The 72,089-nt window shown below is 43.1% G+C and overlaps 1 protein-coding gene and 3 pseudogenes across 1 annotated transcript; 2 read left to right on the forward strand and 2 right to left on the reverse strand.

Annotated features, from left to right (window-relative positions):
• Positions 1 to 15,799: 15,799 nt before the first annotated feature.
• Positions 15,800 to 19,235, forward strand: LOC111978395 (epithelial cell adhesion molecule-like). The gene is given in 7 exon segments (XM_024008449.2): positions 15,800 to 16,244; positions 17,133 to 17,234; positions 17,435 to 17,693; positions 17,921 to 17,986; positions 18,095 to 18,257; positions 18,407 to 18,646; positions 18,844 to 19,235. Coding segments are annotated over 7 exon segments (912 nt in total). The 5' UTR covers positions 15,800 to 16,186; the 3' UTR covers positions 18,868 to 19,235.
• A 7,201-nt stretch (positions 19,236 to 26,436) lies between these two features.
• On the reverse strand, positions 26,437 to 30,860 carry LOC139029199 (pleckstrin homology domain-containing family H member 2-like; annotated as a pseudogene).
• Positions 30,861 to 31,779: 919 nt separating this feature from the next.
• Positions 31,780 to 52,874, reverse strand: LOC139029200 (pleckstrin homology domain-containing family H member 2-like; annotated as a pseudogene).
• A 2,244-nt stretch (positions 52,875 to 55,118) lies between these two features.
• Positions 55,119 to 72,089, forward strand: part of LOC139029201 (tRNA (32-2'-O)-methyltransferase regulator THADA-like) — a 43,467-nt pseudogene continuing 26,496 nt past the window's right edge.

Genomic DNA, 72,089 nt, shown 5'->3' on the forward strand with positions numbered 1-72,089 from the left:
TTGAAAAAGTGGTGGAGCCTTTGGCCAGGACCCCAACTCCCCGAAGCATAGCAGGGCGAAGGAGTGCTCCCCGTCGGTAGTCAGGATGTACTAGAAGGTGTTAGTCTGGAAGTGGGCACAAGGTGGCACCACAGGAATACAAATAATAGGTAAGAACTGACATAGGTTACATTCTCCCAGGTTACATTCTCCCAGCTAACACTTGAGATTCTCACATTGCACACAGCAATGGATGCCAAACTAGGACAAACATCAGAGCAAACCATACCACACCCTACCYTCCAATAACCCACTTTCCTGCTAGACATGCAATCATGTCTCCCACCAATAGACCCCTACAGTATATGCCTCTATTGGAGTATGACATAACTGGACCATGGACATTGAAAACAGACCAATACTCTGAGTGGTTTATTTCCTGGTAGTAGACAGCCATCACATGATCCCAGGTGATTTTTAGAATGCAGGCTGGGGTGAATGCAGGTTTGCCCTTCTGTACCGTGTAACATCCTCCGCTGTACGATTGAAGACAATTTGGGAATATATATCAGACATATTCAGCTGGTGGTATTCCTATGAGAGAGAAAATAATGAAGAGAAGATGAGATTAGTCCATCCCCACTTTGATTCCACTTTGACCCAAATTCAATTCTCACCCCTGACCCCTCAACCTCTAATCTGATAGAGCAGCTTCCCCTCCCCCTGGGTGAGGTCAGCATCGTACCAGAACACTGCCAGCATGGCAGAAACCCTTAGGGAAGGGGACAGGAAGCAGGAACTAGTTCTGACTGACGAACTGGAACAGTCCATTATCTGAGAACTAAGCAGGATAGAGAATAATGTTTCACTAAATGTCCACAGCAAAGGCCATTTCAGAGAAGAATCACAGTGATGTACATTTTCTTCCAACTGCAAAATAGAGGAAAAATAGAATTGTACTAAAAATGTAAATAGTACTCATCACTTATTAACTTGCTCTCTTTAGTTCGAGGGTTCCAGTGTCAGAGTTGTGAGTAAAGATGTGGATACTTACATAGATCCGATCAAACAGCTTGCCCATGAAGCGGAAATCAAAAATTGATGTGACGTAAGGAGAGATCCCATCTTCTGTGTCCAACCACAATCCTCAATCTTCCACCTGGTCACCAAACGGGTACAAATCACTCTCCGTGAATGAAACACACAGTTACTCAAACAGTGGCACACCACATTATAATTATGACATTATGATACACTTTCACCCCCCCTGCTAGCTTGCTAGCTAAGATTTTGAAAGTATGATGTTGACATGATCAGTCCAATCAAAGCTACCATAGACTTAATCTGATTTGACATTTTATCTGTGGCCAATGACCTTGAGTCTTCTTAGATTTACATTAGAAGTGCCACCCATGGCAGCATCCAAGGGGCTTGAATTTTCGAGCTCTCTTCGTAGATTTTGCAGTGACGTAGTGTCCCCATGAGTGAGAGAACACTGAGCCAATKACGGTTCAACTAGAGAAKATAACCAACCCCTACCCTCTGTATTATCCGCTGYCTGCCCCACCACCACTACAGAAAGCACTGAGCTAGGCTGAAACACCTGCGTGAGGGTGCCACATACTGCTGGTATTCAGGCAGTCCTCTTCAGACACACACGTGCCTGCTCCGTAAGCTAGGCCCAGGATACAGGTGCAGTTGTACCTCCTGGGGGCGTTGTGGCACGTCATGTTCCCCGCACAGGTGGAGGGTGAGAGACATTCATCCACATCCTCACAGACAAACCCATCCCCCTTGTACCCCTCGGGGCACCATCAACCGTTTGTATTGTTGGAAAGGATCAGGCAGCTGCAGTTGTGGGGCTGGGTGGAGTTGTCGGGACACTCGTCAACATCCTGGCACTCATAACCAATGCCCCCAGTGCCAGTTGAAGGATCCAACCGGTTACATGAAGCGAACACAGGGGAACCCAAGAGCGGACTCAGATGCAGAGATGAATGAACCAAAATGTTTATTGTACACAGAGCGATATTGAGTGCAGAGCCGGGGTTGCTCAGAGGAGTTGCAGAAAAAACACTAAGTATAGAGTGAGGTTGGAGTTGACTGAGTTGAACAGGGTAAACAGGTCCTGAGGGAAATCCAAGGGTGTGGTGGTGAGTGAAGTAACTGAGAGGTAACTGCAACGAGGGGACAAAACAGTGTAAGGCAGGGAAACAAGTACAGCAGAGCAACAGGATCTTGAGAACTGACAAAAGGCTAAAATAACAACTGACTGAGCAGAGATTACAATCTAGCAGAGTTTGAGGTGGCAGGAATGAGTATATATAGAGGTCTTGATTTATGGGATGATTTGCAGCTGGTAGGGATTTGCTCTGACTCCAGCACACCTGTCTCCAACCACACAATCACACCAAGAGAGAGTATACAGGGGGAGAACTGCAGGTTAGGACGACACCGGATGATCACCAGAGGGCGTAGTGGGAGCAGATGTGACACAACCATGTTGTAGCAGCTGGCAACGGGGTGGCATCCTCCATTTTGGGTTTGGCACTCATCAATGTCTATAATTCATCCAAAATCGGACAGTGTCAAGGAAACAGCCCCATAAGTTGCTAAAAGAAAGCTCACAAGCAAATCCACACAAAAGCAGGGCAGGTACAGTATAGATGAACAGTCTAAACAAAGTAATGTAATGTATACTGATGATACAAATGATAAGAGAAATGGTATGCTTACCAGAACAATTCTTCCCATCGCCAGCGAAGCCACGGAGACAGAAACCAGAGGTGGCTCTCACACACTGGGCAAACATACTGCACTCCTTTTCTCCAGATTCACTCTCATCCATATCGGAAAAGAGAGAGAAGGAGAGAGAGAGAATTAGTCCCCTGAACACCGTCTTACCACATTATCAATTGTACAGAACAACATATTCTAAGTAAGATCAAACACCAGATTTTGAATAAAGAAAGACAGGACTTTGCAATTGAATGGTTATTGTGAAATATTGAGTGGTTCTGGTAGTTTTTGTGACTAAATCAAGTCTTCTTACCAGCGCAGTTTGTCTCGTTCTGTCTGTAGCCCACTTTGCAGAGGCAGGCAAAAGAGCCTMGGATATTCACACAGTCTCATTTTGGGAGCACACATTCTCCTGTCGCTCACTTAAGTCAGAGCAGGTGAGTCTATCCCCCCCAAAGCCTAGGTAGCCAGCGGATGAGGGTTGGCAGAGCCCATGAAGGTGGCAGGCAGAGGCACACTAGAAACTGGGGGCCACACAGGTGTCATTATAGGTCACTGTCTTGTTCATACAGGAACAAATGTAGGCTCTGGGGGAGTTGACAAACTCTGACATGGGGGAACAGGTGGCGGCGTTGGAGAGGGCACACTCATCCACATCCTGGCACCAGAAGCCGTCCCCGGTGAAGCCCTGCTGGCAAGAGCAGGAGAAGTCGCCGTGCACATTAGCACACAGTACCCACGGGTGGCAGGTGCCATTTGCAACGCACTCGTCCACATCCTCACACTTGGAGCCGTTGCCTGTGAATCCGTGCTTACAGGTACAGGTATGGGAGCCCACAGTGTTCAAACAGGTGGCATTGACGTGCCAGGGGTTGTCCCCTTTGCACTCGTTGATATCCGTACAGGCCATGGTCACCTGGCTAGTGCACCCGTATGCCCCCAAAGTGTTGGAGCAGCGCTCATTGAGGTGGCACGGCTCCTCCATGGCCTGGGACTCATCTACAAAGAGTGTACAGAACATTAGGACCACCTTCCTAATATTGAGTTGCACCCCCTTTTGCCCTTAGAACAGCCCCAATTTGTCGGGGCATGGACTCTACAAGGTGTCGAAAGCGTTCCACAGGGATGCTGGCCCATGTTGAATCCAATGCCTCCCACAGTTGTGTCAAGTTGGTTGGATGTCCTTTGGATGGTGGACTATTCTGGATAGATATGGTCAATTGTTGAGAGTGAAAAACCCTGAAGCGTTGCAGTTCTTGACACACTCGTACCGGTGCGCCTGGCAGCTACCATACCCTGTTCAAGGGCACTTAAATATTTTGCCTATTCGCCCTCTGAATGGCACACATACAAAATTGTTGTCTCAATTGTCTCAAGGCTTAAAAATCATTCTTTAACCTGTCTCCTCCCCTTCATCTACACCAACTCAAGTGGATTTAACACGTGACATCAATAAGGGATCATAGCTTTCACCTGGACTCACCTGGTCAGTCTGGCATGGAAAGAGCATGTGTTCTTGATGTTTTGTACACTCACACTCAGTGTATATCCTGGCAGATGGTGCGGCTGACCAGGTCGAACCAGGGTGTGGACACAGACAGGAGAAGGAACCTTTACTGTTGACGCAGGTGGCATTGTTCCAGCAGCCTCCTTTGTCCACCAGTTCACATCTGGACACTGGATCACCCCATCCCCGGAGTAATCCACTTGGCAGCTGCAGATGAACATGCCCGCCAGGTTGGTGCAGAGGGCATTGGGGTTGCACTGCTGTGCCATGGAGCACTTGTCCAGGTCCTCACAGGTGATGCTGTTGCCCCTGTACCCTGCCCTGAACTTACAGGTGACGGAGCCCGGGAAGTTGGCACAGGTGAAGAAGGGGCTACAGTGCCCAATGGCACACTCATTCAGGTTCGTGCACTTGGGAGTCATTGAATGTCATGTATCCGGTGCCACAGTTGCAGTAGAACGGAACTACGGTGTTGACAGACCCGGCCGAAGCAGGGCAGATATTAGGGATGACACACTCTCTTCCATCCCTTAGATATCCGGAGCGGCAGGAGCAGTCATAGCTGCCCAGCACATTGATACAGACAGTGTTGAGATCACATTTATTCTGCCAATTACAATAATTGATGGCCCTACAGGTCAGCCCATTCCCATTAAATTCATCGAAGCAGGTGCAGCGATACAAGCCCAGCATGTAGACACAGTCATCGAAGAGACTCTGAACTGGGAGTCTCTGAACTGGTAGCCTAGCAGTTAAGAGCGTTTGGCCAGTAACTGAAAAGTTGCTGGTTCGAATCCCCGAGATGACTCGGTGAAAAATCTGCCGATGTGCCCTTGAGCAAAGCACTTAACCCTAATTGCTCTGGATAAGAGTGTCTACTAAATGACTAAAATGTCAAGTAAATGTATATCCAGACACAGGTAGTTCCCATTGCCCTTAAAGCCTGTGTTATAGATGTACACATAGGAGCTGCTTGTACCAGATCAAATTTTATTTGTCACATGCGCCGAATACAACTTTACCGTGAAATACTTACTTACGAGCATTTTCCCAACAGTACAGAGTAAAAAAGTTTAAAAAATGTGTTTAAAAAAATACAAAAGGAAGTAGTAACCCAACAAAAGAACAATAACAAGGTTATACAAGGAGTACCGGTACCAAGTCAATGTGCAGGTGTCACGCCTACTCCCGTTCTCTCTCTCCGGCGCTCGATGTCGCCGATTTACTAARCACCGGTCCTGGCAACCAACAATACGCACACCTGGGAACTATCATTACGCACACCTGGACTTCATCGTTACCTTTATTACTTTCCCTTTATTTAGCCCTCAGCAGCCTCAGTCACTATTGGTTTTGTTCACGTTCAGTACGCTTCTCCTGTTTTGCTTATTTGCTTATTTTCATTATTAAACTCACCTTGTGCARCTGCTTCCTGACTCCTAGCATATACGTTACAGCAGGAGTACGAGGTAGTTGAGGTAATATACACATGTAGGTGGGGAAAAAGTGACTAGGTAATCAGGATAGATAATAAACAGAATAGCAGCAGCGTATGTGAAAGTGTGTCTGTGTGGCGTCAATATGCGTGTGTGTTTTGTGTGTGTGAGCGTATAGTGTGTTGGAGTGTCAGTGTAGTGTGTATGGGTCGAGTCCAGTGAGTGTGCATAGAGCCGGTGCAAGAGAGRGGTGCAATAAAAAGCGGGTCAATGTAAATAGTCAGTGACCATTTGATCAACTGTTCAGCAGTCTTATGGCTTGGGGGTAGAAGCTGTTCAGGAGCCTTTTGCTCCCATACTTGGTGCTCRGGTACTGCTTGCCGTGCGGTAGCAGAGAAAACATTCTATAACTTGGGTGGCTGGAGTCTTTGACTATTTTTAGGTCCTTCCTCTGACACCGCCTGGTATAGAGGCCCTTGATAGCAAGGATCTCGGCCCCAGTGATGTACTGGGCCGTACGCACTACCCTCTGTAGCGCCTTACGGTAGGATGCCAAGCAGTTGCCATATCAAGCGGTAATGTAGCCAGTCAAGATACTCTCAATGGTGCAGCTGTAGAACTTTTTGAGGATCTGAGAACCCATGCCAAATCTTTTCAGCCTCCTGAGAGGGAAGAGGTGTTGTCGTGCCCTCTTTACAACTGTTTGGGTGTGTGTGGACCATGATATGTCCTTAGTGATGTGGACACCGAGGAACTTGAAGCTCTCAACCCGCTCCACTACAGCCACGCTGTGACAGGCGGCATTCCCATGGCAGATGCCACGGTTTGTGCATTTCGTCAATGTTCGTGCACTGAAACCCATTTCCATTGAAGCCTCTTATGTACTTGCAGTCTTGCCCTCCTCTATTCGTACAGAGGTTAGTAGTCTGGCATTTGTCGATGTCCTTTCATTGGACTCTGTCGCCGAGGTAGCCATCCAGACACACACAGCTGCAGCTGCTCAGTGTGTTGTGTAATGTGCCTTTGAGTGGCAGCCGTGGAGGCCAGTAACACACTCGTCAATGTCCTCACCCAGTAGTCCATCTCCATGGTAGCCAATCTGACACACATATACACAGTCATTGACTTCAGCCTTGAGGGACTCGACGTGGGTGTGGCATTTACTTCCCACCGATTCCTAGTCACTCAGCTGAGCAACTAGAGAGAGAAAGAGAAAGAGGGGAGAGAAGCATTATTTGGATAGAGATAAACGTATTGAGGCAGTTCGTTTATTTAGAACTCATATACTATACTAGACCAAAACAAAATGTAACTGATAAAGAGAGAGACGACTACAGTCAAGATGACATGCGACCAGATCGTGGACCGACTCACCTACAGAGCAGTATCCCAGCACTGCACAAAGACACACCAGTCTTAGCAGTGGTAACATGCAGGAAAAAGAGTACAGTGAAAATGCATAGTCCCGTCTGTGTGTCGTCCACGATCAGCTCTTTGGTCTTACTGACATTGAGGGAGAGGTTGTCGTTCCGGCCCCAATTCCTTCTTGTGCTTAATGGTGGTAGAGTATTTGTTCCATTTCTTAGGGTCCTTTTTGTTTCCGTACCCACTTCCACTCCAAACATTAGCGCAAGGTCTACTACTACCTTAACATGAAGCCTATTTTTGAGACAAGAATCAACCCCACCACAGGAGATCACTGAAAAACMACTGATACTGTTCTCCCGTTATAACCGGAATGTTGCTAAGCATCGATAGGATAAAATAGGGAGGAAACTGAAATAAATGACAGAGCGGTAGTTGCTATTCATATTTGTGTTGGAAATATAGATCATTTGTATCATAAAAAATGTCAAGACATATTCCAAAAAGGTATTTGGTAAAATGTTTCGACTAATAATTTGGCAGTAACTGCTGTTTCTTTGATTAGGCCACAAAATGAACAACCTGAGAAAAAGGACACTACTGGAAACCCTTATTGTTTGTTCAAAGAATGTCCCCATAATGCCTTAGACTGTATTGTTGAGCATCCAAATAGATGAGACTTGTAAGTCCAGAAAGTTTGGAAATAAACATCCCCTGAAAGCACTGAATAGAGGAAACTGATAAAAAAAACAATCCCTGTTTTCTGCCACCCCCATAGGACCTTATTCTGCACAGTAAATCAAATCAAATTGTCTTTGTCACATGCGCCGAATACAACAGTGAAATGCTTACTTACCAGCCCTTTAACCAACAATGCAGTTTTAAGAAAAAAAAAGAAGTGTTAAGTAAAAATTAGATAAGTAAAACATTGTCTAGGTAATTGAGGTAATATGTACATGTAGGTAGAGTTAAAGTCATACAGTTTCAATAAACTAAAAGGTCATGTTTGCCTCCTATCAAACCCTGACATTTCAACATGAAGCACAGTATCCACTGTATTCCGTGGGTAAGTTACTGGGCCATGAAGTGTAGGCTATTTGTTTTCAGGTCCAGAAATCTATTAGATTAGAATTGCTCTGATACAACATTCCAGTTTCAATGTTGAAAACCCAAATGATCTATATCACGACTTGGCAAATGAAGGTGAAAGAGACATACCATTGCCTTCACTTACGGATAAGGTAAACATTTTGTATCGATTTTTTAAAAATTCTCAAAGACTATAGATAGGAAAATAATATGGCCAAGGTACGATGATCTGGGATGTAAGGATTCCCTTTGGAAATGTTCTGGTCCCCTTGACAGGGAAAAGTTTGTCATCAGACAATGTCTTTATGTTTACGTTTGTTGCTCAGTATCACAGACATCGGAGTACATGAAGAATTGATCCCCCCCAAAAAAACTTCAAAATCACAGTATTAAATGACCAATTTGGAACCATTTCAAAATGTATCATTTAAGTAACCCTCATCTGTCTGTAAGTCAGTTAGTGTGCACCAACAAGTCACAGAAAAAAATGATATATGAATGTGACTCAAAAAGGCCACTAGACATTTGTTGCTACAGGTATCATAGCCATGTCCACGGGATGATGTTTGGATTGGGGGTGCTGTTGAGTTTATATATAAACACACACACAGATCTGCTCAAATTTGTTGGTACCCCTCCACAAAAAACAAACGCACAATTTTCTCAAATAACTTGAAACTGACAAAAGTAAATTGGCATCCACCATTGTTTATTCCATATTTAATAGAAAGCAGACTTTGCTTTAGATTTTTTACTCAACATAATATTGTAAATAACAAAAGAAATGAAAGAGACATGGACAAAAATTATGGGACCCTTAAACTAATATTTTGTTGCACAACCTTTAGAGCCAATCACTACAATCAAACATTTTCTGTAGCTCTCAATGAGACTCCTGCACCTGTTAACAGGTAGTTTGGCCCACTCTTCCTGAGCAAACTGCTCCAGCTGTCTCAGGTTTGATGGGTGCCTTCTCCAGACTGCAAGTTTCAGCTCTTTCCATAGATGTTCGATAGGATTCAGATCGGGACTCATAGAAGGTCACTTCAGAATAGTCCAATGTTTTGTTCTTATCTATTCTTGGGTGACTTTAGCTGTGTGTGTGTGTTGGGTCATTATCCTGTTGGAGGACCCATGACCTGTGACAGACAGAGCTTTCTGACACTGGGCAGTACGTTTCGCTCCAGAATGCCTTGATAGTCTTGAGATTTCATTGTGCCCTGCACAGATTCAAGGCACCCTGTGCCAGGRGCAGCAAAGTAGCCTCAAAACATAACCGAGCCTCCTCCATGTTTCACTGTAGGTATGGTGTTCTTCTCTTTGAAAGCTTAATTTTGTTTCTGTGAACATAGAGCTGATGTGACTTGCCAAAAAGCTCCAGTTGACTCATCTGTCCAAAGGATTGTGGCTRGTCAATATGCTTTTTAGCAAATTCCAGTCTGGCTTTTTTATGTTTTTCTTTCAAAAGTCGAGTCCTCCTGGGTCTTCTTCCATGGAGCACACTTTCGCTCAAAAAGCGACGGATGGTGCGATCAGAAACTGACGTACCTTCACCTTGGAGTTCAGCTTGCATCTCTTCGGCAGTTATCCTTGGTTKTTTTTTTTACCATTCGCACTATCCTTCTGTTCAATCTGGGGTTGATTTTCCTCTTGCGGCCGCGCCCAGGGAGGTTGGCTACAGTTCCATGGACCTTAAACATCTTAATAATATTTTCAACTGTTGTCACAGGAACATCAAGCTGCTTGGAGATTGTCTTGTAGCCTTTACCTTTACCATGCTCGTCTATTATTTTCTTTCTGATCTCCTCAGACAAATCTCTGCTTTGCTTTCTCTGGTCCATGTTCAGTGTGGTGCACACAATGARACCAAACAGCATATTGACTACTTTTCTCCATTTAAATAGGCCGAATGACTGATTACAAGATTGGAGACATGTGTGATACTAATTAAAGAAACAAATTAGTTTGAAATATCACTATAATCCTATTATTTATGATCTTTTCTAAAGGTGTACCAACAAATGTGTCCAGGCTGTTTTAGAACATCTTTGTAGAATAAGCAATAACTCATCTCTTTTCACAGCTTCTTTGCTTTATTCTATGACATACCAAAGGCATGCAAGTATACATGATAAAATAGCTTTTAATTTAATCACTTGTCAGGAGGAATGAAGCATTATTTCAATGAGCTGTAAGGGTACCAACAAATTTGAGAACGTCTGCATATATTTCTTTTTCGATTTATCGGGGGGTGCTGCAGTACCCTCAGCACCGCTACTTGCGCGGCTATGATCAGAGCAGAGATGTACTCACCACATATTTTTCTATACTCTCGGTGTCTAGGAGGCTTTCATTGGGGCTGAGAGTGCAGGCTTCTCTCGAATATAAAGTGTGTGTCTTTTCCGTCTCTCTGAGGTGGATGTGACTGTGTCCTCTCCTCCTTTCTTACCCAGGCTGTGTGCCAGTTCAGTGCCTCCACTGCTGTCTCTTGTCTCTCTTAGGGACCCAAAACAATAGGACATCTACCATATCTGAGAGCTCTCTGACACCTGAAACCGCCGAGAAGGGGAACACCCACATTACTCACCTTTATGTATCGTTCCTCTCACAACAACTGGACTAGTCCCCTGATGCATTCATTTGTCCTCCTCACTGTAAAGAGATAGAGCCAAATAGACAAGGGACACTGGTCAGGATGGATTCATCTACAAATAAGTGTTGGAAGTGTTTTACAGTGCTATTCTGAGAATACAGTAGTTCATAATTATCTGATGTAAGCCTTTAACAGTTGGCTTCCATTCTTCATGTATCATGGCTGCTTATTGTTTAACAGGAAGTACGCCTTTGCATAAACTGTACAGCGTGCAGTTGCGACCTGTCATTCAGGGCAGGTTGGGCAGACGTCCCCCCTGTTTTGAGCCCCACCTCTTTATCTCAAATTAGCTAAGAATAAAATAAAATGTGTTGCCTGTTTTGCATTTTATTTCGACATTAATACCTGTCACATACCAGTTTTCAAAAAATGTAAAAAACTGTTTAACATGGTCTCTTTTTTGCTTTTTTGAGTAAAGTAGCTCCAAAATGCACATTTTATTTCTGTGGTGAAGGGGCAGCCAGCGGAAAATACAGAGCGTAGGTGTTGGTAATCGTATCTACTTGCACCATGATTGCCATGATTGCTCCTAAATAAAGTTTAAAAAATATATATAAATTGCTCTTTAATTACTTGTTACCTTTATCTCTTATTCTTATCTGTATTTCTTTTTAAACTGCATTGTTGGTTAGGGGCTCGTAAGTAAGCATTTCACTGTAAGGTTGTATTTGGCGCATGTGACTAATACAATTTGATTTGATTGGCTCAGTGTTCTGTCACTCATGGGGACACTACATCACTGCAGAATCTACAGGGAGAGCTAGGCAGTTCAAGCCCCTTTGGGTGCTGCCATAGATTTACATTAGAAGGGCCCATCCAAGAAGGCTCAAGGTCATTGGTCACAGATAAAATGACGTCAAATCACTTTATATCTACCMTAGCTTTGTTTGGACTGATCATGTCAACATCATACTTTCAAAATCTTAGCTAGCAAGCTAGACAAGCAGTCATCATCGTGACAAATGTTGACAATCTACTGGCAAATCCTTTTCAATCCTTGTCCTTTGAAGAGAAATTATAGATAAAAACGTATCGGTGCTCATTGGCCATTGGACATAAACATTACACAACATGTTGGAAATTGCAAATTCAACAATGAGTGGTTGGGAAGGAATCATTGGCTAACTGCAAGCATTGCAAAGCAATCACTATTTTGCTTCCCCTGCTTMCTATTAAGGGCCTCTTATCCAAGCTTAAAAGGATAAACATTCACACGTAACATGAGCCAGAAAATGTTGAATACATTGGCCATGCTGTCAATCCAACATGACTTTTGACTCATTCAAAACAACTGGAAACTCGGGACCTGGGAAATCTCAGACTTCAGTGAGTTCAAGACACCTGGGAACTTAGACAAAAACGAGCTTTGACTGGGAAAATACGTTTTGAACGGTCATCCAACTCAGAATTCCAAGTCGTGACCTCGGGCCTCTTTCTAGAGCTCTGACCTGAAGATCACTGATGTCATGATTCAACCTTGTTTTTTCTGAGTTCCCAGTTGTCTTGAAAGCACCACAAATCCAGAGAATGCTAGACTTTGATGACAAAGTTTCATGACAAAATTTGCCCACGAGAAGGACAGCCACACCACCTTCCTGTTCAAGTGAGCACAGCACAACAACAGTAAGTCCAAAAATGTCTTGTATGCTGCTGCATAAATTGTGTGCCAGGGAGATATGTATACTGTCTGTAGCTAAGAAAGTAATACTAAGTGTATGTTGTGTAGTACGCTGTTAGCAGCCCATGTGCCTCACCCTAATAATGTTGTCCCTTTCCCCTTCACAACTTAACCTACTGTTCTGACTTGGTGGTGCACATGTAGCCTATATCCTGTTTTAGAGAAATGTAATCTTCAAATATTGTAAGAGCTTTCATTGTCTGCTTATACTGTATGCCCCTTTATTTATCCTAGAGTTCTGACTTAGTGTACAGGAAGAACACTGTAAGAACGGGCCATGTTCTGAATTCTGTCGCTGTACATTTCAAAAGTGCTGAACATATAGTTAAATTGACTACGTCCGTCTTAGCTCGCTCATTAATGTCTTAATCGAAATTACGGACTGTCTCTTATCTGCTCATCGTTCCCTTATGCCATAATTTGTACATCTCAATTGTCAGTAGAAACCAGATTTGTTCAAGCAAGTCAGCCATATCAGCTATGTTTTTTAAAAAGGCTGTAAATGAGGCTGAATTAACTGTTCCGCTGCCAGACAAGGCTCCGCTGATAGCCAGGTGTAGCAGTGGTAAGGATTCACTCCATGGTGCTGAAGAGAAAGCTCTGCTTATGTGACAGCTTTATGTAGACCCTAACAGTTTGTGGGCACCGTTTGTCACCGTTATAGTGCAGTTAATGTATTGTTTAGTTTTGTGTTGTGTAGTGGCTTTGCTGGCATGCATCAACAACAAACAAAAGTTTGCCCCACCAAGATTTACATTCTAAAATCGGCACTAGGAATCAGGGCCTGCATTCACAAAGCGTCTCAGAGTAGGAGCGCTGATCTAGGATCAAGTCTCTCTTCTTATTCATTATGGTCAACAAGGAGAATCTGATCCTAGATCAGCCCTCCTAATCTGAGACGCTTTGTGGTCTCATTGTAGGTACTTCACTTGTTAACCTAACATAGCTGGCATAAAATAAAGGTCTGAAATTAGATCCCTTACATAGGCCTACTGGTCTTGACCAGAAGAAAAAAAAWCATTTGGGTGAGTTTCTCTTCTACACTGTTTAACCAATCCAGTAAATGTGGAGGAGGAGTTAAGATGGAGTGTCGCCTTGTTAACTTCCAAAAGCGGAAGTTTAGTCACAGGCTCTCTTTCCATTTCCTCTGAAAACCGTAATATCAGGTTGTTGGGAACTTGGCAGAGGCTATTCACTGGTAGACCTGCTAATCAGCTGTGTGGTGAGATAAAGGCTACAGGTAGATAATATAGGTAATAAAGTACTACTGTGTTGATAAGGCCAGTTAAAGGTAAACTACCTGTCTGGTTTATCATTTTAGTTCCCAGGTGGAATAATCCCCTGAATAGTGTTTTGATATACCTTTTTTATTTTCTGATCAGAAATCTTTGAAATGATCGTACTTCAGATAAAACTCATGTTTAGTCATGTTGTATGATACATTCTCCACTGGTAGATGAGTAGCCTAAATTATTTTCCACACTGCTTTATCTGATCCATCTGAGAAATATGACTCATWGCCAAATTAGTCATCACCATGGAGACTTCCGTCAGTGCTGTTGTTTCTACCTTTGGTTTTGGGATTATTTTTTTTWAAACCTGGGTTGTTCAAATGATACTGTGTGTATATATATATATATAGAACAGCAGGGTGTAATCATTGTAGGGAAAATAAATGTCTCCTCATTTATACATTTTGATTCTCAAAATAGCCTACCGTTAATACATATTKTGATTACCTCTCATTAGAGGTCTTCACGGATCAACCTGAGACATTTTGTAGTTAACTCTTGAATCAAGGGTTAGATCCCTTTCAGAAATTTCCCATGAAAATCTGTTGCCAATTGGATGGAAACAGAGCTACTGATTAATATTTTATTAACTCTCTTGGACAGTAGACCTACACAGCTGTGGCGTGGATGACTTTTCTGTCAAACCCGCAACCAAAACAACCTCAGGCTGATTCTGTAGGCCTAAACATTTCATTTAGAACAAAACATATTAGATTATTATATTGAGTTAYACCTGAGTTAAAACCTACCAAAATATGTCTAACACACAACACTCACTAGTATCCTAAACTCACAAAATAAAAGTCTTCTAATCTCATATTCAGTCAACAGAAACAAATGAACCGATCTCTGATAAACTCAATATTCTACATCCAAATATAGCTTTGTCATAGCGGGAATAGCCTACTAACCTTAGACCTACAAATCCCAATTGTTGAAAATGACACTGGAATGCAGATGGGAGACGCAATCCTTCCATAGCCTATTCAAATTTGATTTTGAATTGGTCAAACAGGCTATAGCCTACCTTTAGTCTAAATCAATGTTGATCAAAGCAGTTAAATAGGATAGATTGTAATGTTTCTCAGTAAAAGAATAGGCCTGCGGAATATTAGGTTAGAGACAAAAGTTAACTATTTGCAGCATGCTTGCAGTCAGGCACATAAAAAAAGAAATCCTACTAAAATATTTGGTCAACAGAAACAAGGCAAACATTTCTGAAAACCTCAACGTTCTACATCTAACTATTGGGGTGTCATTATGAAAATGCAAAGCTGTAGAGCACAAATAAATAATTTTAAATACAACTGAAAATGCACAGTTAAAGTTTACTGTCAGACAAGTAAAAACTATTTCGCTGGCTTGCGAGGCAATAAATCTGCATTTTATGCGATACAGACCCACCCCCATTTGGATCTAATTCTCTCTCAGCTCGGACATGTTTTGGGTCGGATCTGGTCCACCTTGGATATACATATTTTTTAAAAGATCGGATCCAGTTGGGGTCAGGTATGAATTTAACGAATTCGGTTCGGATCTCAATTTTGGGATCCGAGAAAAACTCATTGGCAGTAGTTTGATTATATAAATGTTTGTATTTTCTAAATTATATTGTTCTCCATCTTTCTCACCCTCTTTCTATCTTTCTCTCTTAATTAAATTCAAAGGGCTTTATTGCCATGAAAAACATATGTTTACATCACACATACACAAGAGAGAGATACTATGTACAGACTCAGTGAGCATAGCCTTGATATTGAGAGAGGTCAACATACCAGACATGGCTCTCAAGAGAAGAAAGCTTGATTAGGTGATTGTTTGAATCAGCTGTGTAATACTAGGGCAAAAGGCAAAATGTGCACCCCATTAGGGTCCCAAAGACCAAGTTTTGGAAACCATGATTTATCTTCCCCCACTATTCCTACTACAACTATTTGCACATTGCTAAAACACTGTACATTGCTGACAATAAAACAAATATTTCCCATGCCAATAAAGCCTCTTTGAATTGAGAGAGAGAGAGAGCTTGTTTCCTATGGCAATGACGGGAAAAAAGGCGAGTCAGGTAAAACGCCACACACAGTCCTCATTATTTAAATTAGCCGACGTCATGAGACTGACTCTGTTCTTAGAAATCAAAGTATTTTTCAACTACAGGTGTCAGTATCAGATACAGTATTACATTTTATAAATTCGATGGCTTAAGTGTTTTCACAGGTGATATCGAATTTGTTAAGTAATTACACACACCACTGCTCACCAATCCGTATCCGTGCTTGTTTGGTGAACAAGATCTCATTGGAGTTCATCTCAACTGGTTGGACGAGCCGCACCTGTGGAAAGAAAAGGACCCTTCTGTCGCTCAGGTGTTTACTCCATTTTGGTGCTTTGTGCTGGACGGTCACAACGCTTACTAAGGACATTTAATTTGTTCTCAAAGTTTCTACCATGACGATTTGGATTGCACTTCTTCTTGCGACTTTCGCAGTGGGTGCCTCAGCTCAATGTAAGTTGATTTAATTTAGGCATTTTAACAAGGGAAATATTTATTAGCATTTAGTTATTTTTTTTATGAGAAGACACATTTTAAAATGTGTAAGAAAGTAACCATAATCTCTAGACAATTTTGATAGTTGGAGGCAATCGGTCCCAAAATTGATAGCTAACAAGTTAACTTTTTTTGTATTGACCTCTGCGTTTCGCTGCCTAGCCCTAGACAGCCAGCCCAAATCAAGCTTTTCGTTATGATAAACCAATTGTTTATGGGCAAAATATTACAATGACGTTGCATGTTACACAATTGTATGTTTTCTTTATACATTGGACATAGTTATACTCCAAGACTAGTTTCGGTGCGTTAAAGAGTGGGGGGTCGGGAAGGTATTGTTCTGTGTAACCAACGCCCAGTTCGAGCTCTCTAACGTTACCTGTAGGCCTACACCCTCCGTGGGAATTCCTTTGGGACTTGTTTTTAACTGCTTCCGCTCTAATAAACATGGCTATTTGTTACTCCATTACATCACCTGTTGTTGGCCTCATGGTAGTCTGATTAGTCGGGCTGTAATACACAATTTAATTGGTATATACAGCCTAAAACGAATGTTTGGGAAGTCGTGTAAATGTTCCTAACTTTACCTCGGTACCGAACCATATAACCGCTACCTACCGGGTCTCTAAAAAGTCGGGTAAACAATACTTTCGTGTGGATATTTCGCCTCATATCGGGCAGCTGTTGGACAAACCGCACCGAAAACCATCTCATACTTTTTTAAATGTAAAAAAAAAAAAAATGTTCTGGCTTGTAAAGAAATGTACACGACTTTGCAAGTATTCGTTTCAGGCTGTACCAATTATGTTTTTCAGACTAGCCTCATGTTTAATTTGTCTTCCACAGGCAAATGTGAAAGTATGAAGTGGGCCACATGCGATGACACCCCTTGCCAATGTAGCATTATGGTTGAAGCTGGTATGCAACAAAACCTGAACTGCTCTACATGTAAGTACCTCTCATTATGTCAAGCAACATTAATCTAATTTGTGAAACATAATACTTCCTGTTATAAATATTACAACTAGCCTACATCCATTTTTAAAAAGGGGTTTGTGGGTTAACTTTTCTGGGACTGGTGTGACTTGTTCTCATCCAGTGTTATTTTGCCTATGAATGATTCTTAAGGTCTCTTATCCCTCTGTTAGTGATCCCCAAATGCTACCTGATGAAGGCAGAGATGTACCGTGCTAAGAACAACCTGTCCACTCGTACTGGAGGAAAGCCAGTCGAGACTGCCTTCGTGGACAATGATGGTATCTATGACCCGGTCTGTGAGGCCACTGGTGCCTTCCATGCCAAACAGTGCAACAACACTGAGGAGTGTTGGTGTGTCAACAGTGCTGGCGTGCGCAGAACCGACAAGGGAGACAAGAACCTCAAGTGTGAGAAGCTCGTGGAGACCTAGTAAGTTTTCTATCATGTGTATTTAGATTAAGAATCATGGGTTGCCATCATTCATGCAGGATGTGGCTTCAGCTTTAACTGGTATACAGACTGAGCACACGTATTATGCTTGTGAAACACAAATTCAGGATGACTAAGAAAAGGGAAGTGATAGGCCGAATCTAAATTCTGATGACTAGGAAATTGTACTGGGTATTGAAATCTAACCCTGTCCCTCTCTCCTCCAGTTGGGTTCGCCTGGAGCTCAAGCACAAGGAAGTGAGCAAAGCCGTGGATGTAAATAAGTTGCAGGCGTAAGTATTTACGTCCGTTTCATGGTATTCGTGTCAACTTAACATTTCACAAGTGCTGTAATATTAACACGTGCATGAAACTACTCACTGAACTTTGTCCTCCTGCAGTGCCATTGCAAATGCCATCGAAACCCGTTACAGCTTTGACAAGACCCTTGTGAAGGAGGTGGAGTATGACCCCGATGCTCGCATGATCGTCGTCGACGTCAAGAAGGAGAAGGGAGACCGCAAAGCCGACCTATCGCGTATGGCCTARTACATGGAGAAAGACGTAAGTCATGACCTCTCCCCTCCCTTTGCTGTTTCACTTCAGTGACGCATATCGTGGTCTCCCTCGACATGTCTTCTGATCTCAGTTAAATAAAACATATTCAAATCAAAACCCAGATTATTGACCTGTGAATATTCTGTTATTCCCAGGTCAAGGTGCTGCCCCTGTTCGCCAACCAAGAAAAGTTTGAGCCCAGTGTGGACGGTCAGAAGCTGGAGATGGAGAACATCTTGGTGTACTATGTGGATGAGGAGGCCCCCACCTTCACCATGAAGAGGCTGACCGGGGGCATTATCGCAGTCATCGTGGTGGTCATCCTGGCCGTGGTCGCTGGACTGCTGGTCCTTTTCTTTGCAAGGAAGCGAGAGCAGAAGTACAGCAAGGCGGAGGTGAGTGGTCCAACATGTTCCTCTGATAACGAGGTTAAAGAAGCATTTGAAACACTGCGTCTATAAGCTGTTCCTGTTGTGGTCATGGTTTTATGTATATAGTAAGGACATTCTCCAAATTGAAAACCATACTGGCACATTGAAAGACCATTTACCCCATGATGCCTAATGTTTTGTTTGGTTGCTTTCCCTTTCAGCCCAGAGAGATGGAGGCCCTGTAGACAATCCTTCACCAGTCGGTTCTACGCTGGAATATTAACAGCTTGTACATAGCCCTTTAACAAAACATTGTTTGCAATTGTGCTGTTTTTAATATTGTTACTTGAGGGATGCTGTTTGTAAAGGACTGGACTTTWTATTTGGCACTGTTACTACCACAAGCATCTTTGTATATAAACTGGTGTCATTTTAAATCCTAATGTCTGTAAAATGGCAAAGCTACAGTGCTTCAGAAACACATGATACATGTCCAGGTTGATTTAAATGCATCAATGTTTTTATTAAATGAAGTCTGAATGATGGTAACCTGTACAGTTTCATATATGCATTGTGTTTTGATGGATTGTTATTAATAAAGTCTTAAAATATCCTTTGCTTTGCCTTACAATTTTGTTACAATCAATTTATTTGCCTCTAGAATGACAAGGGGGTTCTTAGACTGAGTTTAATGGAATGGTGTTCAGCATTATAGCCAGGTGTACCTTAAGGTGTCTCAATGGAAAATTACTGTGCAGAGTCAAACTAATGGGGGAGGGGAARAATTGGCATGAAATTACTTTGTTTCCCAGCCAACTAATGAGGAATATACTCAAACCAAGTCTATAAAACATATCTAAACTGTTAACATGGTCACCCCTAAACAAGTTTATGGCTAGTATTGGTCTTGCGTGATACGTATCCATGTATTGTAACTCATTTTATTTGGTCACAAACATTTAGCAGATGTAGCTAAATGCTTGTGTTCCTAGCTCCAACAGTGCACTTCACTCCATGACATGCTTAGTTACACAACTCTTGACTTGATCCCAGATGAGGTAGGGTGGAAACAGGAAACACAATGTATACTTCAGAACCGGTTTTAACACGCCAAACCAATGTACTCCATTTGGATATGCTGGTGAAAAGACTAGGGTGTGTTCACCTCCGGTCACATGTTCAGTATCTGCGATACTCTGGAAATGCTACTGAGTGTCTTCATGGCCCTTACGGTCATGGGATCATTATGTTTAGGAGGCTTTCTAATGTACGTATTTTTCATGTAGATMAATTACAGATCTTGAATGTGGGGATTTTTAATGAAAGATCTCACTGAGCTTGTTCATGTGAACTAAAATTACTTTTTGAGAATGCATGTTCATGTCAGTTGACTGAGAAGGGCCTGCGTGTAGATACTATGACCCCACCTATTTCGTGAGGGGATGTGGTTAGTCAACGTCTGCTCTGAAACCATTTGGCGCTACGTCAAACCTGTTTGTCWAGTTGAGGTCATCATAATACTCAAGTCTACAGAGAGGATGGTAACCTGTATATAAGGCCCTTAGTGTTAGAAAGTTAAGTCAAAATACAAGGTCATAGCACATCAGTGGAGTTCTGTAGCGAGACTGGTTAATAGTTTATATATCAGCAGTTATACAGAGAAAMATTATAAGCCATATTGTCAGGTTAAGATTCACATTTTTAAACAGTATTGTATTTGAAAGGTACCAGACAGGCGGTCATTACCACATTAACACTAGAAGCTATCAACGGATAACCTGTCCKAGCTTGCTCACATTGTTTAGTTTGGTGTTTGGTTCTGGAAATTTTTACAAGCAGTACAACTACAAGTAGGTAGCATTTTGGGATAAGTCTTTGTAAGTGTTACATTATTGGACCAATGAATCGGACACCTTACTGTAAAATCGGTYCATTAATGACAAAGGACTTTCTTACTGGAATTTCTCTTTTTTCTTTAAATAAGAACTAAAATACACACATATACAAAAATAGCTTTATCAAGGAATAAATAGGCATTTTCAATAGTCATTACCAATTGCTTTGCCTATGTTCCCCTTTCAAACTCTTCTCCTTTTATCTCATTGTTTCCCGCCTCCCATAAGCAACACAAAGTGCCTCTAACTAGTTTAGACAGGTTTGGGTGTTGTATGTCCCCTTTCCTCCTGCGTACCTGAAATGAGGGTGTGTCAGTTCCCGGCAGGCCCTATTAAGCTCCACAGCATCAACCACAGAACAGCCTATCAGGGGAAGTTAAAGTGCCTTTTGGTCCTAGACTTGGAGCTCCGGTACCGACTGCCGTGCGGTAGCAGAGAGAACTGTCTATGACTTGGGTGACTGGAGTCTTTGACAATTTTTTGGGCCTTCCTGACACCGCCTTGTGTATAGGTCCTGGATGGTAGGAAGCTTGACCCCAGTACGCACTACCCTCTGTAGCGCCTTACGGTCAGATTCCGAGCAGTTTCCATACCAAGTGGAGATGTAACTGGTCAGAATGCTCTCGATGGTGCATTATAAGCTTGTATTTGGGAATGACATACATCAAGAACTCACATAGGAAACAAGCAGTTTAAAATGGATTCAGGTTCTAATAAATGATCATACTGATCTAGAAATATGCTTTCCAGTTATTCAAAATTGAATGAGTCATGCTTTGGTTTAAAATTCCTGTCATCTGAGGGAACTTGTCAACTGACACACCTTCCCAAACTCTGCCCACGTCCACTGTAACACCTCTGTTTTACTTTCTTAGATGTCTCTTTGCCCTCACAGGCCCACAATTCTTGTGAAACAGCACACATGCTTTTCAATCACTGTTCAATATTATTCCATCAATCCACTCTCTCAAACACCACATCCTATCACTGAACAACAGCCTCTTTGTGGCACTCCAGTCTCCTTTTCAACTAATTTAACACCTGATTTGCTTAACACTATTTCGCTCAAAACATTTTTATTTTTACGCATTGGTTTGTGTACCTTACTCTATAATACGTGGGATATCGTAAAAAAAAATTTTTTAATCGCTAGAGGATGTCTTTAAGACAAAAAACAGGTTCTATGTTCCTATTTCTTAATCTTGGCTGATCTGAAAGAATAAGTGAAAACAACATGGTGGTCACTGGTCAACTAGCAGTAATCTAGTAGGTTGAGTTTCGGACCATTTCAGTTTCACCACACTACACTCCACTCAGTAACCCAGAGGGCGCGACCATATCATAACATACCAACTACTCTGTTCGTAAAGCATAGTCTTTCTCAATACTCTACTGTACCACTTCCACAGTACTGTGCATCACTCACTTCCATTGCATACTTTCCGATGTCTCCACAAACTAGCCACTTACACCACTAACCTTTCCTTAATCTATGTACTATACATACAACTAACTATCATAAAGTAAGCCTCTTCATCTATCAAACCGTAAGGCCAGATTGCTAAAACAGCAGTTAAACTAGCTAAAACAACATCCTATGTTATCCCAAATCCACTAAATAATCATATCCTACATGGTACTTGTTTTTAAAGAACCAATAAGGAATGACTACATACATTTTTGGACTGTTAAATGAATGATAAATATGAATATAAAGTTGAAGTTGGAAGTTTACATACACTTAGGTTGGAGTCATTAAAACTCGTTTTTCAACCACTCCACAAATTTCTTGTGAACAAACTATAGTTTTGGCAAATCTACTTTGAGCATGACACAAGTAATTTTTCCAACAATTGTTTACAGACTGTGCCTTTAAACAGCTAGGAAAATTCCAGAAAATTATGTCATGGCTTTAGAAGCTTATGAAAGGCTAATTGACACCATTTGAGTCAATTGGAGGTGTACCTGTGGATGTACAGTGGGGCAAAAAAGTATTTAGTCAGCCACCAATTGTGCACGTTCTCCCACTTAAAAAGATGAAAGAGGCCTGTAATTTTCATCATAGGTACACTTCAACTATGACAGACAAAATGAGGAAAAWAATCCAGTTGAGATCTGGAGACTGGCTAGGCCACTCCAGGACCTTGAAATGCTTCTTACGAAGCCACTCCTTCGTTGCCCGGGCGGTGTGTTTGGGATCATTGTCATGCTGAAAGACCCAGCCACGTTTCATCTTCAATGCCCTTGCTGATGGAAGGAGGTTTTCACTCAAAATCTCACGATACATGGCCCCATTCATTCTTTCCTTTACACGGATCAGTCGTCCTGGTCCCTTTGCAGAAAAACAGCCCCAAAGCATGATGTTTCCACCCCCATGCTTCACAGTAGGCCTGGTGTTCTTTGGATGCAACTCAGCATTCTTTGTCCTCCAAACACGACGAGTTGAGTTTTTACCAAAAAGTTATATTTTGGTTTCATCTGACCATATGACATTCTCCTAATCTTCTTCTGGATCATCCAAATGCTCTCTAGCAAACTTCAGACGGGCCTGGACATGTACTGGCTTAAGCAGGGGGACACGTCTGGCACTGCAGGATTTGAGTCCCTGGCGGCCTAGTGTGTTACTGATGGTAGGCTTTGTTACTTTGGTCCCAGCTCTCTGCAGATCATTCACTAGGTCCCCCCGTGTGGTTCTGGGATTTTTGCTCACTTCAAGGTCCTGGAGTGGCCTAGCCAGTCTCCAGATCTCAACCCCATAGAAAATCTTTGGAGGGAGTTGAAAGTCCGTGTTGCCCAGCAACAGCCCCAAAACATCACTGCTCTAGAGGAGATTTGCATGGAGGAATGGGCCAAAATACCAGCAACAGTGTGTGAAAACCTTGTGAAGACTTACAGAAAACGTTTGACCTCTGTCATTGCCAACAAAGGGTATATAACAAAGTATTGAGATAAACTTTTGTTATTGACCAAATACTTATTTTCCACCATAATTTGCAAATAAATTCATTAAAAATCCTACAATGTGATTTTCTGGATTTTTTTCCTCATTTTGTCTGTCATAGTTGAAGTGTACCTATGATGAAAATTACAGGCCTCTCTCATCTTTTTAAGTGGGAGAACCTGCAGAATTGGTGGCTGACTAAATACTTTTTTGCCCCACTGTATATCAAGGCCTACCTTCAAACTCACTGCCTTTTTGCTTGACATCATGGGAAAATCAAAATAAATCAGCCAAGACCTCATAAAAAAAATTGTAGACCTCTACAAGTCTGGTTCATCCTTGGGAGCAATTTCCAAACGCCTGAAGGTACCACGTTCATCTGTACCAACAATAGCATGCAAGTATAAAAACCATGGGACCACGCAGCCATCATACCGCTCAGGAAGGAAACGCGTTCTGTCTCCTAGAGATGAACGTACTTTGGTGCGAAAAGTGCAAATCAATCCCAGAACAACAGCAAAGGACCTTGTGAAGATGCTGGAGGAAACACGTACAAATGTATCCAAATCCACAGTAAAACGAGTCCTATATCGACATAACTTGAAAGGCCGCTCAGCAAGAAAGAAGCCACTGCTCCAAAATCGCCATAAAAAAGACAGACTATGCTTTGCAACTGCACATGGGGACAAAGAATGTACTTTTATGAGAAATGTTATCTGGTCTGATGAAACAAAAAAAGAACTGTTTGGCCATAATGACCATCGTTGTTTGGAGGAAAAAGGGAGGGGCTTGCAAGCTGAAGAACACCATCCCAACCGTGAAGCACGGGGGTGGCAGCATAATGTTGTSGGGGTGCTTTGCTGCAGGAGGGACTGGTGCACTTCACAAAATAGATGGCATCATGATGGAGGAAAATTGTGGATATATTGAAGTAACATCTCAAGACACTCAAGACATTCCAGTTAGGAAGCTAAAGCTTGGTCGCAAATGGGTCTTCCAAATGGACAATAACCCCAAGCATACTTCCAAAGTTGTGGACAACAAAGTCAAGGTATTGGAGTTGCCATCACAAAGCCCCGACCTCAATCCTTCAGACAATTTGTGGGCAGAACTGAAAAAGCATGTGCAAGCAAGGAGGCCTACAAACCTGACTCAGTTACACCAGCTCTGTCAGGAGGAATGGGCCAAAATTCAACCAACTTATTGTGGAAGGCTACCCGAAACGTTTGACCCAAGTTAAACAATTTAAAGGCAAGGCTACCAAATACTAATTGAGTGTATGTAAACTTCTGACCCACTGGGAATGTGACGAAAGAAATAAAAGCTGAAATAAATCATTCTCTCTACTATTATTCTGACATTTCACATTCTTAAAATAAAGTGGTGATCCTAACTGACCTAAGACACGGAATTTTTATGAGGATTAAATGTCAGGAATTGTGAAAAACTGAGTAGAAATGTATTTGGCTAAGGTGTATGTAAACTTCTGACTTCAACTGTGTGTGTGTGTATATATATATACACACACACTACCGTTCAAAAGTTTGGCGTCACCTAGAAAAGTCCTTGTTTTTGCCTTCTAGGCAGAGCTGCAAAGAAAAAAACATATCTCTGCCCAGTGTCGGTGTTCTTTTGCCCATCTTAATCTTTTATTTTTATTGGCCAGTCTGAGATATGGCTTTATCTTTGCAACTCTGCCTAGAAGGCCAGCATCCTGGAGTCGCCTCTTCACTGTTGACGTTGAGACTGGTGTTTTGCGGGTACTATTTAATGAAGCTGCCAGTTGAGGACTTGTGAGGCATCTGTTTCTCAAACTAGACACTCTAATGTACTTGTCCTCTTGCTCAGTTGTACACCGGGGCCTCCCACTCCTCTTTCTATTCTGGTTAGAGCCAGTCTGCACTTTTCTGTGAAGGGAGTAGTACACAGCGCTGTACGAGATCTTCAGTTTCTTGGCAATTTCTCACATGGAATGGCCTTCATTTCTCAGAACTAGAATAGACTGTCTAGTTGTAGAGGAAAGTTATTTGTTTCTGGCCATTTTGAGCCTGTATTCGAAACCCACAAATGCTGATGCTCCAGATACTCAACTAGTCTAAAGAAGACCAGTTGTATTGCTTCTTTAATCAGAACAACAGTTTTCAGCTGTGCTAACATAATTGCAAAAGGGTTTTCTAATGATGAATTAGCCTTTCAAAATGATAAACTTGGATTAGCTAACACAACGTGCCATTGGAACACAGGAGTGATGGTTGCTCATAATGGGCCTCTGAAGATATTCCATAAAACAATCTGTCGTTTCCAGCTACAATAGTCATTTACAACATTAACAATGTCAACACTGTATTTCTGATCAATTTGATGTTATTTTAATGTACAAAAATGTTTCTTTCAAAAACAAGGACATTTCTAAGTGACCGCAAACTTTTGAACGGTATATATATATATATACACAAAGAATATAAAACAAGCAATAGAAGATACTTAAATGCTTAAACCACAGAAGGCTTTGGAGCTTAAGGCTCTCTGTCAATAATTAAGACTGACATTGCTCTTTGGTGCGTGAAGAGAAGAATCAACAGCTGAATGAATGAAAGTGTCCTGTGATGAGACATGGCTCACCATTGACCATTGTACCATGTCATAAGTCTCTGCACTGGAGTTCCTCAGTCCCCTGTCATGAGAACAGAGAAGAGACTGGGTGGTGTTCATTAAGCCACAACGTAAAAAGAAAATGGTTGTTTCTCATTGGACAGGTTAAGATTGTGCCTCCCTGTTTCAATCCATTTTGTACCTACTGAACGCAACACTAATTCCACGTACGCTGCTGATCCCCTGGCCTGATATATGTAGTTGTACTTACAGCCTGTAGGGGGCGATCACAGGAGGGAGAGAGAGAGAGAGTAGGAGGAGAGCGAGAGCTCTCAAGAGAGAGGGTGAGTGAGTGTGTGTTTATCACACACTAACCTTGGAGGGGATCACAGGAGAGTAGGTGCCTTGCTAGGTCTGCACACCGCTGGTGTTGACTTGCTCCTTAGCGTTTTGCTCTTGAGATTGACAGGCTGAGCCACCAGGAAGACGAGGGCAGAGAGGTGGTGGGGAGTGGCTTTCTGTTTGTTGATGGGCGCTGTCGATGTAGCTGGAGATGAGAAGGGTCATCTCCCTGATCTTCAAAACAAAACGGGACCTCCTCACATGAGTGCAAATCAACATGCACAGCTAATTTGAGCCTCTGACTCTGGAAGTGGCTGCGGTGAGAGAGAGAGAGAGAGAGAGAGAGAGAGTAGGAGAGTGAAAGCACACAAGAGAGAGAGAGAGAGAGAGAGAGAGTGTGTGTCTATGTCTGTGTGCCTCACACACACTTACCCTGGAGGTGACCATGGTGAACAGGTGTTTCTCTGTGGGCTTGTCTTTGGTAGCATTACTGCCGATGCTCTGGCTTACAATTAGCATAAAGTCCTGTCTGCAGGCTCCAAACATAATCAGGTTCTTATAAGGATGGGACACCAGTAGTTTCTACACAGTAAAATGGAACATGGAGACTGATAGGCGTAGTGAGAAGAAAGACGAGCAGGAGACCACAGGAAACTATGCATAAACCCAAAGACGAATATCGTCTTCACTGGTAAAGACAGAGATATAAATGAGCTAATGCCATCCTCATGCACTGCCTGCCACAGGCAGGCATCCTGCTCTGAAGAGGGCATGGTGGACTGAACAATCACATGGACAGAGAGACAAATCAGGGGAGAGCACAGAGAAATAACAACAGGTGAACATCTCTATGTCATTCAATGCAAATAATGCATACTACTTTTTATCTATATATCTATTTTTTTCCCATTTAACCTTTATTTAACTAGGCAAGTCAGTTAAGAACAAAATCTTAATTACAATGATGGCCTAGGAATAGTGAGTTAACTGCCTTCTTCACCACGCTGTCTGTGTGGGTGGACCAATTCAGTTTGTCCGTGATGTGTACGCCGAGGAACTTAAAACTTACTACCCTCTCCACTACTSTCCCGTCGATGTGGATAGGGGGGTGCTCCCTTTGCTGTTTCCTGAAGTCCACGATCATCTCCTTTGTTTTGTTGACGTTGAGTGTGAGGTTATTTTCCTGACACCACACTCCGAGGGCCCTCACCTCCTCCCTGTAGGCCGTCTCGTCGTTGTTGGTAATCAAACCTACCACTGTATTGTCGTCTGCAAACTTGACGATTGAGTTGGAGGCGTGCATGGCCACCCAGTCGTGGGTGAACAGGGAGTACAGGAGAGGGCTCAGAACGCACCCTTGTGGGGCCCCAGTGTTGAGGATCTGCGGGGTGGAGATGCTGTTACCTACCCTCACCACCTGGGGGCGGCCCGTCAGCAAGTCCAGGACCCAGTTGCACAGGGCGGGGTCGAGACCCAGGGTCTCTTATTGGCGTCCTTTAGAAGTGTTTTATTGTTGTTGTAGCAATTCGACCACGAAGGCCTGATTCACGCAGTCTCCTCTAAACAGTTGATATTGAGATGTGTCTAAATCTAATTTGGACTCATCAGACCAAAGGACAGATTTCCACCGGTCTAATGTCCATTGCTCGTGTTTCTTGGCCCAAGCAAGTCTCTTCTTATTATTGATGTCCTTTAGTAGTGGTTTCTTTGTTGCAGCAATTCAACCATGAAGCCTGATTCATTCCTCTGAACAGTTGATGTTGAGATGTGTCTGTTACTTGAACTCAGTGAAGCATTTATTTGGGCTGCAATCTGAGGTGCAGTTAACTCTATTTAACTTATCCTCAGCAGCAGAGGTAACTCTGGGTTTTCCTTTCCTGTGGCGGTCCTCATGAGAGCCAGTTTCATCATAGCGCTTGATGGTTTTTGCGACTGCACTTGGGAAAACTTGACATTTTCCGGATTGACTGACCTTCATGTCTTAAAGTAATGATGGACTGTAGTTTCTCTTTGCTTATTTCAGCTGTTCTTGACATAATATGGACTTGGTCTTTTACCAAATAGGTCTATCTTCTGTATACCAACCCTACCTTGTCACAACACAACTGATTGGATCAAACACATTAAGAAGCAAAGAAATTCCACAAATGAACTGTTAACAAGGCACACCTGTTAATTGAAATGCATTCCAGGTGACTACCTCATGAAGCTGGTTGAGGAAACGCCAAGAGTGTGCAAAGCTGTCATCAAGGCAAAGGGTGGCTACTTTGAAGAATCTAAAATCTAAAATATATTTTGATTTGTTTAGCACTTTTTTTGGTTGCTACATGATTCCACATGGGTTATTTCCTAGTTTCGATGTCTTCACTATTATTCTACAATGTAAAAAATAGGGAAAATAAAGAAAAACCCTTGAATGAGTAGGTGTGTCCAAACTTTTTACTGGTACTGTATATAAGGTCCCACAGTTGACAGTGCATGTCAGAGCAAAAACCAAGTCATGAGGTCAAAGGAATTGTCTGTAAAGCGCTGAGACAGGATTGTGTCGAGGCACAGATCTGAGGGGGAAGGGTAACAAAAATTGTCTGCTGCATTAAAGGTCCCCAAGAACACAGTGGCTACCATCATTCTTAAATGGAAGAAGTTTGGAACCACCAAGACTCTTCCTAAACTGAGCAATCGAGGGAGAAGGGCCTTGGTCAGGGAGGTGACCAAGAACCCAATGTTCACTCTGACAGAGGTCTAGAGTTCCTCTGTGGAGATGGGAGAACCTTTCAGAAGGAAAACCATCTCTGCAGCACTCCACCAATCAGGCCTTTATGGTAGAGTGGCCAGACGGAAGCCACTTCTCAGTAAAATGCACATGACAGCCTGCTTGGCCTGAATGCTAAGCGTCACGTCTGGATGAACCCTGGCACCATCCCTACGGTGAAGCATGGTGGTGGCAGCCTCATGCTGTGGCAATGTTTTTCAGCGGCAGGGACCTGGAGACTAGTCAGGATCGAGGCAAAGATGAACGGAGCAAAGTAAAGAGAGATCCTTGATGAAAACCTGCTCCAGAGTGCTCAGGTGCTCACCTTCCAACAGGACAACGACCCTAAACACACAGCCAAGACAATGCAGAAGTGGCTCCGGGACAAGTCTCTGAATGTCCTTAAGTGGCCCAGCCAGAGCCCGGACTTGAACCTGATAAAACATCTCTGGAGAGACTTGAAAATAGCTGTGTAGCAACTGACAGAGCTTGAGAGGATTTGCAGAGAAGAATGGGAGAAACTCCCCAAATACAGGTGTGCCAAGCTTGTAGCGTTATACCCAGTAAGACTCAAGACTGTAATCGCTGCCAAAGGGGCTTCAACAATGCACATTTACATTTTTAATAAATTAGCCAAAGTTAAAAACAGTTTTTGCTTTGTCATTATGGGGTATTTTGTGTAGATTGATGAGGGGGAAAAAAAGAACAAGTCAGTTCACAGGTCAACTGTAAGTGCTTTTATTGTGCACTGGAAACATCTAGGAGCAACAATGGCTCCGCCGCAAAGTGGTAGGCTACACGAGCTCACAGAACGGGACCGCTGAGTGCTGAAGCACGTAGCACGTAAAAATCGTCTCTCCTCAGTTGCAACACTCACTACCGAGTTCCAAACTGCCTCTGGAAGCCACGTTAGCACAATAACTGTTCGTCGGGAGCTTCGTGAAATGGGTTTCCATGGCAGTCCGACGGACAAATCTGCGTTTGACGGATGCCAAAAGAACGCTACCTGCTCCAATGCATAATGCCAACTGTAAAGTTTGGTGGAAAAGGAATAATGTTCTGATGGTGTTTTTCATGGTTTGGGCTAGGCTCCATAGTTCCAGTGAATTGAAATCTTAACGCTAAAGTATTTTTAAAGAACTGCGGAAGTATTTTTAAAGAACTTCATTGGTCTTTGTCCAGTACGCACGCACCTACCTCAGCTTCAAACAGCTTGGCCCCGAAGAGAGGCCACTTCCTGGCCACAGTCAGGTAGATGTATACACACTCGGATGAACTTCGACCCCTGAGTGATGCCCATCGGGTTGACAGACACCGGTACAGTTGCCTGGGGGGTGGGAGAAGGTCATTCATCATTGACAGAGTATGTGAGGGGGTTAATAAATAACAGAAAGTATGTGAGAGTCAGACCGAGAGAGAATAGAAATCCCCCTAGAATGGTGTGTGAAACTTGGGTAGAGAAGGATATAATACCAGACCTGTGTCCAAATATTATTTAAAATCTTTCAAATACTTTCAGTGTTTGCTTTAGCCTCCTCTGAGTGCCAGATGAGCGGGATTCACACTTTTACAACTATTCTATTGGTTCCATTGCGCCAGGAAACCTCAATCAAACCCAGCTAAAAGTATTTGAACCCAGGTCTGTATAATAGAACACATTCCAGCAGGTTACCCGAGCTGTTCCTCAGTGGAGGTCCTACGGTAGTGTTTCAGGCATTTTTATATCTTTTTTTATTTCACCTTTATTTAACCAGGTAGGCTAGTTGAGAACAAGTTCTCATTTACAACTGCGACCTTGCCAAGATAAAGCAAAGCAGTGCGACACAAACAACAGAGTTACACATGGAATAAACAAACACGCAGTCAAAATACAATAGAAAAGGTCAGTAATGCGAGCTGGTCTGCGCATGCCTGAAGTGCCTTGCTACTGACGCCGCCTGGACCATACGAGTTTCGTATTTCTCTCTCTCTCTCTCTCTCTCTCTCTCTCTCTCTCTGTCTCTCGCTCTCTCCTCTCTCTCTCTCTCTCTCTGTGTACACTAACTGGTAAAGAGACCTGGTTTGTGTTGTTGAGGAAGTGAACCGATAGACTGAAGGGCAGAGTGGTGGTAGGGGTTCCTAAGAAGGATAGACAGGATCTCCGTCACCCTTCTGCTGCGTCTGCTCTACCGACCACTGACAGTAGATGGCGTACTTACCCACCTCTGTCCTGAGCGAGACACGGAAAAGTACAGTCAAATTGCAGACAAATACTGGATTGTGTTACCAAATGAGAGACTAGAAAGTCAGACTAGGGACAATTTGCATGCGTGCAAAGGCATCCATGCCTTTGTCACCTGGAGTCTCCATGTCTTTGTTGTATAGGGTCATCTCCGTATACATACACACTAGATAAGGGCAAACTGTTTAAATCCATTGCAGTTCACTAGTGCAAATTCAAATACATACTCCGCATGTTCCAGTTTAGTGCAGGTATAATGCATTAACAACAGTCTATTCATGACCGCCACAAGCCATTGCATTTATCAGATGTGGACTGTTTGTAGTTTACATGTACTCATGCTGCCCCCCTGTGGTGTAGAGTGTGCATGAGTACCAGCAAGGGTCTGGGCTGTTGGGGCTGTCTCTTGCGTGTCTATTTGATGAGCTGACAGAAGAACTCATTCTGTAGCTCTGGGTTGATCAGGCACACCTGCAAAGCACTCTGGGCTAGGGACATGTGGTAGTCAATTCCTGGAGCATCATTGATCACATTGATGAAGAGCTGGCATGTCTGGAAGAGAGGGAGAGTGGGGAATGTCAGTGACAATAACATTCTATAAATGTTTACAAATTAATACATTTTTTATATAGAAGTATTCACCCACTTTGTTATGGCAAGCCTAAATAAGTTCAGGAGTAAAAATGTGCAAATCACATACAAAGTTGCATGGACACACTCTGTATGCAATAGTATATATTTTTAAATACTATCTCAACTCGGTACCCAACACATACAATTATCTGTAAGGTCCATCAGTCAAGTAATGAATTTCAAGCACAAATTCAACCACAAAGACCAGGGAGATCTTCCAATGCCTTGCAAAGAAGGGCACCGATTGTTGGATAAAAAAATAAAATAGACACTGAATATCCCTTTGAGCATGGTGAAGTTATTAATTATGTTTTGGATGGTGTATCAAAACACCCAGTCACTACAAAGATACAGGTGTCCTTCAAAACTGAGTTGTCGGAGAGAAAGGAAACCGCTCAGGGTTTTCACCATAAGGCCAATGGTAATCTCTCATGGACAGATTCACGTGTAAATTGGAAGTGACAATTTTAGCAAAAATTTTACTTCTGGGTAACCAAGATTAGGCCAATGGTGATTTTAAAATAGTTACAGAGTTTAATGGCTGTAATAGGATACAACTGTGGATGGATCAACAACATTGTAGTTACTCCACAAATAACCAAAACGACATAGTGAAAAGAAGGAAGCCTGTACAGAATACAAATACTACAAAACATGCATCTTGTTTGCAACAAGGCACTAAAGTAATACTACAAAAAATGTGGCAAAGGAATTAACTTTCTGTCCTGAATACAAAGCGTTATGTTTGGGGAAAATCCAACACAACAAATCACTGAGTACCACTCTCCATATTTTTCAAGCATGGTGGTGGCTGCATCATGTTATGGGTATGCTTGTCATCGGCAAAGACTGAGGGACAATACCATAAAACACAAATTTAAACTGGAGTTGATACCAAGAAGACAGTGAATGTTCCTGAGTGACCTAATTACAGTTTTGACTTTGACAACTATGGTGTGGGGTGTGGCTTGTAAGCCCCTCCCGCATGATTTCAGCTCTTCGTCCGACTCATGTCGCCTGTCCACCTCCTTCACCCGAGCCTCCCACACCACTGTGAGCAAGTATGGTGAATGGGAAGATATGAGAGTAGAGAAGACATGTATATGGGTATAAGTGAATGAGTTGTGTACCTTATCTTCCTGACTGCGGAAGTAGTAGAATGTTTTACCAATGTGGGCACACCACACGTTCTGGGTTCAGAACAACAATGTTTTAAATATACCACCACCCAAAAGGGCACTTGACGAGTGGGAGGGCAAAGGGGCAGGTGCTCGTGCTCAGGTAGACCCCTATTTGTGCACGTGTCTGCACACACACACACACACAAGTACCTGGAGCACTTGCTTCCCATCGCCGTGGGCGATACTACTGGTGGCGTTAAACTCAATCTGACCCTGTGGTGTCCAGATGATATCACTCTGGGAAGACAATCACATGGGCTTGTTCAGTAAATGGCATAACAGTGAGAGTGTTACAGTTCATTGAACCAAATCACAGGACCAGTCATGAGACCCAGCTAGCAGATATGATCCCTTTGAAAGTGATGGGAACTTTTTTGGTTTCCCATTGGTTCTGGGAACGAGCCATACATTTTCTGACCTGTAAAACTTAACATTTTTTCTGAGAACATTTTACTATGGTTCCCAGAAAGTTTCCTGGGAGGTTTATTAATGTTCTGTAGAATATTTTGAGTTTTTCAATAACTTCCTTAACATTTTCAATAAGAATTTTAATAACACTGCTAGCTTATTTGGGGTTAACTTTTTAGAACTTTTTTTGTGTTTTTTGCAGAAAGTTTTTTTAATAGAACGTTCTCGCAACAATTTGACAACATAACTTTAAAAAGAAACCATGATGAGGAAGCTTGTAGGAAACATTATGCTGAAGTACTGAAATTCCCACAGAAGAATGTTGTTTTTTAACGTTCTCTGAACATTCCCAATGTCAAACCAGTTGGAGAACATTCCTAGAACATTATCAAAAATGTATTTAAATGTAAAGGTGTTTGAACTTTTAGGAAATGTTCTGTTAAAGTAATGAAATACTAAGAAAATATGTTCCAAAGCCAGGCAAATATCCTTCACCATTCCCAGAAAGTTGTTGGAAGGTTGTATGCAAAATATCCATAGGACAACCGCGCTCTCACCAAGCTCTAAGAGACATATGGTTCTCAGAACATTATGTGCTAGCTGGGTAGCCTGTACAGATGTAAGATCTTGAGCCAGTGGGAAATAGGAAAATAATCCTGCAGGAATTGTGAATTATTATGGGTATTGTAATTAATGAACATTTTTGTAGTGGTTACATTTTTTGTTAGGGCAAATCAAGTCTGAAATGGAAATTACACACGTTAAAAGCCTTTTTAAAATTCAAATGCACTACAAGTTTGCATTTCCTACTTTGCAGGAACATTCTCAGCAACAAAAGAGTGTTCAAAATAAGATAGAGCAGCTCTCAATCTTTGAGGACGAACCAAAGTCTCTTCCAAGTCTTCTTCAACATCTTCAAGAGGTACCCTGACTTCTCCATGGGTTCCTACAAACACCGGAGGTGGAGAGTGGTGTGTACAGTATCAGGTGTAGGGTATATGTGTAGACTGTGTCACTGTCTACTCCAAGTCAATATTCACTTCATAAGAAGGAATTCCCCTCAACGATGCTCACAAATTGGCCAAAACAAACATTATTTTCCATTGAGCCCCATTAGTTTAGTTATACAGAAACAACAAAATGTGCCGAAAAGCTGATGTGTAACGATCTTCGTCTGGAGAAAGAGAGGAGGACCAAAGCGCAGTGTGGTAAGTGTTCATGATGAAACTTTAATAGAACAAACTGAACACTGAAATACAAAACAATAAATTGAACGAACAAAAACCGAAACAGTTCCGTGTGGAACACACAGACACGGAAGACAACCACCCACAAAACACAACAGAAAACAGGCTCCCTAAATATGGTTCCCAATCAGAGACAACGACTAACACCTGCCTCTGATTGAGAACCATATCAGGCCAAACGAAAAKCCCAACATAGAAACACAAACATAGATAACCCACCCAACTCACGCCCTGACCATACTAAAACAAAGAACGTGACACCTGCACTGTGAATGTTTACATGGTGTGTTCAATAAAGACATGAAAACTTATTGTTTGTTATTAYTTTAAGCAGACTCTGTTTGTCTATTGTTGTGACCAATATGAAGATTTATGCAGAAATCCAGGTATTTCCGAAGGGTTCACATACTTTTTCTTGCCACTGTATATGCAGTATCAATTAATAAGGCTGWTGGAACAGATATTATATTCTTATTGGCAGACTCAACAGCCTTGGTTTCTCAAATGATTGCCTCGTCTGGTTCACAAACTACTTCTCTGATAGAGTTCAGTGTGTCAAATCGGATGGCCTGTTGTCCGGACCTCTGTCAGTCTCTATGGGGGTGCCACAGGGTTCAATCCTCGGGCCGACTCTTTTCTCTGTATACATCAATGATGTCGCTCTTGCTGCTGGTGATTCTCTGATCCACCTCTACGCAGACGACACCATTCTGTATACTTCTGGCCCTTCTTTGGAGACTGTGTTAACTAACCTCCAGACGAGCTTCAATGCCTTACAACTCTCCTTCCGTGGCCTCCAACTGCTCTTAAATGCAAGTAAAACTAAATACGTGCTCTTCAACTGATAACTGCCCGCACCTGCCCGCCCGTTCAGCATCACTACTCTGGACGGTTCTGACTTAGAATACGTTGACAACTACAAATACCTGGGTGTCTGGCTAGACTGTAAACTCTCCTTCCAGACTCACATTAAGCATCTCCAATCCAAAATGTAATCTAGAATCGGCTTCCTATTTCGCAACAAAGCATCCTTCACTCATGCTGCCAAACATACCCTTGTAAAACTGACCATCCTACCGATCCTCAACTTCGGCGATGTCATTTATAAAATAGCATCCAACACTCTACTCAAAAAATTAGATGCAGTCTATCACAGTGCCATCCGTTTTGTCACCAAAGCACCATATATTTCCCACCACTGCGACCTGTCCGTTGGCTGGCCATCGCTTCATACTCGTCGCCAAACCCACTGGCTCCAGGTCATCTACAAGTCTCTGCTAGGTAAAGCCCCACCTTATCTCAGCTCACTGGTCACCATAGCAGCACCCACTCGTAGCACGCGCTCCAGCAGGTATATCTCACTGGTCACCCCCAAAGCCCATTCCTACTTTGGCCGCCTTTCCTTCCAGTTCTCTGCTGCCAATGACTGGAACAAACTGCAAAAATCACTGAAGCTGGAGATTCTTATCTCCCTCACTAGCTTTAAGCACCAGCTGTCAGAGCAGCTCACAGATCACTGCACCTGTACATAGCCCACCTGTAAACAGCCCATCCAACTACCTCATCCCCATACTGTATTTATTTATCTTGCCCCTTTGCACCCCAGTATCTCTACTTGCACATTCATCTTCTGCACATCTACCATTCCAGTGTTTAATTGCTATATTGTAATTACTTCGCCACCATGGCCTATTTATTGCCTTTACCTCCCTTATCTTACCTCATTTGCACTTTTTGTATATAGACGTTTCTTTTTTTATACTGTATTATTGACTGTATGTTTGTTTATTCCATGTGTAACTCTGTGTTGTTGTATATGTCGAACTGCTGTGCTTTATCGTGGCCAGGTCGCAGTTGTAAATGAGAACTTGTTCTCAACTAGCCTACCTGGTTAAATAAAGGTGAAATAAATCAATTTAAAAAGATCAGAATGTTTAGCTTGTTGATAAACTATTATTTCTTCACACAGTGCGAATGTTCCAAAATACAATTTGCGGTAAAACATCTGTTCTAAAATGCACACCGCACAAGCGGTTTCATGGACAGTAATAGAAATATCCATTCGAAATTTTGAGAGGGGAGATCTAAAGATGTAACAACTATCATGGGTTGCTAATATGACTAGGATAATGCCTTTGGTTGCTAGACAATGAAGGAAAGTTGAATGAAGAACAGGAGAAAGGGAGAATGCATATGAGGAAGTCTTTATAAAATAATTGCCTCCACGTTTCTATGGTGGGYTTTTGGCTATAGGCTACTTTGAAGCAAAGAAAGACATGCCTCATAATATGAAGTAACATCCAGGTTTAAAACAATAAAGGAATAGGAAAAATTGAGCGATGCTAATGATAGGCCTAACCGTCTTCTGGTAGATGGAAAGGCTTTACCAAAAACCTTATTAATTAAATGTTAACTAGTTACAAAGTATCCTATGCCTACCTGGCAAAATTATATCATGATTATTTGRATCTATTTGCATCTATCCAGTTGTTTTGCAAACTCCATCGCTAGTGCTACAGAAACACTGCTAACCAAACAATAGTGCTAGGTGCCTGCACACTTGAATTAAAGAGTAACTACACTTTCTTAAAAAAAAATTGCATTGTAACTGCAGATAACAGTCAGAGTGCAGTATAACTGCAGTGTACAGCAATTACTGCGTCCGAAATAATACTGCAGTTACTGCACTTTTACTGCAGTTTCTTTTTTGTACGGGGCCTGTGGGGAAAACAACCTGTGGTCACCTTGGTTATGTCATTGGCTCACAGCAAAAACGTGACATTTTTCAAACGCAATTTTCTTTTTGTCTGCTTATTTTAGTCAATTACAAAACTACATTTAAGAAAAGTACAACATGTCTAAAGATGACGTTTCAACATTGCCTACTACCGAGCGTTCTCACTACTTAGAAAAACATAATATTGTAGGGCTTCCCTCATGCCCCTTTTAATGACGGTGCTAGCAACCACGTGAGTGAGTGCTGGCTAGCTACCGACCTGATACTTCAGGATATTGGCAGTGAGGCCCCTTATCTACTTCCCCAGAGTCTGATGAACTCGTGGATAGCCAATGCTAACTAGCAATATTGTGCTAATGCTAGTTAGCAATTGCGCTAGATCTAGTTAGCAACTTCCTTCAAAATGTACGCAGAGACATAAAAATTGTATCCACGAGTTTATCTGATTCTCCCTTACAAAAACATTTTGCAGTCAGATTACAGTATAACTGCAGTATGCTGCAAATAGAGTCCAAAATAGAGTCCAAAATAACACKGTTTTTTTACTGCAGTAAATTCGCAGTGTACTGCAGTTAGAGTGCAGTATACCTGCAGTTGAACTGCAGTACACTGCAGTTATTCTGCTGTCTTTTTTGTAAGGTGTTTGCCAAAATCTTGAAGTATCCCTTTAAGCTAGACATGACCAACAACACAAACAAACAGACTATACAGCTACAAGTAGTGAGTTACAAAGTTACAAACGGACTATACTTAACAAGTTGAATGTCTTGTGTGATGAAATGTTTTCCACACACATACTGTTTCACGTGCAGCCCACCTGGACACCAGGTCCGCACATTTCCCACTCTCCCACACCYAATAGCCTGAAGCTACAGGGCTCTTCTCGCAAGCTCTATTTCCCTAAATGGGAGCATTGCGAACCGTAGGTCGGGATTTTTGACCTGGTTACATGTACAGTTGAAGTCGGAAGTTTACATGCACTTAGGTTGAGTCATTAAAACTTTGTTTTTCAACTACTCTTCAAATTTCCTGTTAACAAACTGTAGTTTTTGCAAGTCGGTTAGGATATCTACTTTATGCATGGCAAAGTAATTTTTCCAACAATTGTTTACAGACATTGTTTCACTTGTAATTCACTGTATCACAATTCCAGTGGGTCAGAAGTTTACATACACTAAGTTGACTGTGCCTTTAAACAGCTTGGAAAAGTTCAAATGATGTCATGGCTTTAGAAGCTTCTGATAGGCTAATTGACATCATTTGAGTTAATTGGAGGTGTACCTGTGGATGTATTTCAAGGCCTACCTTCAAACTCAGTGCCTCTTTGCTTGACATCATGGGAAAATCAAAAGAAAACAGCCAAGACCACAAGTCTGGTTCATCCTTGGGAGTAATTTCCAAACGCCTGAAGGTACCACGTTCATCTGTACCAACAATAGAGATGAACGTACTTTGATGCGAAAAGTGTAAATCAATCCCAGAACAACAGCAAAGGACCTTGTGAAGATGCTGGAGGAAACAGGTATAAAAGTATCTATATCCACAGTAAAACGAGTCCTACATCGACATAACTTGAAAGGCCGCTCAGCAAGAAAGAAGCCACTGCTCCAAAACCGCCATAAAAAAGCCAGACTACGGTTTGCAACTGCACATGGGGACAAAGATTGCACTTTTTGGAGAAATGTCCTCTGGTCTGATGAAACAAAAATAGAACTGTTTGGCCATAATGACCATTTTGGAGGAAAAAGGGGGAAGTTTGCAAGCTGAAGAACACCATCCCAACCGTGAAGCACGGGGTGGCAGCATCATGTTGTGGTGGTGCTTTGCTGCAGGAGGGACTGGTGCACTTCACAAAATAGAGGGCATCATGAGGTACGAAAATTATGTGCATATATTGAAGCAACATCTCAAGACATCAGTCAGGAAGTTAAAGCTTGGTCACAAATGGGTCTTCCAAATAGACAATGACCCCTAGCATACTTCCAAAGTTGTGGCAAAATGGCTTAAGGACAACAAAGTCAAGGTATTGGAGTGGCCATCACAAAGCCCTGACCTCAATCCCATGGAAAATTTGTAGACAGAACTGAAAAGCATGTGCGAGCAAGGAGGCTACAAACCTGACTCAGTTACACCAGCTCTGTCAGGAGGAATGGGCCAAAATTCACCCAACTTATTGTGGGAAGCTTGTGGAAGGCTACCCAAAACGTTTGACCCAAACAATTTAAAGGCAATGCTGCAAATACTAATTGAGTGTACTTCTGACCACTGGGAATTTGATGAAAGAAACAAAAGCTGAAATAAATCATTCTCTCTACTATTATTCTGACATTTCACATTCTTAAAATAAAGTGGTGATCCTAACTGACCTAAACAGGGAATTTTTACTTGGATTAAATGTCAGGAATGATGAAAACTGAGTTTAAATGTATTTGGCTAAGCGTATGTAAACTTCCGACTCAACTGTACATTAACAGCACATCATGTCATGCGGGACTAGGTGGGTGAAGAATCAGACGCAGAGAGTCCACTGGGGAAAAGTGCTCTTTACTTCGGCACACAAAATGATAAGCCAACAATACAGGGCGCGGACAACAACGTGACAACCCAAAAACACAGGGTGCCAAGTTTAAGAAATAAATCCACCTCTACTAAAAACGCACACACGTAACATAAAGACAATCCCACACAAAACAAGGGCGGTCCACCTACTAAAAATAGGGAAGCTCATTAAACCAAACAGAAACACAGGTGAAATAATAAGACAAAACAAACAGACAAACGAAAAAGGGATCGGTGGCGGCTAGTAGGACGGTGATGACGACCGCCGAGCACCGCCCGAACAGGCAGGGGAGCCAACTCTCGGCGGAAGTCGTGACAGCAGGGTGGAAAAAGTATGTGAACCCTTGGATTTAATAACTGGTTGACCTTCCTTTGGCAGCAATATAACCTCAACAAACGTTTCTGTAGTTGCGGATCAGACCTGCACAATGGTCAGGAGAATTTTGACCATTCCTCTTTACAAAACTGTTTCAGTTCAGCAATATTTGGGATGTCTGGTGTGAACTGCTCTCTTGAGGTCATGCCACAGCATCTCAATCGAGTTGAGGTCAAGCCTCTAACTGGGCACTCCAGAAGGCGTATTTTCTTCTGTTGAAGCCATTCTGTTGTTGATTTACTTCTGTTTTTGGGTCATTGTCCTGTTGCATCACCTAACTTCTGTTGAGCTCAATTGGCGGACAGATAGCCTAACATTCTCCAGCAAAATGTCTTGATTACATGGGAATTCCTTTTTCCGGGGAATGATAGCAAGCTGTCCAGGCCCTGAGGCAGCCCCAAACCATGATGCTCCACCATATTTTACAGTTGGGATGAGGTTTTGATGTTGGAGTGCTGTGCCTTTTTTTTCCTCCACACATAGTGTTGTGTGTTCCTTCCAAACAACTCAACTGTAGTTTCATCTGTCCACAGAATATTTTGCCAGTAGCCGCTGTGGAACATCCAGCTGTACTTTTTATAAACTTCAGACGTGCAGCAATTCTTTGGACAGCAGTGGCTTCTTCCATGGTGTCCTCCCATGAACACGATTCTTGTTTAGTTTTTAAGTATCGTAGTCTCGTCAACAGAGATGTTAGCATATTCCAGAGATTTCTGTAAGTCCTTAGCTGACACTCTAGGTTTTTCTTACCTCATTGAGTATTCTGCGCTGTGCTCTTGCAGTCATCTTTGCAGGACGGCCACTCCTAGGAGAGTAGCAACAGTGCTGAACTTTCTCCATTTATAGACAATTTGTCTTACCGTGACTGATGACAATCAAGGCTTTTAGAGATACTTTTGTCACCTTTTCCAGCTTTATGAAAGTCAACTATTCTTAATCTTAGACCTTCTGAGATCTCTTTTGTTCGAGCATGGTTCACATCAGGCAATGCTTCTTGTGAATAGCAAACCCCAATTTTGTGAGTGTTTTTTATAGGGCTAGGCAGCTCTAACCAACATCTCCAACCTGTCTCATTGATTGGACTCCAGGTTAGCTGACTCCTGACTCCAATTAGCTTTTGGAGAAGTCATTAGCCTAGGGGTTCACATACTTTRCCCAACCTACACTGTGAATGTTTAAATGACGTATTTAATATAGACAAGAAAAAGACAATAATTTGTGTGTTATTAGTTGAAGCACACTATGTTTGTCTATTGTTGTGTGTCACACCCTGATCTGTTTCAACCGGTCTTTGTGATTGTCTCCAACCACCTTCAGGTGTCACCCGTTTTCCCCATTAGTCCCTGGGTATTTATTCCAGTGTTCTCTGTTTGTCTGTCAGTTTGTCTTGTCAAGTCACCCAGCGTGTTTTTCCGTGCGCCTGATTTTTCTTATCGCCCTTTTGCTAGTCCTCCCAGGTTTGACCCTTGCCTGCCTTGACTCTGAACCCGCCTGCCTTACCATACTGCCTGATTAAATTGTTTCTTCCCCTCATCAATCTACACACAATACCCCATAATGACAAAACAAAAACAGGTTTCTATAAATGTTTTGCAAATGTATTAAATAAAAACCCCGGAAATATACATTTACATAAGTATTCAGACCCTTTACTCAGTACTTTGTTGAACCACCTTTGGCTGCGATTACAGCCTTGAGTCTTTTTTGTATGATGCTACAAGCTTGGCACACCTGTATTTGAGGAGTTTATCCCATTCTTCTCAGCAGATCCTCTCAAGCTCTGTCAGGTTGGATGGGGAGCGTCACTGCACAGCTATTTTAAGGTCTCTCCAGAGACGTTCGATCGGGTTCAAGTCCGGGCTCTGGCTGGGCCACTCAAGGACTATAAGGGCACAAGGCGAGACCCAGATGCAGACGGGAGGCAGATGGTTAGAGTCCAAGATGTTTATTAACACTCCAAAAGGGAAGAGAATGTTTGTGGACTGGCAAAAAGTCAAAACCAGTTCACAGTTCCAAAAGGTACCTAATGGCAGGCAAGCTCGAGGTCAGGGCAGGCAGAATGGTCAGGCAGGCGGGAATGAAGTCCAGAAAAACAGGCAAAGGTCAAAACCGGGTTGACTAGTAAAAGAGAATAGAAAAGCATGGGAAAAACACGCTGGTTGACTTGAACATACAAGACGAACTGGCACAGAGAGACAGGAAACACAGGGATAAATACACCAGGGAAAATAAGCGACACCTGGAGGGGGTGGAGACAATCACAAGGACAGGTGGAACAGATCAGGGCGTGACAAGGATATTCAGAGACTTGTCCCGAGCCACTCTTGCGTTGTTTTGGCTGTGTGCTTAGGGTCGTTGTCCTGTTGGAACATGAACCATTTGCCCCAGTCTAAGGTATTGAGCGCTCTGGAGCAGGTTTTCATCAAGGATCTCTCTGTAGTTTGCTCCCTTCATCTTTCCCTCGATCCTGACTAGTCTCCCAATCCAATGCCGCTGAAAGACATCCTCACAGCATGATGCTGCCACCACCATGCTTCACCGTAGAGATGGTGCCAGGTTTCCTCCAGGCGGGATGCTTGGCATTCAGGCCAAAGAGTTCAATCTTGGTTTGATCAGACCAGAGGATCTTGTTTCTCATGGTCTGAGAGTCTTTAGGTGCCTTTTGGCAAACTCCAAGCGGACTGTCATGTGCCTTTTACTGAGGAGTGCCTTCCATCTGGCCACTCTACCATAAAGGCCTGATTGGTGGAGTGCTGCTGGTTGTCCTTCTGGAAGGTTATGGGTAGGGTACTTGGGAGTGAGGGCTGGGGTGAGGATGGGGCTGGGGTTGACGGAGGGGTCACTGGAAGAGGGCGAGGAGTCTAGTCTTTGAGACTGGAAGCGTTTTGTCGAGTCTGTCTGAGGATCAGTCCTCTAGCTTCCTCTCTCTGATCCCCTCCTTCTCCACCAGCCCCCCCTCCACGGACCCCGGCAGGTGGAAGTGGGGGGCGCTTGGTGCGCTCCATGTCACCGTCGAACAGAGAGCTGCTGTCATTGGACGCAGTGAGGTAGGTGTCGCTGCCGGGACGACTGCACTGCAGCGTACATACACCCCCTTCACACACACCTCCCCCGTCTCACTCTTCATGTCTATATAATGTAATATACTATGTAACAATAACGCACTACTAAATAACTACTCTGTACTAAATCGAGTTCTTCCATTGTGGTCCTGGGGACCTAGAGGGTGTGCAGGAACCTACAGGGCTTTTGTTCCAGCCCAGTACTAACACTCCTGATTCAACTAATCAAAGGTATTATGCTTAGTTGATAAGTTTATTATGGTGTGTTAGTGCTGGAGAGGATCTAGAACCTGCACACTCTGTGGGTCCCCGGGACCAGGAGTAAAAAACATAGTACTATACTGAACAAAAATATAACAACATGCAATAATTTCAATCATTTTACTGAGTTACAGTTCATAGAAGGAAATCAGTCAATTGAAATACATTCATTAGGCCCTAATCTATTGATTTCACATGACTGGGCAGAGGCTCAGCATTGGGTGGGCCTTGGGGGGCATAGGCCCACCCACTGGGGAGCCAGGCCCAGCCAATCAGAATGAGTTCTTCCCCTCAAAAGGGCTTTATTACAGACAGAAATACTCCTCAGTTTCATCAGCTGTCCAAGTGGCTGGTCTCAGATGATCCTGCAGGTGATGAAGCCGGATGTGCAGGTCCTGATCTGGCGTGGTTACATGTGGTCTGCAGTTGTGAGCCCAGTTGGACGTACTGACAAATTCTCTAAAATTATGTTGGAGGCGGCATATGGTAGATAAATTAACATTCAATTCTCTGGCAACAGCTCTGGTGGACATTCCTGCAGTCAGCATGCCAATTACCCGCTCCCTCAAAATTGACACATCTGTGGCATTGTGTTGTGTGACAAAACTGCAGATTTTAGAGTGGCCATTTATTGTCCCCAGCACAAGATACACCTGTGTAATGTTCATGCTGTTTAATCAGCTTCTTGACAAGKCACACCTGTCCGGTGGATGGATTATCTTAGCAAAGGAGAAATGCTCAGTAACAGGGATGTAAACAAATTTGAGCACAAAATTTGAGAGAAATAAGGTTTTTGTGCGTATGGATAATGTGTGGGATCTTTTATTTCTGCTCATGAAACATGGGACCAACACTTTACATGTTCCGTTTATATTTTTGTTCAGTATACATTGATAGTCATGGAAATGATCGGTGGTGGTSATCCAGTAGATATGTGGAGTGAGGAGGTAGGGACTGACTGGTGTTTTTTCCCCCTTTGGCCTCTCCCTCAGGCTGGGTGCTGAGGGTCCTCTGGGTGGGCTCGGGCCTGTTAGGAACTGGGGGGATTTCCCTTGTACCTGTAAACAGCCAAACGTCAGGCTGCTGAGACGCTGGGCCTCCCCTGGCTTGGACTGGACACCACCTTCTGCAGCTGACATCATGGCAGTGATTCTCTCGTTAACACAGGTGTGAGTGTTGATGAGGACAAGGCTGCCTAGTGATATATTGTATAAGGGCAGTGAAGCCAGTGGTACACAGCAAATCCTGTCTGATCAAGGAAGTTGTTATATGGGCATTTCAGTAAACCTGCCTAGTGATATATTTTATAAGGGCAGTGAAGCCAGTGGTACACAGCAAATCCTGTCTGAACTGGTCTAGTCCACTCTGTCTTCCAACTCTGGCTGAGGGAGGGAAGGCCTTGGGCCTATTCACAGCAGAGAGTAGAGGCAGACTGTACACACACACTACCCTAACTGTGGCCAGTGGTGTGCCAGCTGGACCAAAGGGTGTGTTCTGATCCAAAACACACATGAAACCTGCAAATAGGTCACCACGCACACACACAGACACATGAACACAAATGCACGCACATGCACGCAGAGACGCAGGCACACACTTAGCCACATCTTCTTAGAAATTATTCTCTACAGCCCAAGGTCATCCACAAATGACAAACCACAGCTTTCTGTCAATTCACACATATAGCATCAGGCAGAGAATATAACTGTAATCATAGAGAGTACAGCTGGAGAAAGGGAGAAATTACACTCATGCACACACTGCCATCTCGGTCTTCAAGGCTGAATRACTGTCCATCGTTTCCTGAAAAGCTCTGATGGGACTTTGTTAATGATAGTTACTGGAGTAGTTTGGTAATCTGTGTTATGGCCCATTAGCAAGTCCCAGTTCCAGTCAGACAACCACTCCTCCTGTCTCCTACTGTAGGCTATGTCTTCGCCATCCAACGTCTACCTGGGGCGGCAGGTAGCCTAGTGGTTAGAGCTTTGGGCCAGTAACCGAAAGGTCGCTAGATCGAATTCCCGAGCTGACAAGGTAAAAATCTGTCATTCTGCCCCTGAACAAGGCAGTCAACTCACTGTTCCTAGGCCGTCATTGTAAATAAGAATTTATTCTTAACTGACTTGCCTAGTTAAATAAAGGTTAAATYAAAAACAATAAAAAAAACAATGTCAACATAAACACAGAAGGTTTACACAATTGAAGCACAAAAACATGCTCAACTTAGCTGCCCCTAACATCTCTCCATCACTCCACCCTGCAACCTCTCCACTGGATCCAAACTCCAGTTTGTCTGGAATTCTAGGCCTGCCTTGTTGTGGTCAGCCAGCCAGCATGCACCCCACACACATACAACCCTCTAGCCAGCTCCTAAAGCCCTCCTCTGTAACCAGCAGGCCTACACTACATCTCTAGTGGTAACAACTGATTTCCATGCAGTGGTTCCATCAGATTATACTTCCACACAGCAGACACTTGACTACTAGTGAGAGGGAGGATTCTGCTGAGCAGAGTGAGGAATTACACCATGACATTCAGTGGGGGGGGGGGGTCTCTATTGAGGTGCACGAAAAAAGAAAATGTATGGTGCAAATAATAAAGACAATTTAAACTGTAAAAATGAATGACCTTTTAATGTGGCYTAAACACAACCAGTTTTGATATTTTCATCCGATTGTCAAACAAATCACTTCAAACAAAGTATTCTACCTGTGCAGATTTGTCCACTCCCAAAAAATACCAGCATCCAAACTGAGTGTATACGCGCGCCATTCGATGAATGGAAATCTGTTACGAAACGTCAAACAGTGTGCCTAATGACATTCAGCGATTGCGATTGATTAGGCCTAGATGAATTGATGCGTCTTGCTGACAAATGTACCTTTTTTTGTAGCCTGAAAAGTTTGGGACACCTGAAATTGGTCTGAAACGGAATGGTCGATACTTGAAATGCCTTTCTGAAAAAGGTGAGTAAATGGTGTTTACTTGCGTTTARCCTCCACCACTGCCGGTAGCCTAACCTCTCAGCCGAGGCAGTTTTACACACATGAACACACACAGAACAGGTAGCCTACATTCAATATAATACATGAGTTGAATCAAAACATGTTTTACACTCTAGTTCATGAGTCCATAATTCATGAGTTAATACTTGCTACAGTCGTGTTATTTAGGTGATGCYTTACCGCTGATGTGTTTACTTTAGTTTGCATCCTATAGGAGAGCCTGGGATGTAAAGGCTACTTGACATCATTCGACAACGTACACGTTCAATTTGTTATAATTTGGTACAACTTGTTACTTAAGACCAACCTTGTCTGCCGTTAGCTCTCTGATTTTGATTTTCTGTACCCGGAACTTCATGAGCAGGGCTTCCAGGACGAAACACTTCTCCTTCCAGTCCTCCTGTCCTAGGGCCTCCTCTGCCTTCACCATGCCCCCTGTCCCTTTCTCTGTGGAACACAGGGGTGAGAATTCGAAATCCTATTATCTCAAAGGCTCTTAAAACAATGCCAAACTATCCTTGGCCTTCACCTGATTCTCGCGTGGTTATACTTTCTGATGAGCCTGATAAGCCCATTTCCCAAAATACAGAGATTCGGAAAGTATTCAGACAACTTGATTTTRCCCCCACATTGTTACGTTACAGCCTTATTCTAAAATTGATTAAATACATTTTTCCCTCATCAATCTACACACAATACCCCATAATGATGAAGCAAAAACAGGTTTAGACATTTTTGCAAATGTATTAAAAATAAAAAACAGAAATACCTTATTTACATAAGTATTCAGACCCTTTGCTATGAGACTCATCCCTCATCAATCTACACACAATACCCCATAATGATGAAGCAAAAAGAGGTTTAGACATTTTTGCAAATGTATTAGAAATAAAAAACAGAAATACCTTATTTACATAAGTATTCAGACCCTTTGCTATGAGACTCGAAAATTAAGCTCAGGTGCATCATGTTTTAATTGATCATCCTTGAGATGCTTCTACAACTTGATTGGACTCCACCTGTGGTAAATTCATTTGATTGGACATGATTTGGAAAGGCACACACCTGTCTATATAAGGTCCCACAGCTATGAGGTCAAAGGAATTGTCCTTAAAGCACAGAGACAGGATTGTGTTGAGGCACAGATCTGGGGAAAAGTACAAAAATAATTCTGCCGCATTGAAGGTCCCCAAGAACACAATGGCCTCCATCATTCTTAAGTGGAAGAAGTTTGGAAGACTCTTCCTAGAGCTGGCTGCTCGGCCAGACTGAACAATCAGGGGAGAAGGGCCTTGGTCAGGGAGATGACCAAGAACCCGATGGTCACTCTGACAGAGCTCCAGAGTTCCTCTGTGGAGATGGGAGGATCTACCAGAAGGACAACCATCTCTGCAGCACTCCAACAATCAGGCCTTTGTGTTAGAGTGGCCAAACAGAAGCCACTCCGCAGTAAAAGGCGCATGACAGCCCGCTTGGAGTTTGCCACAAGGCACCTAAAAACTCTCAGACCATGAGAAACAAGATTCTCTGGTCTGATGAAACCAAGATTGAACTCTTTGGCTTGAATGCCAAGTGTCACGTCTGGAGGAAACCTGGCACCATCTCTACGGTGAAGCATGTTTTTCAGCGGCAGGGACTTGGGAGACTTGTCAGGATCGAGGCAAAGATGAACGGAGCAAAGTATAGAGAGATCCTTGATGAAAACCTGCTCCAGAGCGCTCAGGACCTCATACTGGGGTTCACCTTCCAACAGGTCAATGACCGCTAAGCACACAGCCAAGACAAAGGAGTGGCTTGGGACAAATGTCCTTGAGTGGCCCAGCCAGAGCCCGGCCTTGAACCCGACCAAACATCTCTGGAGAGACCTGACAATAGACAATAGCTGTGCAGCAGCGCTCCCCATCCAACCTGACAGATCTTGAGAGGATCTGCAGAGAATAATGTGAGAAACTCCCCAAATACAGGTGTGCCAAGCTTGTAGCGTCATACCCAAGAAGACTCGATGCTGTAATCGCTGCCAAAGGTGCTTCAACAAGGTACTAAGGGTCTGAATACTTATACATTTTAAATACAAAAAAATAGTTTTTAAAAGTAGCTTTAACTTTTGAAATCCTGTTTTTGCTTTGTCATTATGTGGTATTGTGTGAAGATTGATGATAGGGGKAAAAACTATTTAATACATTTTAAAATTAGGTTGTAATGTAAGAAAATGTGTAAAGTCAGAAAATGTGTAAAGTCAAGGGGTCTGAATACTTTCCAAATGCACTGTATGTTTTGATTGTTAATACATTGGAAGATTGCATGATGGTACTCTAATGATGATTTTGAAAAAATTGCTTGAAATGCATGAGCTCTGCTTATTTTTTTTTCTTCAGGCTGTACACACTTCATCAGTCTCTCATTCACAATTTGACAAGCACTTGATAATGCCTCAAATTTCCCAGCGGCATCCCCATCCCCCGGCATCCCCCGATCCCAAATTAATACATCAAAAAAACTGATCAGAAAGTTTAGTGTAAAATGTTGATAATCAATTAGGCTATTTCTTCACATTATAAGCGCAGCAATGCGCACATGGCAGTAGGCTATAAGCGCGACTCTTCCATTAGGTAATATTGTCACCCATCAGTCTATTCTTGATTTAATCTTGTCTTTACATATACTAAATAATGAGTGAAATTTGTTTTGATTTAGGATGGACCATTATCATGCACCTGTCTCGAAAGAGGGGGAAAAAATACATGTCATCTATGCACTTAGATTGTCAAAGCTCAAAAACGGGGGCAGGCAAACGACAGGTCAAGGGCAGGCAGAGGTCAGTATTCCAGAGCAGAGTCCGAAAGGTACAGAACGGCAGGCAGGGTCAGGGCAGGCAGAATGGTCAAAAACTGGAGAACATGAACTAGAGCAAGACAGAAGCAAGGGAAAACCGCTGTTAGGCTTGACAAAACAAAACAAACTTGCAACAGACAAACCGAGAACACGGGTATAAATACACTGGGGATAATGGGGAAGATGGGCGACACCTGGAGGGGGGTGGAGACGAGCACAAAGACATGTGAAACAGATCAGGGTGTGACATAAATAGCGAATGGAGGACGTTTTTCAAGTGGTTCATTTTCATGCCAGTCAGGTAGGCTATACTCCTGTTGTAAAGAGAAGCAATGTGCTTAATATTAGGAAAGATGAGAAATAAATATAGTAGGCCTAGCCTATAGAAAGCTGATGGGATCTTCCTCTTAAGCGGCATCACACTGATTTCTCACGCAATTGCATAGCCTGTATAAATGTTGCACAACATGTGCTCATGGGTTTTCATTAAGTGTTTCATTAGATTTTAGTTTACATTTGCATAGTCAGTCATTAGAGGGACAATAAAGTGCTGAGTACCAGGCAGTTAGCAAGTTTGGTAGGCTACTAATGACCATCAGCAGCATCAGAGCTTGGAGAAGCCTAATTACCTGATACGGTCACGTGGATTTGATTGTCTTTGTGACTCGAGACCGCCGGTGTGGCCTGTAATATGGTCACACAACACCCTAGTCACAAATCCTGTTCCAGGAGAGCTAAGCCAGGGTGTGCAGGCTTTTGTTCCAGCAACACACCACACCTGACTCAACTACTCAATGTGCCAAGTATAACTTCTGTAGCTTGATATCTCACGACGAAACCCTGGTTGTTGTGTCACAGGTTCAAATCATGGTGACAAACAAGAAAACTGTAAAAGTGGAGGCTGTGGTCTTGAGAGGTAAGCAGATGGAATTGGTGTTAGCGCCTGATTATTTTGCCTAAACATCAGACTGTTATGGTTACTCCATGGATATCAGTCTGAAAGAAGTCTGTAAAAGAGCAAGCCAGAATGTTGAATAAATGATTTGAGTGTACTCTACCGGTTGCGATGCTGTTGGTCCTTTTGGAGTAGGAGGTGGATATCGGGTATACACGGAAAGTGTTGTTTACCAACTTTTTGCGGCGCCGGTAGGTTCTGTCACTTGTATTTTCAATCTCTTGACTCATTGCATGTGATGCACTATGTAATAAGAAGCCGTTTCCTCTCATCAGTGGGAAGATTTTGCCATTTGGTCTGTGTATTCGGTACAGAGCAGCGGTAGGTAAAGTCGGTTAATTAACTACTCTTGTGGATAGTTTTGCAACATTTAGGGGGGGGGGGTGGGGTTGAGCTGACTGGCAGGTTTGCGTGCTAGCCGCACTGTTCTAACTAACTATAAGTTTACTAGTGGAGTGCGCAGCGGTCTAAGGCACTGGGCATCGTGTAGAGGCGTCACTACAGACCCTGGTTAGATCACGGGCTGGTAAGCAATCGGCGTGATCAGGAGTCCGTAGGGCGAGCACATTGGCCAAAGTCGTCGGTTTTTTAGATTTTTAATTTATTTTCCTTTATTTAATAGGCAAGTCAGTTAAAGAACACTTCTTATTTACAATGACGGCCTCCCTGCCAACCCTAATCCAACAAGCTGGGCATTCTGCGCCACCCTATGGGACTCACCTGATCAAGGTTTTGGTTACAGCAGAGACACATGAATCTTGAATCAAGATCCTGCTGCCTAAATTTGTTTTGTCTGTTTTAACATTTTGGAAATACCGTATACGCCGGTATGGTACTGGAATGATGGAATGAAAATCTGGTTAACGCCCAAATCAGCAACGTGGTGAGGTTGACATAAATGAAAATGTGTGTGAGGAGGTAATTGGATGACAGTAGATGTTGTTTTTGTGTTCCGTCGTAGAGATATTGTAAGCCTTATGTTGGCAGTGGGTACATCTTGTTCTCTGGCTGGTCTATTGTGTTGTGTCTCTCCAGGAGTGGTCTCAGGTGAGCAGTGTGAGGGGTGTCTGGGTTCTCCCAGGACTGTTGACTGCTGGCTCATGTAGCTTCTGCAGGCGCGAACCCCAGTGGGCACGGGTACATTACACGTCTCTTCGGGGTCAGTTAAGGCTGGAATAAGGTTGTGCGGTTTTTGTTCCAGCCCAGCACAACCACACCTGATTTCAACTACTCAACTGCTGATCAACACCTTGACGAGTTGAACAGGTGTTACGGCTGGGTTGGAAGTGGAACCAAAGCCTGCACATCCAGGACCAGGGATTGTGACCACAGCTCTGTCTTTCCAGTAGATTAGCAAACATGTTATAGAATTGCTACTCTCTTTAATCTACATGTTCTCTCTGCAATCTGCAGTGCCCTGAGCTCTGTACCAGACAGGCTGCAGGAGCAGACTGTTGGTTGGCTGTCCGGGTGCCTGTCTGACTGTCTGTCCACTCTCGGCTCAGACCACACCGCATACCCATATCTGATTGACTCCCATCACATCTTGCCTAGGCGGCTTCCCACTCGGTACGTATGGAATCTCCTCACTTAGGCTGTCTCTTGTGTTTGGTATAATTTTTAAAAGATACACTTCATCCACAGTTCATTATATATCGAATGTTCTATTGCCTTTCAGGTGAAAGGTGTATACAGTCTGCTAACAGAAGGTGGGTGCTTTGTTTTCCTTCAGGTTATTATCAAACCTGCTCAGGATGATGAGCTCAAACACAGAAACATTTTTCCCGGAGTTCATTGATGTCTTTAGTTAATATGCCTCTCCCTCTGTTCTTCTCTCCAGTGTTACAGTTCCTCCYGAAGGCCTTAAGTGAATATCTCCAACAGGTAAGACATCCTGTGCTCCTAAGTCTTGGTACTCTGGACCCACAGGACGGCATGCCTTTGTTCCAGCTCGGTAGTAACACACATGATTCAACTATTCCAGGACTTAATTAGTTGGGTGGTTAAATTAGCTGTGTTTGGGCTAAAACAAAAGTGGCACCGGTCCCAAGTATCAGGATAGGAAAAACATGTGGTGCGTGGCCTCTGACTGACTTGTGTGTGTGTATGTCGCCCCCTGCTGTCTTAGTGGTCTAGCTAGCAGGTCGCCATGTGGTACAGGCCTAGCTCGTGTTTAGCTGCGGCCAAGGCCTCCATGCTGGTAGTGCAGAGGTCCCAGGAGTCCATCAGCGCCACCCTACAAGGCTTACCCATCTTTACTGCACCTTGCAGCTGACCCTTAGTGGCCTACTGGACTGCTACACACACATCCTCACAGATGGTGAGGACCGTGTATGTTACACCAGGGGTGTGGTCACTAGGAAACCGACAGAAACGGGCAGGGACCTACCTGAATTTGTCCAATAGAAACTCTCGTTTTCARTGTAAAATGATTCCCGTTTGGAGTAAACGGTCTCCGTTGCAGAACTTTTGCAACTGTTAGCCACGGTTTGCTATGGTCTTGGTCTGAATGAATACACTCCAGGTTACTCAACATTAGCTCATAAAGTGTGAGCACTCAGCTTTTAAGTAATGAGTAGGCTCCCCCCCACTCTCTTTTTCTCTATAGATTGTGTGCAGTCGGTCCAGAGCATGGTTGGCCAGGTGTGTCATGGGGAGTGGAGATAGTGGCCGCAGGGGTGAGTGACTACACCCCATACACTCACAAGTACACTGAATGACTCATTTTGATTGGATTCATTTTCGTTGTTCATTGATAGTAATGGCCATGATGTTGATTTCTTGAACTTTTTGTATGTTTTTGTCTGTCCATCTGCTTCTCTAGGTGGCAGGTCTCCTGCAAGGTTCAGAACAGGTTGGTGAGTGCGCCCCCGTGTCGCTGAGACAAAGCTGTACGGGGCTATATGACAGTGGCCGTCCCYCGGGTGTGTCTCTGTACCTGTGTCACGGGGCCCTGGCTATGCTGAACTGGAGGATCTTGTTTCTCATGGTCTGAGAGTTTTTAGGTGCCTTTTGGGAAACTCCAAGTGGGCTGTCATGTGCCTTTTACTGAGGAGTAGCTTCCGTCTGGCCACTCTACCATAAAGGCCTGATTGGTGGAGTGCTGCAGAGATGGTTGTCCTTTTGGAAGGTACTCCCATCTCAACAGAAGCACTCTGGAGTTTTGTCAGAGTGACCATCAGGTTCTTGGTCACCTCCCTGACCAAGTCCCCTCTCACCTGATTGCTCAGTTTGGCCGGGCGGCCAGTTCTAGGAAGATACTTGGTGGTTCCAAACTTCTTCCATTTAAGAATGATGGTGGCCACAGTGTTCTTGGGGATTTTCAATGTGGCAAATGTTTTGCTACCTTTCCCAGATCTGTGCCTCAACACAATCCTCTCTCWGAGCTCTAKGGACAAGTCCTTTGACCCGATTTTTTTGTGTTTTTTTTCTCTGACATGCACTAYCAACTGTGGGACCTTTATATAGACAGGTGTGTGCCTTTCCAAATCATGTCCAATTAAATGAATTTACCACAGGTGGACTCCAAGTTGTAGAAACATCTAAAATATGATCAATGGAAACAGGATGCACCTGAGCTCAATTTCGAGTAGCAAAGGGTCTGAATACTTGTGTAAATTTCTTATTTTTTCTAAATGTGAAATAAAATGGCTTTGTCATTATGGGGTATTGTGTGTAGATTGATGACATTTTTTAAATGTAATCCATTTTAGAATAAAGCTGTAACGTAGCAAAATGTGGAAAAAAGTCAAGGGGTCTAAATATTTTCCAAATGCATTGTATACAAAAGTATGTGGACACCCCTTCAAAATTAGTGGATTTGGCTATTTCATCCACACCCGTTGCTGACAGGTGCATATTATCGAGCACACAGCCATGAAATCTCCATAGACAAACATTGGCAGTAGAATGGCCTTACTGAAGAGCTCAGTGACTTTCAACGGGGCACCGTCATAGGATGCCACCTTTCCAACAAGTCAGTTCGTCAAATCTCTGCCCTGCTAGAGCTGCCCCGGTCAGCTGTTAAGTGCTGTTATTGTGAAGTGGAAACATCTAGGAGCAACAACGGCTCAGCTGCGAAGTGGTAGGCCACACAAGATCACAGAACGGGACTACCATACGCAATGCCAAGTGTCGACTGGAGTGGTGTAAAGCTCGCCGCCATTGGATTCTGGAGCAGTGGAAACACTTTCTCTGGAGTGATGAATCCCGCTTCACCATCTGGAAGTCCGACAGACAAATCTGGGTTTGGTGGATGCTAGGAGAATGCTACCTGCCCGAAGGCATAGTGCCAACTGTAAAATTTGGTAGAGGTGGAATAATAGTCTGGGGATGTTTTCATGGTTCGGGCTAGGCGCCTTAACGCTACAGCATACAATGACATTCTAGACGATTCTGTGCTTCCAACTTTGTGGCAACAGTTTGGGGAAGGCCCTTTCCTGTTTCAGCATGATAATACCCCTGTGCACAAATCGAGGTCCAGATGTGTAGTTGTTGTGTCGGAAGTCGTCTCCCCTGCTGGTGGCAGCCTCACCTATCTACGGCCGAGCCGACTGCATCACCGCTGCCTTACTGCAGCTCAACACCAGGTGAGTACACACATGCACATTCACACACGCACATTCCCGCGTACACACTCACACACTCACTTGTCTTAGCCAGTCTTTGGTGTGTATTGTTCATTCTGTGTGTCCAGGTGTTTAACTCTGAAAGGCCAGTTGGAGTAGTGTGCTGTCGGAGCTCATCACAGTGTCCTATAGGATGTCTGACTTAGTGTCACTTGTTGTCCAGAGCTCCTCCACTGAAGGCCTCATCCCCATGGATACTGACTCAGGTCAGCACCTCTGATTGGTCTAGACTAGAGTGAGGATGCCTCATAACTAGTGCCCAGAGTTTTTCTTAGTAAGGAAAKACTCCTGGCCCTACATAAGGGTGTGCGTGTGCACGTGCGTCTTCTCAGAGACATCCGCTGGTCTGCAGAGGATCCTGCAGCAGATCCAGCCTCACAACACCAACAACTTTTTCACCAGCACCAGGGAGCTGGACACAGCAGTCTGGACAGGAGAATGAACCACAGCATGACAGCACAGGTCAACACATCTCCCCTCACTGACTCACTGAACTAGTATATATGATATCATAATCTTGTGCTTCTGCTGTGTCTTTGTGTTAGGAGGCGGTAGGTAGCCTAGAGGTTGAGAGAGTTGGGCCAGGGGTTTGAATCTCTGAGCCGGCAAGGTGGAAAAATCTGCCTTTGAGCAAGGCAGTTAACCCCCAACAACAACTGCTCCCTGGGTGCCGATGACATGGATGTCGATTAAGGCCTTCCCCTGCACCACCTGGGATAAATGTGGAAGACACATTTCGGTTGAATGCATTCAGTTGTGCAACTGACTAGGTATCCACTTTCTCTAAACCTGACACCTCAGGAACAGCAGACGAGTGGTGTAARACGGACCCCATCAGGACAGAACCGGTACTGTAGCCAGCTTTATAGCTGCAGTACCAGTTATGTCCTGATGCGGTCAGTGTTTCACCACCGCCTACTGATACTGAAGTGTTATGCACTAGAGTGGATACTACACGACACACTGTCCATATAGACGGTATATCAGTACGGATGCAGAAAGACAGCCATCCAATCTGCCCCCATTTACGTAATTATTACTTCTAAACAAAAACACTTTTTGGATGTTCTTATACGCTTACAATGTTGTTTTGGTTATTGCTTGACCAGTTGCTAAGATTGTATTTGTTTGTCATCTTTGCAAAATACCTTTTTTGGATGCAGCTATTGTCAGCTAGAATGGTACCAGTCATTGACAAAAGCTAGCCAAAGAGCAATTTTACTAGTTGAAGAAGTTTAAGTATAATGTAATTGATTAGCGATGATGACACAAACATTTTTGTCAAGCAGGACATTCATATGAGCCTTACATTTTAATTATAATTCAAAAGTAGTGTGAAATGCACTCAAATAGGCATTTTTTTCGGTTTCTTGTAAATTTGTATTTAGACCTTTTTTTGGAAGTACATACAGGCTGTAATAGTAGCTTAATTAAGATAGTTGCTCAGCAAAACTCCATATTTGGTGATCAACGAACTTATTTTGACATAACGCTTACAGAGCTGGTGAATGGGAGTTTTCTGGACGACGGAGAGGTTTAACGTAGAGATAGTGGTTCACCACCAACACGGTGCGCATTGCTCTCGTGCGGCAATGTTTACAAGCACAGTGAAAAAACGATTTGTTTGGCATGACACATTCTAGAAGGCTTTTTGTAAATAGTGAGTTGTATGCCTATGGATTTGACAATGAGATGGTGTTTAGTGTGAGTTGTAGGTGGTAGTTGCGAGGGCTACAGGGTGACAGCTCAGATGGTGTTGGTGTGCTGCTGGACCAGAATTAAGGAGGTATCCATGGTGTGTCAGAGCCACCCTGTACAGACCCCCGACACACACTCTGACCAGGAGCTCATCACAGAAGAGCAGGTGAGACGCGCACACACACTGAAACATGAACTCAGTGCCCTCTCCTTTACCCTGTTTAATTTTTTTATTTTTTTTCACCTTTATTTAACCAGGTAGGCCAGTTGAGAACAAGTTCTCATTTACAACTGCGACCTGGCCAAGATAGAGCAAAGCAGTGCGACACAACACAGAGTTACCCATGGGATAAACAAACGTACAAGCAATAACACAATAGAAAAGTGTATATATACAGTGTGTGCAAATGTAGTAAGATTAGGGAGGTAAGGCAATAAATAGGCCATAGTGGTGAAATAATTACAATTTAGCAATTAAAACACGAGTGATAGATGTGCAGAAGGTGAATGTGCAAGTAGAGATACTGGGGTGCAAAGGAGCAAAAAAAAACAATATGGGGATGAGGTAGTTGGGTGGGCTATGTACAGGTGCAATGATCAGCAAGCTGCTCTGACAGCTGATGCTTAGTTAGTGAGGGAGATATAAGTCTCCAGCTTCAGTGATTTTTGCAATTCGTTCCAGTCATTGGCAGCAGAGAACTGGAAGGAAAGGCAGCCAAAYGAGGAGTTGGCTTTGGGGGTGACCAGTGAAATATACCTGCTGGAGCGTGTGCTATGTGTGGGGTGCCTGTGGGTTTGGCGACGAATATGTAGTGAGGGCCAGCCAACGAGAGCATACAGGTCGCAGTGGTGGGTAGTATATGGGGCTTTGGTGACAAAACGGATGGCACTGTGATAGACTGCATCCAATTTGTTGAGTAGGGTGTTGGAGGCTATTTTGTAAATTACATCGCCAAAGTCGAGGATCGGTAAGATGGTCAGTTTTACGAGGGTATGTTTGGCAGCATGAGTGAAGGATGCTTTGTTGCGAAATAGGAAGCCAATTCTAGATTTAACTTTGGATTGGAGATGTTTTATGTGAGTCTGGAAGGAGAGTTTACAGTCTAACCAGACACCTAGGTATTTGTAGTTGTCCACATATTCTAAGTCAGAACCATCTAGAGTAGTGATGCTGGACGGGCGGGCAGGTGTGGGCAGCGATCGGAGAGCATGCATTTAGTTTTGCTTGCGTTTAAGAGCAGTTGGAAGCCACGGAAGGAGTGTTGTATGGCATTGAAGCTCATCTGGAGGTTAGTTAACACAGTGTCCAAAGAAGGGCCAGAAGTATATAGAAGGGTGTTGTCTGCATAGAGGTGGATCAGAGAATCATCAGCAGCAAGAGCGACATCGTTGATGTATACAGAGAAAAGAGTCGGCCCGAGAATTGAACCCTGTGGCACCCCCATAGACTGCCAGAGGTCCGGACAACAGGCCCTCCGATTTGACACACTCTATCTGAGAAGTAYTTGGTGAACCAGGTGAGGCAGTCATTTGAGAAACCAAGGCTGTTGAGTCTGTCAATAAGAATGTGGTGATTGACAGAGTCGAAAGCCTTGGCCGTGTCGATGAATATATGTGACTACATTTACCAATTGAGTCTTATGTACCATTTCCAAGATTGGCTTTTTTGTACATTTTAGAAAAATACATACACAGCGCTTCAAAATAGTAGACTGTCGTACACTGCAGTTTGGGGAAACATGGTTAATTTATACATATTTTAAATGTGATAAACTTGTTATTCCACCTTGTAGACGAGTTCATTCAGCATCGTTCACACCCTCTTAAGCCTTAGCCCCACCCATCTCTTTAAGTATTCAGACGAGGCCATGTGCTAAACTGAGTGATTTTAAGGTTGTCTAGTGTTGAAATTAGTAGCCTTCAATAAGGAAAACCTCCAGGTAAAAATACACTATCTCGTCCTTGGCCTATATCCTAACATGTTCTAAACATTGTCTCTGGTAAACGCACTACATATCAAATCCCCCCCCCAGCTAAGTGGATAGGACTCTCTTTTCTAGACCTGTTCACCTGTTCATGAACTACAATAGATGGCCACATCAGCCCCAGACACACCTGGCTAAATATATGGGTCATGTAATCATCTGGCTAAGTGGATTCTTTTGTATTCAGAGCCCTTGACTTTTTTTTACATTTTGATAGGGTAGTCTTATTCTAAATTGTTTTTTCCCCTCTTCAATCTACACAAAATACCCCATAATGACATTATTTGTTTTGTTTTACATTTTTGGAAATGTATTAAAAATAAAAAGTGGAAATATGACATTTGCATAAGAATTCAGACCCTCTACTCAGTACTTTGTTGAAGCACCTTTGGCAGTGATTACAGCCTCGAGTKTTCTTGGGTATGAGGCACACCTGTATTTGCGGAGTTTCTCCCATTCTTCTCTGCAGATCCTCAAGTTCTGTCAGGTTGGATGGGGAGCGTTGCTGCACAGCTATTTTCAGGTCTCTCCAGAGATGATTGATCAGGTTCATGTCTAGACTCTGGCTGGGCCACTCAAGGACATTGAGCCACGCCTGTGTTGTCTTGGCTGTGTGCTTAAGGTRGTTGTCCTGTTGGAAGGTGAAACTTCGACCAAGTCTGAGGTCCTGAGCACTCTGGAGCAGGTTTTCATCAAGGATCTCTCTGTACTTTGCTCCGTTCATCTTTGCCTCGATCCTGACTAGTCTCCAGGTCCCTGCCGCTGAAAAACATCCCCACAGCATAATGCTGCCACCACCGTGCTTCACCGTAGGAATGGTGCCAAGTTTCCTCCAGACGTGACGCTTGGCATTCAGGCCAAAGAGTTCAATCCATCAGACCAGAGAATTTTGTTTCTCATGGTCTAAGAGTCCTTTAGATGCCTTTTGGCAAACTCTAAGGGGGCTGTCATGTGCCTTTTACTGAAAAGTGGCTTTCGTCTGGCCACTCTACTTTAAAGGCCTGATTGGTGGAGTGCTGCCGAGATGGTTGTCCTTCTCGAAGGTTCCCCCATCTCCACAGAGGAATTCTAGAGCTCTGTCAGAGTGGCCATCAGGTTCTTGGTCACCTCCCTGATTGCTAACTTTTTGTCTGGGAGCGCCCAGCTCTAGGAAGAGCCTTGGTGGTTCCAAACCTCCTCCATTTAAGAATGATGGAGGCCACTGTGTTATTGCGGACTTTCAGTGCTGCATAAATGTTTTGGTACCCTTCCCCAGATCTGTGCCTCGACACAATCCTGTCTCTGAGCTCTACGGACAATTCCTTCAACCTCATTGCTTGGTTTTTGCTCTGACATGCACTGTCAACTGTGGGACCTTTATATAGACAGGTGTTTGCCTTTCCAAATCATGTCCAATCAATTGAATTTACCACAGGTGGACTCCACTCAAGTTGTAGAAACATGTCAAGGATYATCAATGGAAACAGGATGCACCTGAGTTCAATTTCGTATCTCATTGGAAAGGGTATGAATACTTATGTAAATAAGGTATTTCTGAGGATATATATATATATATATATATATATATATATATATATATATATTTAATCCTTTTAGAATAAGGCTGTAACATGTGGAAAAAGTCAAGGGGTCTGAATACTTTCCGAAGGCACTGTAGCTAGCTAAACAAGTTATTGAACCATAATACCAACCGATACAGTTAAGCAATAAACTTTCTCATACACTTAGCTAGCCAGCCACCATGCATGAAATGATGTAGTATTAATATGCATGTAACGCTAACCAACTAGCTAGCTAACAGTAGGCTATAACTAGCAAAATGAGATACGARTTTTAACGTTGGCTGGCATTAGATACCAAGCAATTGAATTTAGCTTGCTAGCTAGGTTAAATGTTGGCTAGCTAACGTTAGCTATCCATTCAGGTAGTTAACATTAGCGAGTTGGGTACTACGAACGCATGTCCAGAGTGCATAAGAGGAGATTACCACGACTCAACGGTCACGTAGAACTTTACTGTAGCCATGACACATGACTGCCGGCGTGGCGGTAATACGGTCACCGCAACAGCCCTAGACATGACGTCCCAAAAAAGCTGAGCAGACAAAACGCACAAGACAGAGGACCTTTTACTTAATCAAAGGAGTTCCAGTCTGCCGTGAAGCATTCATCCATGTATATGGGTAAGAGTCTAACGTTAGCTTCATGTAACGATATTATTCATATCTCATTTTGTTATAGTCATTTGCATTGCTAGTTAAAGCCTACTGTTCATCAGATCACTAATGTCCTGGTGCTCAGYGCTCTAGTGTCCCTCTAACCACTTTGACATCAATGCAAATGCATTCAAATCACTTTTTTTTTTAATGAATAAAATGAATGATTGTGACGTTATAAAATACAAAGCCTACTGCATATTACACGTTTCAGAAAAACATTAACAAAATACTGATTTAAGATATCTTTGGTACATAGACCTAAATTAAACAAATTCATATTTGGTCAACAATTATAGTGAGTTTGTATTTGATTTCGAATAGCCTACTAATAGGCCTTAATTACTATAATAATTAATAGACTGACACATTACCGTTTAGCTACAGAATATCTCACCACAGTGAGTTTCCATCTCTCTCCGTCATTCCTTTCTCCAGCGCGCAGAAAGTGGGGCTGTCAACAGTTTAATTAAATGTGTTTCGTTGTGGAAACGTTACTATCGATGTTCCCGAACAGATTTCATTTCGTTTCCCAAATTAAGCATGGGTTAGCAGCAGGAACAGGGTTGGAGAACCCATGGCATACAGAGTTTGGGCAGAATATTACCTGTTGGGCAGTGAAATTATCGGAGTAGACTAACCGACATGAATGGAAGACATTAGGTCACTTTCCCTCTGGTACGTTTTTCACTGTCTTTTTTTTGTCTTGCCCATGTTCTTACCCATTAGATAATGGGCCATTCTAAGTCTAAACTAATTTGACATATTAGTAAAGACAAGATTAAATTGAGAATAGTCTGAAGTTTAAAAATATGATCACTTGATGAGAGAACAGCATGTGRAGCCTGAGGCAAGGAACAGAACACAAGCATTTCTAAAATCATCAATGGCCTATAGTCGCATCATGCAGCCCATATATGTTTTCATTTCTAAGACATTTTAAGGCTTGTATAACTCAAAATCTAGCGTATAGAACCTGTTTTAAACATAGCCACTTCATATTCGCACACTCGCTCCGGAATGGGAAAAATGTCCTTTCTATTTCATTCAGCCAAATTCAATTATATTCTTATTACTAGAAAATCATATGATATAGTGGCATGGAATTTATGAGGATATGCTATCTGCTAAATGAACACGCCTACCACACGGTGCATAGCCAGATAACATACAGTAGGCCAACTCATATTCTTTTCTTCTGAAATACATTTTCTCCATATCATAATGTTGCTTTAGACCTGACTAAAATAATAGATTTATTGTGATGGTGTATATTAAATAGATTTATTAGACTTTACTAAATGTAGATGTTCCAAAGGCGCGCATCAGCGGCTTGTATGCGTGGAGGTCTGGAGATGCTAAATGTGTTTATGTTTTATTAACGGTCAATTACTGTGAGACCGGCAGTCTTTTGCATGACAATAGCCGGCTGACAACATTTCATGACCGCCACAGCCCTAGTCATGTCGCTCCAGTTCACATTGACTGTGTTCAATATTCCAAGAATCATRGCATCTGTCGTAAACGGATCAGGGAAACCCCCATTATGTTATAGACAGTAACTTGTGGCATGGCAGACCAATCAGGACTCATCTCTCAGCATGCAGCCCCTCTATGATCTCAGCCAATTAAGGCTAGCCAGAAAGAATCAATTGTTTCTCCGTGAGATTTTACAGATCACCTACTATCAATCAAATGTATTTATAAAGCCCTTCTTACACTAGCTGATGTCACAAAGTGCTGTACAGAAGCCCAGCCTAAAACCCCAAACAGCAAGCAATGCCGGTGTAGAAGGAGCCTAGAGAGGAACCAGGCTATGAGGGTGGCCAGTTATTAAGCCACATGAAAGTTCATATGTTCAAGAAGGTATTTCTGCAAAAGTGTTGGAAAAAAGCATTTCAAACATCTCTCCTGGGAATTAGGAATGTCCATCTTACACCTCACTTGAGAGATCCAGAAACATATGTAAACACAACCTCACACTCACTGAATACATGTTTAAACGTAATACCAGTAAAACACACTCCCAGTTAATTGTACGTTGTTGTTAACATCCAGCTACACACATGCCAACCCACTCCGTCCCTCAGTGCTCCCAGCATGCATGTGGGCCTGGAGGTAGTGTTTAGGGATGGCATGTTTACTGTGTGTCTACTGTAGTGAAAAACAACGTGAATATGTGTGTCACCACGCTGCAACTGTCTTCAATTAGCATCCGTCCTCGTTTAGCGGAAAGCTTTCATTTTAGGCCGACCCACTGTTTAACGGCCACAATTGCCTTGGTTCCCAACTTGCCTCGCATTCTTTCCAAATCACTTCCATCACCACCGCTCTCTCCCTGAAGAGGTAAACACAAAAAAGTCCCTAGACCCCCCCCACCTTCCGCCTGTCCACATAGCGAACACACAGCCTGTTCAGTCTTTAGACACCCTACCTTACCCTCAGGCCAGCGACTTGTCGTCGCTTCTTGAGCATCTAAACTGCATCTGGTCAATTTAAGCATATAAAAATGACTTCAATCATCTTCCAATAATCAGCTGTTCTAGGCCTGCTCGWCATTTTTTACATTTTATTTTATTAGGATCCATTAGCCGASGCCAGTGGCGACAGTCTTATATGGGTCCGACACATAACGAAAAAGACATTACAGACAAAAGACTATACAATTTAAGTAAATGTAAAACATGAACATGTAGTGTACGTGTGTGTTTGCATCTCTGTTACAGATACATGTCAGTACATCAAAGGTRGTTGGTCAATTGGCGAGGACTGGCTCGTGGTAATGGCTGGAACAGAATCAGTGAAATTGTATCAAACACATGGTTTCCATGTGGTCGATGCCATTCCATTTGCTCTGTTCCAGCCATTTTATTATGAGCTGTCCTCCCCTCAGCAGCCACCACTGCAGTACATACACACAACAAGTAGGTTACGGGGAAAAGCCTTGTGCCGTGAGGTGTTGCTTTATTTGTTTTTTTTAAACCAGGTTTGCTGTTCACTTGTGCTATKTGATGGCTCTGTATAATACTGTATGTTTCCGTGAATTTGTTCTTTACCTGGGGACTGTGAAAAGACCCCTGTAGGTATGTCTGGTGGGATAATTGTGTGTGCCAGTGGTGTGTGTAAGTTTACTATGCAAACAATTTGGAATTATTGTTTCTTATAAAAACAAGAAGCAATCCAGTCATTCTTTCCTCAACTCTAGGCCAAGAGGCGACTCCGGGATGCTGGCCTTCTAGGCATAGTTGGAAAGAAACAGCCATATCTCAGACTGGCCAATAAAAATAAAAGATTAAGATGGTCAAAAAAACGCAAACACCGGACAGAGGAACTCTGCCTAGAAGGCCAGCATCCCGGAGTCGCCTCCTCACTGTTGACGCTGATACTGGTGTTTTGCGGGTACTATTTAATGAAGCTGCCAGTTGAGGACTTGAGGCATCTGTTTCTCAAACTAGACACTCTAATATACTTGTCCTCTTGCTCAGTTGTGCACGGGGGCCTCCCACTCCTCTTTTTATTCTGGTTAGAGCCAGCTTGCGCTGTTCTGTGAAGGGAGTGGTACAGRATACTTCCATACATAAAAAAAACTGGTACCAGGAATCTTCAGATGAGTCTTGTGAGGCTTGTAGGCATCCTGGAGCAAAACGGAGAAGACCATCGTACGCGTGAGAGTCTCATCTTCCCACAGGGGGTAGTTTGTTGGCCAAATTGTTCGGACGCTACATACGATTTTGTGAGATGTCTGACAAACACCGTTCTAGCTCTACCTCCTTTCACCGCAGAGGGTGATATCGCCGATAGATTCTTGTTTTTGTTTTTTWAATTATGTTAATACAGTGGGTGTAGAAAGTCACCACCCCCTTTCAAAATGTGCACCTTTTGTTGCCTTAAAGCCTGAAATGAAAACTTTTTACTGCTTTCTTTACACACAGTAAACCCCAATATCCAAGCGGAGAAAAAAAATAAAAAATGAGATCAATTGTAGTGACTTTGATTAGTTCAGAATAAAAGCAGCTGTTCATAGAGGACTCCACTGCTTAGTAGTGCAATTCAAAGCAAATAATCCACTATGGGCTGAAAGGTACTTTCAAAAGATATGATACAAAGTTCTAGAAAGGCACAAGTCAGGGGATGGATATTAAAAGATTTCAAAGGCTTTGTCTATCCATTGGAGCGCAGTTAAGACCATTATTGAGAAGTGGAAGGCGTATGACACCACCCAGACCATGCATAGATCAGGCCGTCCCTCCAAACTGGATGACCGGGCAAGGAGGAGACTGAACAGAGACTTGTTGGGTTGTTTTCTTATTTACAAAAAAATCTAAAAACCTGTTTTTTCTTTTTCATTATGAGGTATTGTGTGTAGATTGAGAATGGAAAAATATATATATTTTAGATTAAGGCTGTAACTTAACAAAATGTGGAAAAAGTAAATGGGTCTGAATACTCTCCGAAGGCACTGTATGCAGCAACAGCTCCCCCATAGGTATTCCTGTGTCTTCTGTAGATGTTATATCCTTGTATTGCTAATGCTGTATCATATATATATATTTTTTTAAGTGAGTCTCAGAAATAGCTAATATACAGTGTGAATATTAATCAATTAAGTCATTAAGTCATTGATTAAGTCATTGATTTCATCAACATTATTTCTCAGGCTACATATATTAATATTGGCTATTTTTAGCCCTGTCCTTAGCTTATCAGAGATAGACAAAATATGGAAAAGAACAAACAAAGTAAGAAAACATTTATAATTCTTCAGCAGTCCATCAATCAGTGGATGGTGGAGTTGAAGCTACGAACCCACAGGCTCTCTCATCCCTTCCATGCTTCTGGGAGGGAGGGTGGACAATGAGCCTGTCATAGCGGATGTAAGCAATGCCCCCACGCACTCTGTCAGCTTTCATGCTGGGATAAGTTTTCCTCTTCTGGCTCACAGCTACAGGATAGTCCTCGTTGAGGAAGATACACGTTCCTCTCAAGTTCTTGGCTCTATCTAGAACAGCTACCCTTGTCCTTGAACCTTAGGAACTTGACCACTATTGACCTGGGCCTGTCACCTGGCCCYGTTGTGGGTTGTCTAGTCCTGTGTGTGCGCTCAATGTCAATTGTCCTGCGATCCATCTTCAGTTTCTCAGTGATAATTTTCCTCACTTTGTCCTCCAACTCCGTCCAAGTCTCATGTGAAGATTCTGCAATTCCAACCACAACAATGTTGCCCTGCCTTGATTGTTCCTCTAGATAATCAGGTTTTTCCTTCATTGTTATCATGGGTTCACATACAGAACTAATGTCCTCTCTCAGTGCCTTACAGATTGTCATCTTGCTGTTTTCCTGTTTTAAAGTCATCGAGCTGAACCTGGGAGAACTGCAAACTGTGCTTAAGGTCCTGGACCTCTCTGGTCAGATCATTATTTTATTAGTTGACTCCACCAGTGTTTGGACACGACACTTGAAGCAATTTTATTGTTGTAACAGCTGCTTGTACAACTCTTTTTGTTTGTTTGAAAGATCCTTCACCTGTGATGGAGAGACACCACTGTCCTCAACAGTACTCCTACCGGCTTTAGTCTTTTTTCATGGTAGCTCTTTCTCTCGCCGTCTTTCCTTTTCTCTTGCTCTCTCTATTTCTCTCTTCCTCTTCTCTATGTGGTAGTGTTTAAATGTCAGTGCGACGGGTTCAGTCCAGTTCTGTATTTGTGGAGTGGTTCTGGTCTTTTCTGCACAGACAAACGCTTTCTAACCTACCACAGAGATGGCACGCTCAGTCAATGCTACTACTCGTGTGAGTTTGTTTATTTATGACGGCGCGAGACATCTTTCCAATACGCGTGCCGTCAACCTTCCGTGGCCTTCGCCAGCGCACTCCTTTGCCATGGCGACGTGGCAGATGTTTCTGCTCCTCGTCTGCACCGTAGCAATGGTAATCATTAGTCACGGCGATTGGCCGATGGTATTTAATCCTTCATATTCACGGCACTGCCTGGGCTTCAGATGGTAGACGGATACAGTAAACGGAGCCAGGAGATAAAGCATTTTTACCCTGGGGGGCATTCTGGGATATGTCTCCATCTTAAGAGGGGTTATGTGTATGTGTGATAGACCACTAGTGAGCTGGTGTGAATCCAAGGTCCTCCATGTTTTCACAGCTGTAGTGTTTGTTTGGCCTGGCCTGGAATAGATGGACAGTTTGGTCTACAGTGGAGACAGAGCCTTCAGTCTTGCCTCTGGACATTTGGAGAGGCCAATTTGTTCTAAGCTAGACTAGAGAAATTAGCTTAGATAGGGGGCAGTGTCTTACTGCAGCTCAACTAGGTGCTGTGACTCTCCCTCTCTTTCTCACGCGTTCTCGCTCTCTCTCAGCATTTTAGGATTGCTGATAGTATCTGTTATTGTGTGGGTCATGTTTCCCAAACACATTCATGAAAGGAACAGAAACTAAGGGGGAAGCAGTGGTTCTCAACTGGTTTTGCCTCAGGACCCAAATATTAACCCGGTTGTCTCAGTCGTGACCCAATTTTCACATCGCCAAAAAAGTAGCCAAAATGCAATCTGGGAAACTATTTTTAATACTATAGTAAATGTAACAATGACATACCAAGGCAAAAACATTCCCACCTTTTTTCATTGTCAATAATTTTGCCCATATTCTTGATGAAGAATGTTAATAAGCTCACTGTTTTGAGCCCACAAAATAAACCACTTAATACTGTAGCTCTGCTAATAGCTCTATGTTGAAAATACTGTGATTGAAGAAATGTAGTTCAGAGATAAAAATTATTGAATCACTTTCTACCTGGTTTAGTCATTTTAAATTCATACTGGGGTATTTTTCAACATCAAAACAATGATTTGTTTATTTTTCCCCCTTTTTTTTTTCTCACACGCAACCGTTTCAAAACCTCCCGTCGCGAGCCACCAGTTGAGAATCGTTGGTGTAAACTGTCAAACTCGAGCGTCACATCCTCTTAAAGGACAACTCCGCCACTTCAACCTCATATGCATTATCTCGAGCACCAAACCAGTGTCTACGTTTGTGAAAATGGCACGTTTCTATGATCTGAGGTTATAAAGATAAGAAGGTTCTAAAAAATGCTTCTATGTAACATCACAGGGTAGGATTAAAAGTACAAAAAAAAATAGATTTTTCAAAACCTGCAACAAGTTTCTAGCCAGAGGGAGGCAATTTGTTTGCTCCCCACATCACCGCGTATCTCATAGTGTTTGAAAATGTCATTGGTTAGAACTTTTTAATGCTATATCTTTTTTTGACAAGATATAAATGCGTTAATTTCACATATGTAGACACTGGTTTGGTGCTCGAGATAATGCATATGAGGTTGAAAAGTGGCGGAGTTGTCCTTTTGAGTAGTACACACATACCCCATGAACTTTGAAAAAAAWAAAAWAAAATAGACCCAACCCTGGGGTGACAAACTCAACAAGTTCATGCCCCATCAACCAATCTGACCCTATTGCCTCAACCTTTGGGCTTACCCACCTGCACCCTACTGTATTGCAGTGCATTACCAATTTAACCACTGCAGTACCAACCCAATGACTGTTCCATCAGACCCACTCAGTAACAACCCTGAGTCTAGAGTGCAGCCTGAGGACAGAGCTGACCTCACTGCAGTAAAACCCTAGTGAAAGTTACTCAGGGAGGGTAGTGACCAAACCGCGGTGCTGGGCTGTGGCATGCGGAAGAGAGGGGGGCAGTTATTTAAGGTGTAAGGCGTTTGTGTAATCGTTAAAGTTCCACTCGGGTTCCTGGTTGGTGGGGGAACTTAATTTAGACTGGACACTTCCTGTTTGCAATGCACCCATTTCCCAGAAAAGCGTCCGTGAGCGGAGACGCTGTTTCCCAAAGTCCTAATTACATAGGGCTGTGTGTCAGTGACCCAAATAGCAGCTTTTCCTCTTGACAACTGGGTTGGCTGCCGGTCCTCGGGGCCTGGCGTTGTGGCGGGTGTAAGAGCCTTAAGGAGGGAAAGCTGCTGCTGATGCTACTACTGCTACTATTGTTGTTGTCGATCTGATGCCATTGACTGGAACCCCAGGGGGATTATGTAACGGGCTAAGAAGAGAGCAGGGCAATCAAGGGAGTAAGACCATAGAAAATACTTAACATTGTAAATGCCACATTTACAAGGTCAAAGTTGACCGCAGSACAACTTAAGTAAGGGTCAAGATTCAGGGACAGTGCAGACCAGGAAAAGTCCGTAGGTGCTGTGGTGTAGAAGTCACAGACCATTAGCGCATCCAGCCCAGAGAAAGAGCTGAATAAATACTATTCATGAAATTAAACTAGGATGGTAAAAAATGTGTCAAACTTAGCATATTACAGTTGAGACGTGACATTTTAAATGTATTACTTGAAAAAACAAAACGATTTAAAATCATGTTGACCTGGGGTGATGGTAGGTTGTTGGTGAGTGTTATTTTGTAGTGTGTGTCTGCTTTATACACATGTGACAAGGAGAGCAGACTGGAGTCCTTATTCAGGGCTGTGCTGAAAGATGCCTGTCTAAATCTCTGCGTTTTAGAGGGGATAAGTCCAGCCAGGTTGTGTGATGAAACTCAAGAGGGTATGTGGAACTCTAGAAGTATTCCATTCTCATTCCCACAGAGCTATGCCCATCCCTCCATCCCTCCCTGTGCCCCCTGTGCCACCCCAGCCTGGCACGGCGCCTGGGCCCAGCCTGTGGTAGTGATGCCACAGTGTAATGACAGAGCACAAAGGCCTCAGCCAGCTCCACCCTGCTCTACCTCACCTGGAACACCCCCGCATGTTGACGAACTACAGAAACACACGTGGGCTGTGTTGATGTTCTAGAAGTTAATTACATCACCACATGTAATCATATATAGTAACTAATTACTGACAATGAACCCGATTGAATGATATTGAAATCTGTCAATCATTACTATAACTTTTATATGCTTGTTTACCTACCCACGTGTAACTCATCCAGAGGAATTTGACCGTGTTATGTTCCCATACCCCCCCCCCTCTCTCTTTCTGTCTACCTCTCTTTCTGTACCCCTCTCACCTATCTCAGTTGAAGTGGGTCAGTCAGCAGCTCCTCCAGTCTCGTCACCGAGGGGCCTTTAAGCTGGCCTACGTGGGCTTTGTACATCTCACCGACATGCTGTACAGATGAGTGAGCGAGAGGGTGTGTGTGTGTGTGTGTGTGCGCACGCTCTATCCACATCAGTACCAAAGCGGCACACTTGGGAGGCGCAGGCGGCAGCTAGGGAGAAATGTGCTGCTCTGTTTTACAAGGGGCAGTGGACCAAGCTGGCCAGATCAAGCATTCCACTGTGGAGGAAGGGCAAGGCACACACACACAAACCCATACTGCCATCTCCCAGAGCCCAGTGGAACGAACATACCACCCCAGAAACAAAACTGAGCTTCAAGAGGCGGGCAGTTAAGCACCCCACAATCAACACCCCATAACCCAGTTCCGTGCATACCATCAGGACTGCTGTTTCCACCCCAACGCTCTCCCTCCAAACACAGGCCCAACACACACACACTTGCACACACCAACCCACAAGAACATTCCCCTCATCAAATCACTCAGGCATTTCAATTATTTCTCTATTCAGCATATGTACGCATACGCTTCTCCAAATCCTTTCAGGTTCAGTGCCTTGCTGTATGGCACACAATCAGTTTCCTTGACCTTTTAGGGATAGGCCCCTTTTTTCTCAATTTCCTGCCTGAATGACGTGCCCAAAGTAAACTGCCTGTAGCTCAGGCCCTGACGCCGGGATATGCATATAATTGGTACCATTGGAAAGAAAACACTTTGAAGTTTGTAGAAATGTTAAAATAATGTAGGACAATGTAACACAATAGATATGGTAGGAGAAAATTTGATTAACAAGAGTTTAAGCTTTCAGCCGATATAAGACACTTACAGTTGAAGTTGGAAGTTTACATACACCTTAGCCAAAAACATTTAAACTCAGTTTTTCACATTTCCTGACATTTAATCCGAGTAAACATTGCCTGTCTTGGGTCAGTTAGGATCACCACTTTATTTTAAGAATGTGAAATGTCATAATAGTAGAGTGCTTTTATTTCTTTCATCACATTCCCAGTGGGTCAGAAGTTTACATACACTCAATTAGTATTTGGTAGCATTGCCTTTAAATTGTTTAACTTGGGTCAAACGTTTCGGGTAGCCTTCCACAACCTTCCCACAATAAGTTGGGTGAATTTTTGCCCATTCCTCCTGACAGAGCTGGTGTAACTGAGTCAGCTTTGTAGGCCTCCTTGCTCGCACACATTTTTCAGTTTTGCCCACAAATTTTCTATAGGATTGAGGTCAGGGCTTTGTGATGGCCACTGCAATACCTTGACTTTGTTGTCCTTAAGCCATTTTGCCACAACTTTGGAAGTTTGCTTAGGGTCATTGTCCATTTGGAAGACCCATTTGTGACCAAGCTTTAACTTCCTGACTGATGTCTTGAGATGTTGCTTCAATATATCCACATAATTTGACCTGCCTCGTGATACCATCTATTTTGTGAAGTGCACCAGTCCTTCCTGCAGCAAAGCACCCCCACAACATGATGCTGCCACCCCCGGGTTTCACGGTTGGGATGGTGTTCTTCGGCTTGCAAGCCTCCCCCTTTATCCTCCAAACATAACGARGGTCATTATGGCCAAACAGTTATTTTTGTTTCATCAGACCAGAGGACATTATTTCAAAAAGTATGATCTTTGTCCCCATGTGCAGTTGCAAACTGTAGTCTGGCTTTTTTATGACAGTTTTGGAGCAGTGGCTTCTTCCTTGCTGAGAGGCCTTTCAGGTTATGTCGATATAGGACGTGTTTCACTGTGGATATAGATACTTTTGTACCTGTTTCCTCCAGCATCTTCACAAGGTCCTTTGCTGTTGTTCTGGGATTGATTTGCACTTTT

This window comes from Salvelinus sp. IW2-2015, linkage group LG18 (genome assembly GCF_002910315.2).
Source record: "Salvelinus sp. IW2-2015 linkage group LG18, ASM291031v2, whole genome shotgun sequence".
NCBI classification, from domain to species: domain Eukaryota; kingdom Metazoa; phylum Chordata; class Actinopteri; order Salmoniformes; family Salmonidae; genus Salvelinus; species Salvelinus sp. IW2-2015.